Genomic DNA, 72,089 nt, shown 5'->3' with positions numbered 1-72,089 from the left:
TTGAAATATTGTCAGTCTAGCAGTGTGCCACTCACTGTGCAGCATCCAGTTTTCTTGTTTCTAGTTCTGCTTGATTTTTCCCCCTACGTCATGGCACAACAGCCTGTAGGACACTCTCTTGAGATGCAGAACTTACAAGCCTTGGTACAGAGTCAGGTTAATCAGGCTGTGGACAGAAGCAGTCATAAACTTTTGGGTGACCTAGAAAAGTTGATGGCAGCCCGTTTTGACGGTCTCAAGAAGGACATTACCGACGGCCAACGTCAATTTGCCACTTCTCAGCTTTCGGCCATTAAAGAGATCAAGTATTCCGAAACCCCAGCATTTAAGAAGAAAGGCTGTGAAGCTCAATACAAGTATAACCAAAGAGTTGGAGATCACTTGGCTGAAGCCCATTCTCAGCTGCAGTCCTTACCAGATCCTGTTGACAACCATGTCACCGAGGCTAAACAGCAAATCATAAAAGGTATTGAACTCGTTTCTCACAGGCAAAAGCTAGTCCGTATGGCAGATACATCTGAGTATGGTTGGTATACAGTCGATGAATATGAAACCCACGAGTTGGCAGACGGATCCCACGATGAAAAAGAATACACAAGTCAGAAGCACGAGCCGCTACGAAAAGAAAAGAGCAAAGCGCCAAACGCCGTTCTAAAATTTTGAACTTTGGTAACTCACGATGGAGTCCATACCCGCCTTCAGAAAAAGACAAGATTTCTACAGCTACTTCATCGTTTGGCACCTTTAGTCAGAGAAAACCTGGTTCATGCTTTGCCTGTGGTAAAATTGGCCATTGGCGGAATGAATGTCCTTTGGTGCAGGCTACAAGAACTACCCCCACTGCGGGTGTTGACAAGATAAGTAGTTCTTTTGATAACTTTGTCGAGTTTACATCCTATTCGGAGATGGATAATAATTGTGATGCCGTCGTGAATGTTTTGGGCCATAGAAATTTTTCCGATTTGTTGACTTTTAATGAGTCAATTGGCAAGTCCTCATCACTGGAAGATGTTAATTGTCGTAGTCTAAACGATGGTGATTCCGAAGAGCCACTGGTTTCTCCTCGTGGCAGGTTGGTTTCGGCTGTTAAATTTGGAATCGGCGGGCGCTAGTGTTTCTGTTTTGGACGTAATTTCCAATGGTTACAAATTGCCGTTGAAAGATTTGCCGGTTAGGGCTTTTTTCCCGAACAATCGTTCGGCGTTAATCAACCCTGATTTTGTGGAGCAAGAATTATCTAAGTTGCTTTCTAAGGGTTGCATTCGAAAGTTTCAGAGGCGCCTTGTGTAGTAAATCCTTTGACGGTTGCTGTTAGCGGCAGTGGGAAATCTAGATTGGTTTTAGACTGCAGACATGTTAATTTGTGTTATATAAATTTAAGTTTCGTTGTGAAGATGTCTCTTTAGCGAGACAGGTTTTTAGCTCCCATAGCCATATGTATATATGGCAATGGAAGCTATTCTTATAGGCTAGGGAAATGTCTGTACGTATGTATGTCTGTATGTCTGTACGTCTGTACGTCTGTATGTCTGTATGTCTGTATGTCTGTCCGTCAACATCAAAAACTCCAAAATCGCTGCACATTTCATCTTGATATTTGGTGTGTACATGGATGATGGGCTGTAGATGAGATTTTGTTCAAATGAAGTTGTCATTGCCAAAAATATGCAAATAAGTGAAAAAATGTAAAAACAGTCAAAATTGAAAATCTCAATAACCACTGAGCAGATTACATAAAAAATTAGCATGTAAGTACTTTGGGCTGACCTGAAATAATTGTGCTTTTTTTGATTTTTTGATATTGTTGAAAATATACAAATTAGTGCCAAAAAAGGCGTTTTTGGTAAAAAATCTTCTTCTTCATGAACCGCTGGTCAGACAGCTTTGATATTTGGTATACAGGTCCCTAGGGATAACCCAATTTGGATTTGTTCAAATTGTGATGAAATATGCAAATCTGTATTTTTTAAGGAATTTTTTTGTCATTTTTGGTCAAAAATTATTTCATCAAAACCGCTCGTCTGACAGCTTTGATATTTGGTATACAGGTCCCTAGGGATAACCCAATTTGGATTTGTTCAAATTGTGATGAAATATGCAAATCTGTATTTTTAAGGAAATTTTTTGTCATTGTTGGTCAAAAATTTATTATCAAAACCGCTCGTCTGACAGTTTTGATATTTGGTATACAGGTTCCTACAGATAAACTTAATATGATACATAGAATATATGATGAAATCTGCAATTTTGTATTTTTGGTGCAATTTTTGACATTTTTGGTCAAAAAATGTGTTTCTCAAAAACTACTTGTCTGATGCCTTGATATTTGGTATACAGGTTCCTGGGGGTTCTCCTAGTGTGATATAGTGAAATTTGATGAAATCTTCAATTTTTGTATTTTTGGGTCAATTTTTGCCATTTTTGGTCAAAATATTTGTTTCTCAAAAGTTACTCATGTGATAGCTTTGATATTTGTATACGTTTTTATACATAATTATGATGAAATCATCAATTTTGTATATTTGCAGCTAATTTGCCATTTTAGGTCAGGCCATCCTGAAATGAGCTATCAAAGATCTCAACCATCTTCATCAATGCATATGTCACAAAAAGTTGCTCTCTACATAACACAGCAGAGCTCTGTCGACTATTGGGTCGCTTGTTTTTTTCAAAACCGCTGGTCAGACAGCTTTAATATTTGGTTAACAGGTCCTAGGATGACCTTAGTGAGATGATTTCATACAGTCAGGAAATACTTAATTTTGTATCCATGTCTATAGTAGCTTCAGGGACATGCCCTAGTAGCTTCAGGGACATTGGCCCTATGTTTAAGATAATGTTGTGATTCAGTAAGCATTTGAAATGGTAAACTGTATTTGGTGTTGAAATGCGATAAAAAATAATGAGAAAACATAGCTGAGGTGATTTTAGCAGGTTTGGTTTCGAACAAATATATTCAAAGTTTTTTTCAATGTTAAAGAGTGATGGAGGGGGGGGTCCTGGCAGATTTTGAAAAAAATCCAAACAAATGTCAATAAAAAAATCAGCCACAGAAGGTTTGTCAAAAAGAAAAGGTGGGATAGTGGGAAAAAAAGAATGTACAGTGTATCGGATAAAAAAGATGTTCCTCATCAATCTTCCAGACAACCCCCTTTTATCAAATGGTACACCCCTGATGTATTTTTGTGTGCAATTAACCATGCAGTGTATTTTAGTTTAAGATGTCAATCAAGTTAGGTAAGGATTTGAAAGGAATAGTCAAGTTCACCACAGTTTAACTTTATCTCTTGTGTCATCATCCTTGTGTAATTGGTTAAGTTTGTAAGTTGCTCCAGATGTGGATATACCAGCTGTTCTGGAAGAAAACAATGTTTACTTTTCCCTGTATAGGGTTTCTGAGTTAATGATTGCATGTTGAAATCTCTCCATGTATCTGGTGCATGGGCAAAATGTAAATATTTGTTGCATGTTATGTATTTCAGTCTATGTCAAATATTGTAAATGAAAAATCAAGAACAGTTTGCTGTGTGCTTGTAAAAGATAACATGTATGTCAATTAAATTATATAAAATAATTAAATATTAAATATTAAATTAAATTATGTCAATTAAATATTAAAACTGCCTTGCAGTTTGATTGTCTTAAAAATTATCACAGAAGTAGAAAATGAAAAGAAACTAATCAAATTGCTGTAACATATTCACCCTCAGTGTCTGTAGGCCTATACTTAACTATTTTATCATTACATTCAGCTTTTTGTTATATCTTTATCACTCTCCATGGGCCAAGGCACACTTGGGGTCAATGTCATCACTCTGTGCCAGTCTGTGAATGTCAGTCTGTCTGTATTTAGGCCCATGTTTCATACAATTGGTGGTTTGTTTTGATAACTATATTTGGTATATAGGGATAACCTAGCAATACAATTTTTTTGACAAAATGTGACATGACTTCGGTGACCTTTGACCTCAAATATACATATTTGTCCATAACTCAGTAACCACAAGTGCTACACCCTTCATATCTGGTATGATGGGACACCTTATGATGCCACATATTGTACCTCATTAATTATGTGCATATCTAATTTTGAGCAAGCCAATAGAGCCAGAGGTCTGATTTTTGATATATAGGGATAACTATAGGAGAGAATTTTTTTTTGACAAATGTAATGTGACCTTGGTGACCTTTGACCTCAAATATACATATTTGTCCATAACTCAGTAACCACAAGTGCTACACCCTTCATATCTGGTATGATTGGACACCTTATGATGCCACATATTGTAGCTCATTAATTATGCACATATCTCATTCTGAGCAAGCCAATAGAGCTGGATGTCTGATTTTTGGTATATAGGGATAACTATAGAAGAGAAATTTTTTGACCAAATGTCATGTGACCTTCATGACCTTTTACCTAAAATATATGTTTATGTCAATAAATAAGTAACTACAAGTGCTATGTCCTTTGTATTTAGTAGGATGGGAGACCTTATGACAACACATGCTTTACCTCATTAATTTTGCACACATCTAATTCTGGCAAGTGAATAGAGCTAGAGGTCTGATTTTTTGGCATATAGGGATTAATTAGCAATATAATTTTTTTTCAAAATGTCATGTAACCTCAATGACCTTTGACCTTGATTATACATATATATGCATATCTCAGTAATCACAAGTTCTATACCCTCCAATTTTGATAGGATATTAGACCTTAATATGTCACATCTTGTACCTCATTTATTATGCGCATATGTATTTCTTGGCTGGCCAATACTGCTAGAGGTCTGATCTTTTTTCCCGATTTAGAACCATAACTTAGACATGCCTCATGTGTTTCAAATTGGGAACAACGACATAGACCTATTTGCCCATAGATCTCAACATATACACTCCAGTGTACTTCTTAATGACCACATTTCCCTGCCCCATCAAGACTAATACTCCTATTACAAGTGGGGACTGTCATTGTCAATGACTTGTTTAGTTAATGGTTGTATCACAGTATACGATATTTCTAATTCTGTATTTTTTCCATGTTATATTCTGAATAAATACATTAAACATATTTCACTGTCTCCAGTACATTACATTTAAGTATTTTCACTTCATGCACTTTATCCCTTTCACACATGTTCAAATATCTGACCAGAGAACAAACACTAAATAGTCCAGGATGGGAGCTACAGTGTCATTGACGCTATTTTTTCTGTTGGTGATTATCTTTTTTCATTTGATATCAAATCGGCGTATCATCACATTGAAATTTTTCATTTTCATAGAACCTATTTAGGTTTTGCCTGGAAATTCGCTGGGGATAAGAAACAAGTGTTTTTTGTGTTCAACGTTCTGCCTTTTGGTTTGGCTACAGCGCCATATATTTTTACCAAAGTCACAAGAGTTCTCGTGTCCTGGTGGCGTTCTCTTGGCTTTAAGATTTTCATGTTTTTTTGATGATGGTTTAGGGGGGTCGTGTAAGTCAGATTGTCAAGTCAGACATTTGCTCCTTTGGGTTCTTATTGGCTGATGAGAAATGTCACTGGCAGCCACAGCTGCTGATCGAATGGTTGGGTCATCGCTTTAAAATGCAGCGGGGACTGATATCTGTAACGGATCAAAGGATCAGAAAATTGACTGATTCCATTCGTTGCTTAGTTAATGAGATTGCAAAGGGTGTTTTATTGTTCAAGGCTAGATATTTAGCTTCTATCATTGGTCAAATAATTTCGATGCAGGGTGGCATAGGCCCACTGGTCAGACTTCGAACAAGATATTTGTATATTTGCCTCGAAAAGCGGGCAAGTTGGGATTCTGTTGTTCGTATTGATTCGTTTGCCTTAGACGAATTAGAATTTTGGCTTCGCAATGTTTGTCGCTTGAACGGCACTACTCTTTCACATGTTGATCAGTGTTCGGAAATTGTGTATACAGATGCTTCGGCTACTGGTTATGGTGGTTATCTGGTTTGTCACGATGGGAAGGAAACTGTAGGATTGTGGTCAAAGGTTGAATGTCAGAAAAGTTCGACTTGGAGAGAATTACAAGCAGTTTTTCGTGTTTTGCGAAGCAACAGTGAAGTTCTTAGAGGTAAAAAGGTGCAACTAAATACTGACAACAAGAATGTTGTCTGGATTCTTCAAGCTGGGAGTAGAATTCCAGAGTTGCAACATCTAGCGGTTGCTATCGTTAACTTTTTGACCGGTATCGATGTTGTTCTGTTTCCACGTTGGGTGCCAAGAGAGAATAATGTGAAGGCAGATTTGCTCAGTAAGTATGTTGATGATGATGACTGGAGTATAAGTGACGATGTGTTCAGATTCTTGGATAATATTTGGGGTCCTCACACTGTTGACAGATTTGCTTCTAGCTACAATGCAAAATGTGGTATTTTCAATTCCAGATTTTGGTGTCCAGGTTCAGCGGCCGTAGATGCTTTTTCTCTTTCCTGGGAAGGAGAAAATAATTGGCTAGTTCCTCCTCCGTCTATATTAATAAGAGTTGTAAAGAAGTTGAATTCTGATAGAGCTAAAGGGACTTTAGTGGTTCCTTTGTGGCGATCGGCGCCTTTTTGGCCATTTTTGATGCCAAACGGTGATATGTACGCTGATTTCATTCGATCAGTTCGTATTCTGCCGAAATCCGGCGTCATTGTCAGAGGGCTGGGTAGAAACGGGATTTTTTCAGGTCGTCCTCTGAATTTTTGTATGATTGCACTTCGAGTTGATTTTTCGAGCTAAACGATTTATATTCCCATTGATGTTTTATTGCTTGCAGGTCTAGATCTTGACAACACTGTTAAGACAGCAGTGGGAGCATCTTTACAGAATCCGGACTTGGAGCGACTGGCAGAGAAGTTACCCATTCATTTGATTGCTTCAAGAAGTGACAATACAGTTAAAAAGTATTACAGTTACTTCAAGCGTTGGGACCAATTTATCCGCAACAAGGGAGAGATTTCCTTGCCAGGGAATCCGGTGCACGTTGCTTTGTTTGTTACTTATTTACTAGAACAAAATTGTTCTCCTTGCGTTATTTCAAGTATTGTTTATGGGATCAAGTGGGCACATAGTGTATGCGGTCATGTAGATCCTACTTCACATCCTTTTGTCATCAATTTATTGGAGACTTCCAAGAGACATGCTCCAGTAGTAAGAGGAAGAAAAGATCCCGTGTCTAGTGATATGTTACGTGCACTTTGTTTAAAGTATCAGTCATGTAATGATTTATTAGTGTTGCGAGATCTTGCGATTATTTTGCTAAGTTTCACAGGTTTCTTGAGATTTGATGAAGTTAGTAATTTGAGATGTTGTGATGTGCTTGTTAATCCAGGCCATCTTGTTTTGTGTATTCAACGCAGTAAAACAGATCAGTATCGGCAGGGCGATAAGTTAGTAATTTCCAAGCTTAGTTCTATCGCCTGCCCTTATGCTATGTTATTGAGGTATGCCGAGGCGGCTGATATTGATTTTTCTTCTTCCAGTTTTTTGTTCCGTCCTCTTTATAGGTCTAATAGCATTTGTAGATTAGTTTCTGTTAATAAAAAGCTTAGTTATAGCAGAGCAAGAGAGTGCATTATTGCACGTCTAAAGGAGGTTGGTGCTGATGACAAGTCGTTTGGGTTACATTCCCTTCGTTCAGGCGGAGCTACTGCTGCCGCTAGTGCTGGCATTGGAGATCGGTGTTGGCAACGTCATGGAAGATGGAGATCTAATGCCAAAGATGCCTATGTGGTAGAGTCTTTGAAAAATCGTTTAGCTGTTTCTCAGAGTTTACTTTTATAATTTATAAAAGTGTTTTTCTCTTTTCCCGTTCTTTAAAGTTGAGTCTATAGTGTACTGGCACCGCAATCCTATATATATTGTGTCGTAGTGCGTACTTATAGTCTAGAATAGACATGAAATTTCCCGCGGTTTGAAGAATAGCGGGAAATTATTGTCTTAGCGTGACGTCATTGTTAGCCAATGAGTGGCCTGTCGGCAGGTGTTAGGATGTTTGTCCAGTGTGTCGGTTTTGAAATATTGTCAGTCTAGCAGTGTGCCACTCACTGTGCAGCATCCAGTTTTCTTTGCTTTGTAGTATTTTTTTTTCAATTTTTGAATTTGTATTGTTTTCGTTTTGATTTTTCGCTTTGCGTTTAAAAATTTTCAGTTAATTTTCAAGATTTGCCCGATATCTTTGAGCACATGTAGCACTGCAATCGGGTACAGGTTTCCAGTCGTATTTTTACCCTAATTTTAGCTTTTAGGGGTTTTGTTCTCTGGTTTTTCCTGGGCGGCTATGTGCTTGTTTCGTGTTCGCGTTTTTGAGTATCTTTGCGGGGATTTTGCCTTGCTTATAGACAGAAGAGCTTCCTTTTCTTAGTTTGCTAGCTTTGTTTTTTGTCGTGTTGCCATAGTTAACTTTTCAGTTAATAAACATTCGGTCCTGCACAGGATAGTGTACTGGCACCGCAATCCTATATATATTGTGTCGTAGTGCGTACTTATAGTCTAGAATAGACCAGTAGTATACTGTAGCGACATAATTGTTGGCTTCTGCCCATTTATGACCATTGAAATTCCCGCAATTTAGGTACCGAAGATAGCCAGCTGTTTACCGGGTACTTATTGCAAGCTGCCCGCTCAGAGACAATCAATTTTGCGGACCTTAGGTACAGCAGATTGTCAATCCTTTTTGGGTAAAACTTCCGCTAACTGCCCGTTGAAAACCACTCCAATCCATATTCTTTGTTACGGAAAATGTCGACCCTTTTCAGGGCACACCTGTGGTCTGCTGCCTGTTAACAGCGAAACCGACCCACGCGCTTTTTGTGCGGGAAATTTTCAACCTCTTTCCCGGACACCTGTCCCAGGCAGCCCATTCAATGCAATTCCAATCGTCACACTTTAAGTGCGGGAAATTTGTCGCCCCTTTTATTAGCACACACCTGTTGTCCAATCGCCGCCATCCAACATTCATATACCCGTACTTGTGGTACCGAACATTGTTAGTCTTTTTCCGGACACCTGTACCTTGCTCCCGCCGCCTGACATCCTTATTCACGGTCTTTATATCGGGAAAACTGTCAGCTCTTTATCGGATACACCTATTGCAAATTCTCGCTGCCCGACTTTCAGTCCATGGCAATTTTAGTGGTCGGTATTGCCAAACCTTTATCGAGCTCATTCGTCGCCTAATTCCCGATACTCGACAACATACATCCGTTATGTGGAGACTTGCTTTGACCACTCCGGAGCAGTACGAGACTTTCTTCTATCAGCACGGCCGTCAACTGCCTTGGCGAAGATATTAAAATTCCTGCAGAAGCGTGCAAGTCCCACACATCAATAGGCATTTCCGCCATTTAATTTTTGCCGACTCATTGAAAGGTAAATTTTGTTTAAAAAAGAAAACAATCTAAATTGATGTTTGGCAGGTAAAGATATTACCATCTGTGGCAAATGTAGACGCAGAATAAAATTTTTACATTTTTGTCTTTATTTACTTTTCTGACGGGAGATCAGTAGTATACTGCAGCGACATAATTGTCGGCTTCTGCCAATTTATGACCATTGAAATTCCCGCATTTTAGGTACGGAAGATAGTCAGCTGTTTACCTGGCACTTATCGCAAGCTGCCCGCTCATACACACCAGCCCGCTCAGAGTCATTAGATTTCACGAACCTTAGGTACGGCAAGTTGTCAATCCTTTTTGTGGTAAACTTTCGCTAACTGTCGACCTTTTTCCGGGCACACCTGTGGTCTGCTGCCCATTGACAGCGATTCCTATCTACACGCTCTTTTGTACGGGAAATTTTCAACCTCTTTCCCGGCATACCTGTCCCCGGCAGCCAATTGAATACAGTTCCAATCGTCGCACTTTAAGTACGGGAAATTGGTAGCCCCTTTTATTAGCACACATGTCGTCCAATCGCTGCCATCCGACATTCAAATACCCGTGCTTTTGGTAGCAAAGATTATCAGTCTTCTACCGGACAATCAGTTACCCTGGTCCCGCCGCTGACATTCATATTTACGCACTTACGTACGGAAAATCGTCAGCTGTATACACATGTCACAAAATTTCCGCCGCTTTCTAGTCCTTGCCCAATTTAGCAGTCGGTATTGCCAAACTTTAACCGAGCTGATTTGTCGCCTAATTCCCGATATACGACAACATACATCCGTACTGCCAAGACTTGGTTTGACCACTCATGAGCAGTACGAGACTTTCGTAATTAAAGCTTCTTTTAGCACGGCCGTCAACTGCCTCGGAGAAGATATTAAAATTCCCGTAGAACTGTGCCAGTCCTACACATCAATAGGTATTTCCGCCATTTAATTTTTGCTGATTCATTGAAAGGTAAATTTCGTTTAAAAAAGAAAATCAATCTAAATTGATGTTTGGCAGGTATAGATATTTCCATCTGCGGTAAATGTAGACGCAGAATAAAATTGTACATTTTTGTCTTTATTTACTTTTCTGATGGGAGGTTGGTAGTATACTGCAGGGGCATAATTGTCGGTTTCAGTCCGTTAACGACTATTGAAATTCCCGCACTTCAGGTACGAAAGATAGCCAGCTGTATTTCCCGCTAGTCGGCCAATTTTTTACTGTTTATCAGGCACTTGTCGCAAGCTGCCCGCTCAGAGTCATTCCATTTCACGAACCTTAGGTACGGCAGATTGTCAATCCTTTTTGGGTTAAACTTTCGCTAACTGCCCGCTGAAGGCCATTCCAATCCATATTCTTTGGTACAGAAAATGTCGACCTTTTTTCAGGCACACCTGTTGCCTGCTGCCCGTTGACAGCGATTCTAATGCAAGCGGTTTTTGTACGGGAAATTTACAACCTCTTTTCCGGTATACCTGTCCCCGGCAGCCAATTGAATGCAATTCCAATCGTCGCACCTTAAGTACGGGAAATTGGTCGCCCTCGCCCCTTTAATTAGCACACCTGTCGTCCAATCGCCGCCATCCGACATTCAAATACCTGTACTTGTGGTATCGAAGATTATCAGTCTTTTACCGGACAATTCTGTTACCCTGCTCCCGTCGCCTGACACCCTTATTCACCCTCGTTATGTCCGGAAAATTGTCAGTTCTTTATCGGATTCACCTGTCACCAAATTCCCGCTGTTCGACTTTCTAGTCCTAGCATTTTTTAGTGGTCGGTATTGCCAAACCTTTACCGAGCGCATTTGTCGCCCAATTTTCGATACTGGACAACATAAGCTTACATCCGTTTTGTCAAGACTTGGTTTGACCACTCAGGAGCAGTACCATGCAGACTTTCTTACGCTTCTATCAGCACGGCCGCAGGGGGAGATATCAAAATCCTAGTAGAAGAATACCACATTCACGGAACACAATTTAGCGAAATCAGCAACACCCATAGTAGTAAACTACCAAATAAGCCTAAGCCCTATGGGTTTGCTCGCAGCGGTACTATGGCGGTAACCCTTGACCCGAGCGCGTTCGATACACGCCACTAGCACCGCTGCGATATCACAGCTAAGAATTTTTGTAAAATTGCGCTCGTATTACGAGCGCGTTAGGTTCATAAAATTATCACATCTCGTCCGGGTCTTCCAAAAAATTGTTACAATTATGTCCTGATCGTGTCTGGTGGTTTTACTTTGTGTCACTTATGTTAACCTTAACTAAATCGGGTCAAGGACCTGCGAAGTGATATTGAAAATGGGTCAGTAGAAATCACGTGGAGCCAATTTCTAATTTCCAATTTTGATTTGCATGTTGCATAACTAGAAGTTTCGTCATTGAGGTCGCTATTTGTATTCAGGAAAACCAACACCAAATTTGTCACGGATTCTGTTCATGATCCGTGGCACATTTCGGTAATCCGTGACATTATTCGGCCAACCATTTTTTCACCCTGAAATCAGAGAATTAAAATCGAAATATGGGCAAATTTCATGATTTCATCGGTCCACTTGACCATTTACATTAAAATTGGACCAAATTTCGATCTTGAGTTTGCTCTGTTAGCATTATGTTTCTTAATTAAGAATGACACGTTCAGCGCGGTACCTTTTGCGGCCAACCTTATTTGTAATCAATAATGCAAATGGGAATTTATACGAATGGGATGAAATATTAAATTGTAGTTTGTTTTCCCGAGTAGGAATAGTGACGTGAACCGCTAGTTGTGCAATGTTAACTGCAAATCGAAATGAGAAATTAGAAATTGACACCATGTGACCAACTTAGGGACCGTTCAGTTTTTACGGCCGGGGGGGGCGGCAAAATCCAGGGGGGGTCATCATAATTTTGGAATCCACGAAGGGGGGTCATCACTTTTTCACTGGTAGGAAAGGGGGGTCACCACATTTTCAAAAACATAATATCTACAATACTTTATGCCATGGCCATGATCGACCCTCTTTACAGGCGGGCCGCCTTCGGCGGCCCACTACAATAAGTATACTTTATGTATTACCCATGACCCTCTTAACGGGCAGACGCCTTTGCCGGCCCACTCCAATTAGGTTTACTTCATGCAATGGCCATGATCGACCCTCTTTACCGGCGGGCCGCCTGTGGCGGCCCACTACAATAAATTGACTTTATTGTAATACCCCATGACCATCTTAACAGCCGGACGCCTTCAGCGGCCCTGTTCAGTAAAGTTTACTTCGTGCAATGGCCATGATCGACCCTCTTTTTACCAGCGGGCCACCTTTGGTTGCCCACTAGAATAAAGTTGACTTTACGTAATGGCCCATGACCCTCTTAACCGGAGGGCTGCCTTTGGCGAACCACTCCAATAAAGTTTACTTTATACAATGTCCATGGACATAAGTTGTCTATGGAAATGAAGTTCAAAATTGCCTTTATACAGTCGTCCTAATTAACAGACGTTTGCATGCATGTGGCTGAGAAGTTTGTACACTGGCATCTCTGCTACACGAATAAAGTGCGCCGCGTACCGGAGTTCAAATCCAAACTGTGCGGGTAAATTTGACATATGGGCTTTGGTTATTTTTCAGCGGGGGGGGGGGGGTCATCAAATTTTTTCGTCTGACAAAGGGGGGGGGGTCATCAATATTTCGCGAAAAATGCAGGGGGGTCTATATTTTTTTGAACAGCGGCGACAAGATTTTGCCGCCCCCCCCCAAGGCCGTAAAAACTGAACGGTCCCTTAGGGAGCTTCCATATGTTACAGAATGTCGGCGGAAATCGGGGTTTAGTTTTACGACACGGCTGGAGTCAGACTTACAAAACACTGTTGGAAAGTTATTCTACATGAGCTTTTTGTGGAACTATTGCAATTACAACAAAATTGAAAGAAATGTAAAACCAATTATGTAGTTTAAAAACTTAAGATAAGAAATGAGTACATGGATGTAACTGCAGCTGTTGTCTGTAAAACTGTGGCAGTTTACGAACTTTCTGTAATAGAACTACAGTTTTGAAACTAACACGAACAGTAAAACGGTATGTTCACTTCTGGATATGACACTTTAGCGTACGATTAATCGTTTGATTCTGACGAGTTACTTTGAATGTCAAGTTTGTGGATGTCAAAACCCACTATCACCTACAGGGAGAAGTAAATTTGACACTAAAAGTGACCCCCGCAGAAGCCAATGACTAATTTTAGGCAATTTGTCACAACTAGAAACGTGATAATCCGCATAAAAGTGATAATTGATTCTGAGGGGCTAACTTTAGTGTCAAGTTCACTACCCCTGGAAAGGGAGTTGACATCCGTGAACTTGACACTCAACGTAACTCGTCAGAATCAAACGATTGAATTGTAGACCCCCCCCCCGCAACTTAGAAAAGTTAAATAGCAATAAGTGTATTTGTAAAATGTACAAAATACAGCATTAGTAAAGACCTTTCAAATCCTGATGTACCCTGTTAGATTATCATCAGTTATCTCATGAGGGTTGAAAAAGATGAAACGTTACTATAAAAATGAAATTCAAAGTCACAACAAAATACAGATATAACAGCTCACGCTATAACCATTGTCTAACCATATAGTATATTGTTCAATTTGAACGGGTATCATGACAGGGTTTTCACTAGGATATCTGACTGTGCAGATTTGAAAGTACAGGGGGAGAACACACGAGAGGCTGAGGGGGAATGGTTCAGAGAGGGCTTTCCCCTATCTTGCATGGAAAATTTTGCGATATTAATGTGTACAATGGTACAGCCTGGTACAATCTGAGAGGTGTTTTTAATTTGTTTTTTACCAGTAAAACTGTTAGTCTACTCTGTCAACTACCGATTCTGCACCAGACAATATAACAGGTCAACAAAGTCTACAAACAATGTACAAGTCAACATCAACACGCAAAGTGCATTCCTCACAGCAGTGTACACCTATTTCCTATATTTCAATCTCAGACCAAAGATTTTAAATTTAATAATAGGCCTAAAAGTTAATAATCAAGATGATACAAAAGTTTAAAAATTGAAAATTTGTTCCATTTCTATTTTCTGTTTTGAAGGTGCAAATTGTTTGTCGGTCGGCCGAAATGTCCTAGGGATTCTAATAACAGAGTACGTGTTTAATTTACAGATCCAGTTACGTTGGCGCCAATTAAGACAACATCACAAACAACAATGATGGCAACTGATTCCATGACATATCAGACGACGGTTTTAGGTACAACGAAAGTTAAAACATCATCACCATCGGACGAACCATCAACTATCGAGTTAACCACAACTACTAAATGTAGCAGCGATGAGAGCCATTACTGTAAGTTTTTTGTTCTTTTCTCTGCTGTTCGAATTGTAATAGTATAATTAAAATGGATGTTTTAAGTATGTAGTTTCATAGTTTCATCTTTATAGTTTAATCATTTTATTTTAGTAAAAACGTATCGTTCTTTGCCTGATAAAATACGCTTAGAACTAAACACGAAACTATCCATCATGATTGGAATCGCCAGTGTGTAGCAGGAGAATAAAACTCTCACATTTTGCTAACGAGAAAATTACATTGTATTTGAAACAATTCTACTTAACATGCAGGGGTGATACACACATCTTGACAAATCGATTGATTTTATTGTCGAAATAGGTCTCCATGACGTTCGTAATGTCCATGAGTAAAGAGACTTCACATAGGCCACTGTGAATAGAGTCGATAGAATATCGAAACATTTATCATACTTAAGTTTATTGTTTATTCATTTCCTTCCAGTTAATACAGACGTAACTGATTTCGTTTCCTGTTTTCCAATGATTGATTTATTGACGCAATTCTTATCAACAGATTTCCTACTTGGCCTGTTGATTGGCGTTGCTATGGGAGGTGTCATAGCAACAATCTTGATTCTACTCGTTCTAAGGTAATTATGAAAGTCCAACAATAGTGTAATGGAGAGTTTCCAAGACCATTTGACATTTTGCGAAAACATTATATTGTAATATTTTACGAAACAGACATTATTTCTGATATTCAAACGTCAGTGCGTAAATAACTTTCTAACGTCGTGTGACTAAACTTTATCATTTACGTTCGCAGAGAATCACTGGTGACTAAGAATTGAATTTAAATTTCCAGTTATCTTCTCAAAGGTCTCCTGTTCACAGGATTAAGGAAAACACCATAAAGGTTCTCATAATATTATTACGACGTTCCTCATTCATTCATTTGAATACAATTTGAGTCAAACTTGTTTTGTCTTTTTTTAATTGACCACTGTCGACGTCGACAGCAGATGCCGACACTGCAAGTGTGAAAGAGTCGACGCTGATAAAAAGAATATTCAAGATGGCTGGGATGATGAAAACGCAACAAACAGAAATGACGTATGTGATTCCTCCAGTAGTTGTGGCAACAAGACTGCTGTTAGTTTGCATCAATACCCAACCAACACAGAGTACGTCAACTGTATTGAGATACTGCCTGATGATTATGATGCTATTTACCACAACATTGGTGATTATGATCACAAAATAGATGATGTACGACAGACACGTGTCAACGCCAATAGGCATTAATAATTGTATCAACAGTTTTCCAACCACAAACATGCCATGTCAATGAATGTCATTTAAATGTATCAGAAGAATAGCCAAGCAAATGTGATTCGGTAAACCAAAAAGTGCGTTGGTTTTGGGAATTGTTTAGTGTGTAAGAAGGGTTCAACTTCAAGGAGCGTGTCATTAACGTTCGAAATCGTGTACAGCACTAGTTTCTGAAGTAAGCAGTCAGTAAGTTCAAAAAGTATCAGGGTGGGGCAACAGCAATCCGAAACAATTTTCTAATTTTTTTAATTGGATCGCATTGTGTAATTGGAATCATACTTTTATTACGTGTATAATTAACGAGTGTTTATGTAGCAATAGCATGCAAATAGTAGAATTAGCACCAGTTGTGGTATAAACAAAAAGTGTACATGACTGCAATTTGTACTTATAATACATTTGAATGAAACATTTCTGTAGAAAATTGCTAAAGCGGTTGTTGATCTTCTGGTTGTGAAAAAGGATAACGATCGAAAAAACTTCGACATGTATTACAGTAACTTAACGATCAGAGTGAATTAATTTACATTTATCAATGTTTATCAGCATTTGAAAAGTAAGACAACGAAATGGTCATCTGATCCGTATTCTTGTCGATGTACCATACCATGTTTCTTACCATAAAACATTCCTCTGACGGTGGCTGATATATGAAGGTTGCACATTCATAGTAAATAGTCAGGATGTCAAGAGCGCCTTCACGAACTCCGCGAAGGGGAATAAAATAAGTATGTTCAAAATAACACTCTGGAAGACAAAATTACGAAATTAGTAAAAAACTTCAGATACTTATATCACTTATCAAACAGATCTATTCATCATTGTGAAATGTTTGCTATGATTTCTTTTTAAGTGCATTTTGGTGAATAGGCTTGTAATTGCGTGCGCTTCAAGTTACATGTAAATATGTAGGTAGGTAGGTAGATGGATGTTATCATAAAGGTGGTTAATTTTATAGCTCTGTAGTAAGTACATTTTCACCTTGTGAGTTTTTCGAAAATCAAAAATTTAATTTTACCCCGTAGAGTCAACATGAAGATAGCGGCGATTTTGAATTTCAAATAATATAATATTTATGGCCTTATCACTCCATTCAATAATGTTACCATTGTATTAAGTATTGGAATGTGAATGTTGTCCATGGCTATAATAACAGTATAATGACTGACACATTTCGGTGACAGTAAAGGGCATCAAACACGTTACTTTGCAGCCAAAGAGATTATATGAAAATATACTCTGTCAGTTTTCATAAACAATTTGCTTTTCTCCCCAAATTATCTGCCGCTTTTTTTTTATATATTAGGTTCTCCTCATGAATATTTATCTTTTTTTTATTAAATTATGCGATATGGAAACTTTGCACAACATAATGTAAGAGGCGAAGTCGAGTACATTGTATTGTGCAAAGTTTATTTGAGTCTATAAGTACACAGGCCTTCGAAATCTTGAAGTAAAGGCTTGTCGAGTGTAGCCATGGTGATGAAGTTCATGCCTTCGGTGGTCACAAGTAAGCGATGAGAGGTATATCAGTGTCTACTTCAAATAACTCATCAATTTCAACTGATTAAACTTCATATATTTTCCTGCATGGATGTCCATGGTCATGCTGAGGCCTTTCTGAAAGCCCCATTGCAATTCTAGGGACTTCATTTTGACTAGATTTCTGCTATGATGGCCTTCCTTTGCGTTCACAAATTGAGATAACGCTCACTGGTTGCCATCTACCACGACTGAACATTCCCTTACGAGCCTTCCACCTAATTGAACGCTATTTGACACACGAGCCTATAAGAGTTCGTGTAAATGCTGATACAGAAATATACCACTGTATTTACTATCTACCTTACATTACATTACACAAAATAGACCACGATCACTAGCTAACAAACCGTTTCAATGAAGAGAGAGTCATGTATCAAAATATTAAAAACAATGGTCAGGAAAAACATTTATAGATAAAAACACAGAAAACCTCGTATTCCCGAAAGCTCTTAGACATGCTAAAAAAGCAAACCAGCCAATAAAAAGAACAATATATACCTGGTACATTCCCGTTTATTGACACACAGAAAATAGCGGGCAAGTCCGTAGAGGAGCTTGGTGGCGCTCTGCAACATTATCGACAAGGTTTGTTTTCATGGTCTTACTGAAATGTGACGAACCGTTTGGCATTTCATCACTTCTCTTGTATTGGTGTGAGTCAATAAAGGTCGAAGTTGAACACTTGTTTGATAGTACAGAACCAATACCTAACATCTGGTGAGGAGAGTTGATGTAAAAATCAAACGTAAAGTTTAGGGGGTTTTGCTTACAATCATGATGAACGCAATTCAACTATATAAACTCTGTGCCAACATGTCCGACGTCCATGTTATTGACGAGAAAATACTGACTATGGAACTTAGCCCACAGTCCACAAGATATTTCTTCTGCGCTGCGATATTTACATAAATCAACAATGTTTTATTATGATGATAAGCAAGTCACCCATATCGTGACATTGATCAGATACAACAAAATTTGCAATGTCAGTACACAATAGCATGGCAGGATATTTGATAGGGGACTAGTGAATTAATATATCGAAATTTCCGCCGTAAACCTAATTATTTGAATTTTGAGTATGCGTATTGAGGTTGCCGTTTTCCAATCTAGGCCTAGCCGATGAAATGGAGAAAAGTCGCAATATACTTCGACAATAGACGTCTAAATTGTTACTCATGCTTCGTTCACAGTCCCTCCATGATTGTTGAACTATGGTTTCAAGTTCTCATAACCTAGAACAAAAATTAGCGTTAAATGAGCAAACTTTGTAATAGATTAAGTAAAGTTACCAAACTTTTACCGACAACGAAAAGATAGGAATTCTCTGTTTAAACCATATTGGAAAAATAAGTTCGGCCTTCACAAAATTAAGACTTTGAAAAGTCAAACTTGTCCACACATTTCAAAGTGAGTCCACACAAATTGAGATTTTAAAAGAGATTGTTAGTCGAACAGTTTACCGAGATGTATTTTGCCTTCACACATAAACAAGAAGTTTTCTTCTATAAAGGGATTTACTGTGTTCTACTGCCTTCAATATGCTTCATTAGACATTAAAAGTTTATTCTTCATCATATGATGTAAGACGTGAACACTTTTAACGACCTTATGACGCAATGTACCAGATATTATGTCATCAAAATATCTACATTTTGCCAATCAGTGGAACTTTAAATGACTCGTACTTCACTCTGGTCAAGGAGAAACAATACGTACAAGTGTCGGTGTGAAATAACTGATGACGAAAACAAGATTGCGACCTTGTGCTTCTGAACAACAATTCGAAGACGAAAGAGCACTGAGATTGTTTGCAGAGGCTCATAACGCACTCATGATGTAATTGATAAATAGGCAATGACATTTATTACTTGTGCAAATTAGAGAGTGAAATGAACAGGTTTTGTTTCTCATTTATTGTTGCTTGAGTGAGAGACAAACTAAACCTGTTCAAAACCTGTTCAAGCTGCTTGAACAGATTTTGTTTCTCATTCAAGCAGCAATAAATGTGCTGATATTTAATTTCATTTGTTTATCGACAACAATGCATCCATAAATGGGTTTTCATGCATAGACCGATTAAAATTCAGAACACACACTGTCAGATAAAATATTCAGAAAAGAATATCAATATTGAATAAATGATAAAATAACGATAAAAGGGCCAATGAATGAGCAAATGTAGGACTAAAGATATCAAAATATAGAGATCTAACTGTTAGTAACAAGTAGGAATAAAATGTAGGGATATAGCCGAGAAATGTAAAATTTGTCTCCCAAAACTTTTTTCCCAAGAGAGATACGTGTCGCAATCTCCGGTATGCACATTCCAGTAACAACTGAAAATATTCGTCTTTTATCAGACTATTCTTTTTAATGGCATGACTTGTAAAATTTTCCAACACCATTCTTCATAAACGAGTTTACCAGGCAACGGAAGTGTGTAAAAGTCACGGGATGATCACCATGATGGCTCGGAACAACAAAATGGATTAGATTATACAATATATCAGGGTGTGAGGGCTATTTGTTGTCAAGTATGTACGTACTTTAATGGAATGTCAAACAAAGCATCTGATAAACGTACTAAATCTCAAAGATATTGTCCCTCTATTGTCTGACATCTGACATCATGGGATGTCCCCTCGATGCATACAACCGCGCCCTGTTTGTAGTTGTCCCTGGCAACTACCTGCTGTGAAAACGTACGTAGATTTTTACTCTCTTCATTTTTGCTTTAAATATGGCACAAATTATTGTTACTTTGCCAATTTTTTCATTATGAGTTTTATATTCTCTCTATTCTACGCTTATCGTTATCTAAAGCTAAACACTTCTATACTGAAATTTAAATTACTATAAACTATTACCACCATTGCAGAGACCGCACTTTACTTTACTTTTGATTATGTTACTGTTATTCTTGGTCTTCAAAATCATAATTTTTGCACAAATTCCGTCTTCAACATTCATTTTGACAATCGTTTTTTTCCGGTAACCGGGAACACCGTGGTTAAACAGAAAGTGGCTTGTGATACTCGTTGAATACTAAAAAAAATATGTAAAAATCTTGCTCTGTCTATATCGAATATCAGAGAAAACAGAAGGTCAGAAGTGGTCACCGATACCGATAGACTTTTGTGTGTATCATGTGTTTGTTTTTGTCAAATTTGCACCATTTGCCGACAATGCCAATGAAGTAGGTAGATTTGTTATCATAGACACCACAAAGAGACAGACATCCACCTCCTTCACCAGGTAGACAAATTCTCACACCCATCCATCGACCATCGTTTCTTCTAACCCACACTTTTTGTCACAATAATTACTAAAATAATAGCAACAACAATACAAGGTGTGGTCCATACATCTAGTAATTGCCTAAGCCGTATGTAACCACCCATAATAAATCTACGAACATATTTGAATTGCTTCATGTAAACTAGGTGATTTTACTGAGAAATCGGCCATATTACTCATCATGGGTTAATTAATCGACTAAATCAATATCAGATATTGAAAGATGGTTACAATATTTTCTGAATATCAACGGAAATGTCTTTGATAAGATCTTCCTAGCTAGTTCAAAAAAAAATACATACGACCAAATTGTTCATAGAAACATAGAAACGGTAACTGTAACATTGTTGACCGATGTACAGACATTTTAAACTTGCATTGTATAGCGAAATAAGCTCCATTGCTGTTCAACGGTGAACCGGGGCTAAACGTACAAGACGATGAGTGTTTACAAAATGACGCAAGCCTCAGGTTTCACACGTTTTTTTGAAGTGAAATACAATGTGATTTTTAATTCTGACGGTGCCATTATTTCCCCACACTTGACAGATCAAAGCATTAATTCAACAAGTTCAACGAACTCAGTAAGAAATGAGGCCATACAAATGCGCTTACGAACTGCAACATATGCCGAGCAGCAGAGGGTCCTCTCGGTCAAGGTTAATGAAAATGACCTTGATCGAATTCAGACAATCATTTTTGTTAGAGTAAATAGTTATTTCGGTTTTTAGACGTATGTCATCTCCGTGTCGTTATATTTGTCAAAGCAATTAAAATCAGGGGAATCCCCTATCCGATCGCCGTACGCACAGCCACACCCTGTACGCATTTACTGAACATTAACCTTGTCCACATTGCCTTTCCACCAACATGTTAACCCACTTTTACAGTCGCGTGGTTGGCAATTTGTGAGTATTTGGTTCATTGTCCAGCGGTGCTGGATCTGAACCACACATCAGTATGATTATATTCACTCCTACAACGGTCTTACTGATATTAATTTGTTTGAAATACTTATACCACGGGGGTGACTTATGTAGCCCCGCCTGTGGGGTTGGTGCGTGTGGTCTCAGCAAGTTCGTTGTTGTCGTTTGCCTTCAACCATGAGGATACTCTAGTACCCCCTCCTCCACCACAAACGACAACAACATGCTCCAACTATGCACAGTCCTTCGATGACTTCTGTGTTAGCCTATCTGTTATCTTTGCTGTTTTGTAGACGGTCTGATAGCTATGCTATGAATGATAGTGATAATGACTGCAATGTATTGTATGCTTGGCGTGGTAAAATTGTATTCCGAAGGCACTGACAGTGACCTTCTGTGATGAACAAAGATAATAAGCAAACCTGTGAAAGACAAGAACGAGGTACATCAAATAACCTTCGTACCTTCCACTGTCAAACTTTGATTTGAAACCATTAAAGTGTTAATGGCAGTATGGACAGCTTATAGAAGTTGAAATGCTATGACTGTGGAAGAAGACAGCTAGAAACAACACCAGCGACTGTGTATTCATCTGAAGTTTATAGTCAACAAATTGTGTTTTATTTCATTGAAAAAGCGATTATGTCAAGAACAGTAACTGTAGACAGCTCGGTTAATGTGATGGCAATATTGACAGTGGTATCATTGATTGCTGCTGAAGGTAAGATCACCGCGATCAACTCGTCTCTGACGAGTGGCATTTTGATTATGCAGTGATTTGTTGGTCTAAAATTGCCGATTATGCAGCAACGAAATTCGCTTCGATGGGCGTACGGTTAAAACTGTCATGGCCTAGTAAGACATTTTGTTTCTCATTGCCGCATGACATTTCACAATGTGTATAGAAATGAGTAGAAATGAAAGTATCGTAAATAATGAAAATCAACTTGTAAATTTAAATGTTCATTTGAAATATATTGTATTTGTGGCAAGCCAGGCCATACAGTCAGGCATTGTAGGTCGAGTAAACAAATAAATAAAGGGAACCGACGAAAGTAACCAGCAGATTAAACTTTGAAAATGCACAGGTCAGTCTGATCTGGTTAATGTATGTCATAGTGAACCAAATGTTTGATGTCAAGAAAATGGCGATTGAAAGGTCCATATGTAGTTTAAAGTAAATGTATGTCGACATACGAATCCTGCGTTGGCTGACAAGTTAACTGCTATTACGGTCGCACTCGTTCGTTTATGTTAAGAAATTCCTAAGTAACTTCATTGCAAGATACACAGCACGAGTTTTTTTTTTTGGTGAAATCGGCTGATTGCTTAACGGAGTAATATTTAAATATTTGTATCGGAACGTTAAGCAAGTGAGCACAAATAATCATTCACCTGGTACAGAATCTCAAAGATAAGTAAGATGCAGATAGTATATTGTCAAAACTTCTACGCTGTTATCAGTTTCTCCTGGGTTAGAACGATATGACTCCTAATTTAAGAAAATAAGTTTTGTGACCCAGTACAAGTTCAGCGACCATACTTATTTCGCTGCTAACCAAATCATTCGAATACGTCTATGAAACTGTATAAAAATAAATCAATGTGTAATTACTTTAAATCCACAATCTTAAGTCTTTACATGCATACTAGTCGACACATCAGTTAACATGTATCGCAATAGTATTTTGAAGCTTATTTTGTAACATGCACTTCATCCTACACAGCCGGGACTGTGAGTCTCACTTTGATAGTCCGGCATGTGTCCCATCCCGCTCTCCATCTTATTGTGACGTCATCACAGCTCAATGACTTCAGTCATCACAGCTCAGTGACTTCAATTTTAGATGCAAATTAAAGTACTACTTTAAATGTAGAAACTGATATCATATCATTTGAACGACAATCAATTTAATTATTTTTTATTGTTGCCTCTATAAGTCTATCAACGATATCGTTTTGGAGAAAGTAAGTGAGATGCATGTATAGCCAGAATTTCAAACCCATCATCCTACTGGCAAACTTGAACATCTGGCCTAATGTCTTAAATACAAACCCTGTTGGATAGCTATATTAAAGACGATTTTCATAAGAGAAAGGAGACTATGAATAATATGTAAGTGATCTTTCTTGTGTGTATATCTTATCTAACTATCGATTTATTTAACTTTGCAACAAGATGTATTTGTGTCTTATAAGACCTGAGACCTAAACTTTCAACGTCAATTCAAAAGACTAGACCCTTTCACTCTAGAACTGTACAATTTAAGTAGACTTAACTCTGATTGTACTGTATATTTTGAATTTAACAGTAACCGTTTTAACGTGATGATCTTTACGAGGAAATTCGAAGTTCTATGTCGTAAATCGGTAGACCTTTTTCTAGGCACCATTGAAATTTTAATTCAGTTTAAGAACTATATCCTAACAACCATTCTGAACAACAAGAAAACTTTGGTGATGTGGGGAATATTACCTATTTTAGGGAAAACGTTTAATATGAACAGAACTTTACACTCTATACACTGTTACAACAACCTTTTGTTGAAATTGTGGGTATATAATTGCAGTATTTCATTTCCTCGTCGGATGTTATACGTATCACCACGAAGTTTGCAATCATTATTATTTTGAAGAAGTTGCGCCGTCGCAATCCATGAAGTTACCTGACTTTACTGCAAATCCGATGCAATATTACCAGTGTAATTTTGAATATTTTCGGCGATAGGACTTTCTCAATTACGGAACGCCAATTCTAGGGTGAGTTCAATGATCAACATTATGCTTAGAAACAAAGCTTAAGGTGTGGTGAGGTTACTACTCAAAACTGTACAAAATGACAAGCTATTCTGAGGGAGAAAGACAATGTTTATCAAAACGTATTGATGTTACTGTCGTCAGGTGTGTCTCATAAATTAATCGATCAGATAGGCTTGGCTATTAATTTGACCTTTAAAAATCGGGACAGTCCTTTACTTCATCTATGTCACCATACCATATTTATAATTGTGGCGATTGCCTCTTCGCTGATGAGAGATTACTTGTAATTAAACTTTGTTAATCGTCCTTGCAGTTTATTTCATCGCCCACATAAGCGCCCTCATTACTACTGCTTTACTACTCATTACTACCTCTCGTCGAGTTGGAATTACCACTGTCATTGTTATTTTTTTATCCAAATTTTATTTACCGTATTCCAAAATTTCAGAGTTTACTCAAAACTTAGCATCTTATTCAATCAAGTAAAATTATGCACTATCTATCGAACAATATCTTGAACTTTAGACGGGTTACTCTTTGAACACGGCCGCTAGAAGTAATGTCTCAAGCTCGTCAACGTACCTGACCTAACACCTGCCCTAAAATCCATCCCTTGATTATAAAAACTTTACATATTACGTTAAAATTGGCTACTGATACCAATTTTCAAAATAGTTTTGTATTTTTTGTTGACAACTCATGTCACAAAGACACCACCAATGAACTGCTTTGCCTGTACAGGCAATCACATAACAATGAATAGTCTCATGAGTTACACCCACTGACCTTCGAAACTTCAACTCTCAAAGTTTTATCTTAACCTTTTTGCGTTGGTAGAATGTCAAATGAACACACCCAGCAACTCTTACAATACAAAATGTTGTTACTTGGAGAACACAATCAATGTACACGTCTAGCCGCTCTCTCATCAACAGTTCTGCTCAAGAAAGTGATAATGGTATTAACGAAATAAGTTTTAATGTCAGCTTGCGAAAAATGATTACATTATTGATGGCGATAGCTTTAATGGCTTCTAGAGGTAAGGTTACTGTCAACAATCGTGTTTACTTTCAATCAATGAAGAGGTAAGTTATCCTGCTAGCGTGTCTCAAAGTAAGTTTAGGTGGATTTATCAAGGTTTTTACTACACGTTGGACGCTCTATTATCGATCAATATGCTTGATCTCTATCGGGATAATTGCATAGTGATAAACAGTGAAAGAAACTTACACTGTTCCTTTTCTATATTTTCGGGTCATTCACCGTTGTATTGAAGCAAAATGTGAAACCTTTTCAATTCGACAAATATTCTTCGAAAACTGAAATAATATTTTCAATCTCATGCAGTTACTGTGAAATAGCTCCAATGTCGCGCAACAGTTATCGGTCAGTCGAAAACATTTTTTCGTCGTTGTGTATAAGGTTCAACCCCTTTAAAACAAAACTGTGTCAATGCTTTGTGTAATAACCGAATAAACACTGATGATTTCACATAAATTCGGTAAGGAAAGTGCTCCTATCAAACATCGTATTGCAAGCGAGAAGGTGATACAACCTGACTAACCTGTCCGTTCTATAAATACGTAATCATGCTATAACATTCACAAGTCAGGCAGATCACAAATTCGGGCTGAACGTTTACGCACATGTTCTTATCAGATTTATCTTAACGTTTGGCTCTGACGTTAGGAAAAAACGGTAAAGTGTGAATTAGATGTACACACGCAGAACAATATGCCAAATATGCTCTTGTCAACTCAAGTCAGCCGACAGTGCATTAAGATTGAGCATTGTGACAAGTTACCTTCAGACCCATAGAATGCACATCTTTCTGACTATCAATACCAAGAACCTGGAAAAAAGCTATAATTAGTATTTTATTAATCGACGTACATTTGTACGGTCGATATAAACAGCCTGGGCAACCGTGTAGGCAAGGATGCAATGTTTGTTATTTCACACTGTAGGGTGCCTGCCAAACATTTTGTTAAAATGGATATACTTATATTTCTTGACCTGGTACACTTGTATCTGTATTCGCACTCATTTGAGTTCACACGTCCATGTCTTCGTTTCCAGGAGAATTTTACCCGAAACAAGCCTCTTTCACTTGGTTTCCATCATGAAGCATAGTACTAACAATGTGAAGATAACACGATATATTGGAATAAATTACATCAACAAAACGGAAACGTTTGCATGCTGCGATAATTCTGACATACAGCAAGATGAGGACAATACAGACAATAGATTTGGTGTACAGAACTGTAGAGTGCGTGTCACACGGAATCCTACATATATTAAGGTAGAATGCGCCTCGGGAGACAGATATTCAGACTATTTAACTTTTTCAATATTCTTTTGGCCTATAAATTGTGGGGGTTCATTTTGAAGCTTATGTAGAAAATTAAGTTTTCAGGGGCTTAGTTTTGTGAAAAAAAAGGAATTTCGTTTCACCCCGTATAGAGATAACAAAGGGATGGCACCCGTTTTGAATTTTAAATATAGGTAAATATTGAGTAAATTTGTTTTCTAGTACCAAAATTGCACGGTGACCCCCGATTTTCAGTCTTGATTTTGAAAGGGAACGGTTGAAAGTTTACTTGAGGAAAAATAGAGCAAAAGTTTCAGGTTTTCATTTTCGAGGCGCGAACTACCTTAAGATTTTCTGCCGCGCGTAGCGCACTGTCATTCTGTTGTATTCAATATTTTTCAAGTGAAAAACAAGGCTGACGTGGCTACTATAGATCGACGCAGGAGAGGATGATATACAAAATATTTTCTTCTTTCTGGCCTTACTTGGAAAGTTTACCTTCAGTTTTCGAAACTGTATTGCAGTTACGGCATCAACAGAGTGTCCAATATTGGTAGATCAAGAAGGTCAAATGCAACCAACTCAGCGAGTGGGTGACAACTGTTATTGGTTCCAAGACAACGGTACAAATAGTTTGACGTGGAATGACGCAACACAATGGTGCATATCTCACGGTGGTTATTTGGTAAAATTTGAAACAGAAAAGGAAGAAGATGACGTCATTGAATACCTCGATATGCAAGGTTATCCTATCGATTATGAATTCTGGACCAGTGGCAAATGTCCGTACAGTGTAGAATCCCTTGAATGTGACAGTCAGGAAAATTGGCTGTGGATAACAGGTAGAACAAAAATATTCATATCCATCTTCTTAACTTACACAATGGAAGCGAAATATCATCAAGGAATAATTACTACTTGTGCACTATCTCCAATATGTAAAGAAGTTCGGAATCATTTCAAAATGTCGGCTGGTTTGATGCTCTTGTTTTGAGATCCTAGAATCGATTAAATCACAACATCGATCTCTATCTGGCGTGGAAAGCAAGTAGAATTACTGTTCCATACCACTGATTTTCTGTTAATTTTTTCGGGGGCGGGTGATACAACAATGTAAATAATAAATGTGTTTGTACGGTAGCACACTCAATAAACCTTTGTGACCAAAACAGAACCAATCTTGGAGGAGATTTTGGAAAATGTCTGCTGGGCGAAATATTTAATGCTTTCCTTTGGATCAATCTATAAACTTTGGACTTACTAAATGGGTTCTTTATAAAAGTATAGAGACTTATACTGGCCACAGAAATATAGGATGTACAGCCACAATAAGAGACAAAATAACATCATGTGTGATCTGATCATGTCACTAATGGGCGATACTTGGTGAGATTGGCACAGTTGATCACTATCTTATAATCAGAGACAGATTGTTTATTTATTGACAGAGAATTTGCCCTTATTAAGTGATTTAGAAATACTTCCGTTTGGCAAGAAATGCTTCTATAGAACTTGTAATGCCTTATTGATTTTGTCGAGTTTATGTTGCACCAGAATTGAGCGATGCACCTGTGTCAGTCTGATCATGAGCATATCTTCCTATTCGAACTCTCACCTGTATATCTTCCCAGATGGTGGTGATACCGGGGAAGCAATGGAGTACAAAAACTGGTACCCTGGTGCCCCTAATCCCAGTAGAAGTGACGGAAACAATATCAATATGGTGATCATTTTGCAGAATACGTGGCAGTGGGTAGATCGTGCATATGATATCGCCAGAAATTTTATCTGTGAATTTGGTGAGTAATTAATTTATCTAATGGAAGTTTACATCGTAAAAGTTAACCAAACCAGCAATACGAAATTCATCATGTAGTAAGATATCAGATATTTGGCAGATCATATCAATTCTTTCTACCTTAAATAGCCCCCGTCTTGTGCTGGGGGATTGAAATGCATTGTGGGTCAACAGTCGGCTTCTCACCACAGCAAGAGTTTGAGATAGTGATCTAATAAATACTGTTAACAAAAATGTAATAGCCGTTATGGAAAAAAAGTTCTTTTTGTTCTTGAAACTAGCTAAACCTATTCATCTTTTCATCTCTTTGGGCATGTCTGGCTTTCAATTCCTAAAAACCTACACACTCTACTTTCACTTGTGTAATCCTACGTGTTCTACTTGTAGAAATCCACCATGTTGAAAATATGGTCGACCGCCTGAAACTTTTATGACTCACTTAATGGCAAAGTCGTACTGAAATTACAGAAAATTGTCATTGGTGTCCTCTGAACATATTCTGGCAATGTGCAGCGTCTCGGAATGTTATAATGATATATCGGATTTATACACATGTCAGAGTAACGCATCGTGTGATGGTCAGTTTCGGAAAGTAATGGATCTATGCCTTACATACAGGCATAACACTGCTGCGTACATTAGAGACGAGCGAAACATATAGCGCTAGTCATGACTCTGCGCTTACATTGGGTATTGCCATCCTGTGAACTGTTTTGACATACTGCTTGAAATGGAGATAACAAGGTCGATACGAATATACAAATTTTGCAAATACTAAATGTGTACATGATATGCAAATCTGAAATATTTGTTTTCAGACTGTCCATCTATTACGGGTGGTAATGGCCAGCCTATTCCAACAACCAAATTAGGTGATAGCTGTTATTCATTTCAAATCAGCAATGACAATACTCTTTCCTGGAACGAGGGCGTTGATTGGTGTTACTCAGGAGGTGGTTGGCTGGCAAGATTAGAAACTTCCCAGGAAGAGCAAGACGTGATTGGATATTTAATTGCGACCAAGGATGGATACAATGGTACATTTTGGATAGGTGGTAAATGTTATCTGGATGCTTCCCGCGGTAATTGCGACTTTGATAGGTTTTGGTTTTGGATTGAAGGTAAATGTTTGAATTAATGTAAAACATTCTAGGAAGTTATCAATGTATACATTAAGAAAGTTAAACACTGAATAAACGGATTACATAAATATTGACGTATGAGTACCGAGTACCTATTGTGACACGACCAGTGGGTTTACTCATAATCATTCATCTAGGTAAAACTTACAATTCTGATATTCTTTGACATTTTCCCATTATTATCAATAATCTACTCTTCAGATAACGGCAACCAAGGAGCAGCTATGGACTATACTAATTGGGCAGACGGTAAACCAGATCCATGGCAATCAAATGACCACGACAGCATTGGTCTTGCTATACAGAATGAAGAAAACTCTGGCATATGGAAGTGGTTAAATTGGAATGAATATGAAAACTTAGATTTCATCTGTGAATTCGGTAAGGAAAATGTACACTTCAAAGTGGCAAATGAATTGTATCTACAATTTAGTCTGTGTATAAATCCTGTTTCAGTCTATTTAGAAATTCCCACATTCACCAGAGTCAGTCTGAGCTTGAAGTTAACGATGTATCATATGTTCTTTGTACCATTCACTGAACACGATTCACGATTACAGTTCGGGCAGGGGATGTTTCAATCTTGGTATTGTAATATTGTATCGATTTATATTTTATTGTGACACTGAAATTCCACAGTCCTTTCACCAAAACATTGTAGGTTAAGGGGTCCCAGGCTATATCAAGGCGCTTCAAAGTACATAATGAGGTTACGGTCACGTCATATTCCATCATAATGAAGTTTGTGCGTGATAATCTTTTCTTTATATGCCAACAATGCCCGTTGGTTGTAGGATGCAACTGCAACTACTTAACATTAATCGCAAAGTTACCATTTTGTTTCAGTTTGACAATAATAATTATCTGCACTCAAACTTTTTGAACTACTTTTGTAAAATTACAGTTCAGAAGAATGACTTGTCTTGACTTTTTTAGCTATATACTGATGACTTCATCATCTTATTCTAGCTTAAACAACTTTCTAAAATTGTACTCACAACCTGTAAAGCAGTAAAACTGCTTGAAACTTCCAGTCGGATCGATTACACATGACTTGAATTGAATTGAAAATGCAACCGATATTTCTTCTAGATGTTATACAACTTCCTCCAATAACGACATCGATACCAACCACAGCATTTACAAGTTCTGTTGTGGAAAGTACAACAGGAGGAACTACATTTCAAGAAGAGAAAACAACAGCATCAGAGCAAACGACATATCAAGAAACATCTGCGACACAGCAACAGACAGAAATGATAACATCTAGAACATTGCTAACAACAAACCATTATCCAAAAATTACGTCGACCCTGTCAACTACCCAATCTACACCAGAAGACACAACAGGTCAGCAGACAACAGATGAGAAAACATTTACACATCTACAAACAACAGATGGACCAAATTCAACACTGCTGCAAACAAGAGATGAGCCAACATCCACACATATACAAACATCAGATAAGATTACATTGACACCTATGTATTCAACAAAGAAGTTCACATCTACATTACTACAGTCAACACATAATTCAATATCTACACTGCTGCAAACAACAGATACGCCAAGACCTACACTACTGCAGACAACAGATGCAACAACATCTACACCACTCTATTCAACAGATGAAGCAACATCAACACTTCTTCAAACAACAATGAGGCCGACATCTATACCAGTGGAAACAACAGAAGAGCCAACGTCGACTCTTTTCCAAACAACGGATAAAACAACTGTTACACTTCAACACATAACAGATGTACCAACATCCAGACTTCAGCAAACAACTGATGAGATGGCATCTACTCTACTGGAAACAACGGATAAGCAAACATCTTCCATTCAGCAAACAACAGATGAGCCAACAACATCAACACGTCGACACATAACAGATGAGCCAACATCAACACTCCTACAAACAACAGATGTGACAACACCTACACCACTTACTTCAACAGATGACACAACATCGACACTTCTACAATCAACAGATGAGACAACATCAACACCTCTTCAAACAACAATTAGGCCAACATATATACCTGTGGAAACAACAGAAGAGCCAACATCTACAAAATTCCGAGTGACAGATAAGACAACATCGGCACTACCACAAACAACTGATATAAGAACATTGACACCACTCTACTCAACAGATGAGCCAACATCTATACTACTCCAAACAACATTTGAGCAAAACTCTTCGCTCCTTCAAACAACAAATGATCCAATGTCTACAGTACTAGAAACAACAGATGAAACAACATCTGCACTCCCGGAAACAACAAATGAACATACATCTACACTACTCGAAATAACAGATGAGCCAACATCTCCAATTCAGCAAATAACAGATGATCCAACAACATCTACACATCAACACATAACCGATGAGTCACTATCTACACTTCCACAAACTACAGATGAGCCAACATCTACACTTCAACAAACAACATGTATGACAACACTTACACCACTTAGTTCAACAGATGAAACAGCATCGGCACTACTGTTAACATCAGCAGAGTCAAAATCTTCACTTCTTCAAACAACAGATGAGACAACATCAACACCTCTTCAAACAACAATAAGGCCAACATCTATACCTGTGGAAACAACAGATGAGCCAACATCAGCACTATTCAAAACAACAGATGAGCCAACATCAGCACTTCTTCAAACAACGGATAAATTAACATCTACACTTCCACAAACTACAGATGTGACAACACCTACACAACTTAGTTCAACAAATGAAACAGCATCGGCACTACTGTCAACAACAGCAAAGCCAAACTCTACACTTCAACACACAACAGATGTGCCATCATCTACACTTCTAGAAGCAACAGATGTGACAACACCACACAACTTAATCAACAGATTGCCAACATCGACACAAACGCCAACAACAGCTAAGCACACATCTACACATCTACAAACAACAGATGAGACAACATTGACACTACCGTATTCATTATCTACACAGCTGCAAATGACGGATAGTTCCAAAACTACACTACTGCAACAACAAAAGCGACAACATCTATGCCATTCTATAAAACAGATGAGACAACCTCAACACTTCTGCAAACAACAAATAGGCCAACATCTATAGTTTTGGAAACAACTGAAGAGCCAACATCTACACAACTCCGAGCGACAGACAAGACAACATCCACACTTCTACCGCAAACTACTGATATAAGAACTTGACACCACTGTACTCAACAGATAAGCCAACATCTACACTAGTCCAAACAACAGTTGAGCCAAACTCTTCACTCCTTCAAACAACAAATGAGCCAACATCTAAAATTGAGCAAACAACAGATGAGACAACAACTACACTACTAGAAACAACAGATGAGCCAACATCCACACTCCTGAAAACAACAGATGAGCATACATCTGCACTACTTGATACAACAGATGAGCCAACATCTACACTTCAACAAACTACAGATAAGTCAACATCTTCACATCAGGAAACAACAGATAAGCCAACATCTACACATATACAAATATCAGATATGACAACACTGACACCTCTGTATTCAACAGAAGAACTCACATCTACATTACAAGAGTCAATACATAATTCAATATCTACATTCCTGCAAACAACAGATACGCCAAGAACTACACTTCTTCAGACAACAGATGCGACAACATCTATACCACTCTATTCAACAGATCAGACAACATCAACACTTCTTCAAACAACAATTAGGCCAACATCTCTACTGGTGGAAACAACAGAAGAGCCAACATTGACACTTTTCCACACAACAAATCAGACAACAGCAACACCAGTGCAATCAACAGTTGGGCCAACATCTATACTTCAGCAAATAACAGATGAGACGACATCTCCGGAACTGGGAACAACTGATAAGCCAACATCTAAAATTCAGCAAATGACAGGAGAGACGACATCTACACTTCGGCAAACAACAGAAGAGACGACTTTGACTCCACTGGAAACAACAGATGAGCCAACATCTGCGATTCAGCAAACAACAGATGAAAGATCATCTACACGTCAAGACTCAACAGATGTGCCATCATCTACACTTCTACAAACAACAGAGGTGACAACACCTACACCACTTAGTTCAACAGATGAAACAACATTGACACTATTGTCGACAAAAGCTGAGCGAAGAACTTCGCATCCACAAACAACAGATGAAGCAACATCTACAATTCAGCAAACAACAGATGAACAAACATCTAAAATTTCACATGCAACAGATGAGCCAACATCTACACTTCAACAGACAATAAATAAGTCAACATCTACACCACAGCAAATCACAGATGGGCCATCATCTACAAATCTACAAACGACAGATGGGTCAACATTCACTCTGCTGCAAACAACAGATAAGGCAACATCTGCACATCTACGAACAACACAAAAGACAACATTGTCATCTCTGTATTCAACAAAGGAGTTCACATCTCCATCACTACAGTCAACACATAATCCAATATCCACACTCCTGAAAACAACAGATACGCCAAGAACTACATTACTTCAGACAACAGATGCGACAACATCTATACCACTCTATTCAACAGATGAGACAACATCAACACTTTCTCAAACAACAATGAGGCCGACATCTGTACTTGTGGAAACAACAGAAGAGCCAACGTCGACACAACTTCAAACAATAGATGAGACAGCTTCTACACTTCTCCAAAGAACAACATCTACACTTCAACACCCAACAGATGTACCAACATCTACACTTCAGCCAACAGCAGAAGAGACGACATTTACACTACTGGAAACAACAGATGAGCCAACGTCTAAAATTCAGCATTCAACAGATGAGCCATTATCTACACGTCTACAAACAGCAGATGAGCCACCTTCTACACTTCTACAAGCAACGGATGAAACAGCATCTACACAACTGGAAACAAAAGATGAGCCAACATCTAAAATTCTGCAAACAACAGAGGTGACAACACCTACACTATATAGTTCAATAGATAAAACAACATCGAGACTATTGCCAACAACAGCTGAATCAACATCTGCAGAACTACAAACAACAGTTTGGCGAACATCTACACTTCAGCAAACAACAGATGGGGCGACATCTACAATTATAGAAGCAACAGACGAGCCAACATCTACACTTCAACAGAACAATAAATGAGTCAACATCAACATCACAGCAACCAACAGGTGAGCCAACATCTACATTTCAGCAAATTTCAGATGAGCCAACATCTACACATCTACAAACAACGGATGGTTCAACATTCACTCTGCTGCAAACAACAGATGATGCAACATCTGCACCTCTACAAACTACACAAAAGACAACATTACCGTCTCTGTATTCAACAAAGGAGCTCACATCTACATCACTACAGTCAACACATAATCCAATATTTACAATCCTGCAAACAACAGATACGCCAAGAACTACACTACTTCAGACAACAGATGCGACAACATCTATACCACTCTATTCAACAGATGAGACAACATCAACACTTTCTCAAACAACAATGAGGCCAACATCTGTACTTGCGGAAACAACAGAAGAGCCAACGTCGACACTACTTCAAACATAGATGAGACAACTTCTACACTTCTACAAAGATCAACATCTACACTTCAACACTCAACAGATGTATCAACATCTACCCTTCAGCAAACAGCAGAAGAGACGATATTTACACTACTGGAAACAACAGATGAGCCAACATCTACAATTCAACGCACATCAGATGAGACATTATCTTCACTTCTACAGACAACAGATGAGCCACCTTCTACACTTCTACAAACAATGGATGAAACAGTATCTACACAACTGGAAACAACAGATCAGCCAACATCTAAAATTCATCAAACAACAGAGGTGACAATACCTACACTATTTAGTTCAATAGATAAAACAACATCGACACTATTGCCAACAACAGCTGAATCAACATCTGCAGAACTACAAACAACAGTTGGGAGAACATCTACACTTCAGCAAACAACAGATGGGCCAACATCTGCAATTCAACACACATCAGATGAGACATTATCTACACTTCTAGAGACAACAGATGAGCCACCTTCTACACTTCTACAAACAATGGATGAAACAGTATCTACACAGCTGGAAACAACAGATCAGCCAACATCTAAAATTCAGCAAAAAACAGAGGTGACAACACCTACACTATTTAGTTCAATAGATAAAACAACATCGACACTATTGCCAACAACAGCTGAATCAACATCTGCAGAACTGCAAACAACAGTTGGGAGAACATCTACACTTCAGCAAACAACAGATGGGGCGACATCTACAATTCCAGAAGCAACAGATGAGCCAACATCTACACTTCAACAGACAATAAATGAGTCAACATCTACACTACAGCAAACCACAGGTGAGCCAACATCTTCACTTCAGCAAATTCCAGATGAGCCAACATCTACACATCTACAAACAACAGATGGGTCAACATTCACTCTGCTGCAAACAACAGATGAGTCAACATCTGCACCTCTACGAACTACACAAAAGACAATGTTGCCGTCTCTGTATTCAACAAGGAGTTCACATCTACATCACAACAGTCAACATATAATCGAATATCTACAATCCTGCAAACAACAGATACGCCAAGAACTACATTACTTCAGACAACAGATGCGACAACATCTATACCACTCTATTCAACAGATGAGACAACATCAACACTTTCTCAAACAACAATGAGGCCGACATCTGTACTTGTGGAAACAACAGAAGAGCCAACGTCGACACTACTTCAAACAATAGATGAGACAGCTTCTACACTTCTCCAAAGAACAACATCTACACGTCAACACCCAACAGATGTACCAACATCTACCCTTCAGCAAACAGCAGAAGAGACGATATTTACACTACTGGAAACACAGATGAGCCACCTTCTACACTTCTACAAACCACGGATGAAACAGCAACTACACAACTGGAAACAACAGATAAGCCAACATCTAAAATTCAGCAAACAACAGAAGAGCCGACATCTAGATTACAGCAAACGACAGACGAGACGACATTTACACTACTGGAAACAACAGATGAAGCAACATCTACAATTCAGCAAACAACAGATGAACAAACATCTAAAATTTCACATGCAACAGATGAGCCAACATCTACACTTCAACAGACAATAAATGAGTCAACATCTACACTACAGCAAACCACAGGTGAGCCAACATCTTCACTTCAGCAAATTCCAGATGAGCCAACATCTACACATCTACAAACAACAGATGGGTCAACATTCACTCTGCTGCAAACAACAGATGAGTCAACATCAGTTCTCCTACGAACAACACAAAAGACAACCTTGTCATCTCTGCATTCAACAAAGGAGTTCACATCTACATCACTACAGTCAACACATAATTCAATATCTACACTCCTGCAAACAACAGATACGCCAAGAACTACACTACTTCAGGCAACAGATGCAACAACATCTATACCACTCTATCCAACAGATGAGGCAACATCTGCACCTCTACGAACTACACAAAAGACAACATTGCCGTCTCTGTATTCAACAAAGGAGCTCACATCTACATCACTACAGTCAACACATAATCCGATATCCACACTCCTGCAAACAGCAGATACGCCAAGAACTACACTACTTCAGACAACAGATGCGACAACATCTACACCACTCTATTTAACAGATGAGACAACATCAACACTTCTTCAAACAACAATGAGGCCGACATCTGTACTTGTGGAAACAACAGAAGAGCCAACGTCGACACTACTTCAAACAATAGATGAGACAGCTTCTACACTTCTACAAAGAACAACATCTACATTTCAACACCCAACAGATGTACCAACATCCACACTTCAGCCAACAGCAGAAGAGACGATATTTACACTACTGGAAACAACAGATGAGCCACCTTTTACACTTCTACAAACCATGGATGAAACAGTAACTACACAACTGGAAACAACAGATAAGCCAACATCTAAAATTCAGCAAACAACAGAAGAGCCGATATCTAGATTACAGCAAACGACAGACGAGACGACATTTACACTACTGGAAACAACAAATGAGCCAACATCTGCAATTCAGCAAACAACAGATGAAACAGCATCTACACGTCAACAAACAACATATGTGCCATCATCTACACTTCTGCAAACAACAGATGTGCCATCATCTACACTTCTGCAAACAACAGATGTGACAACACCTACACCACTTAGTTCAACAGATGAAACAACATCGACACTATTGCCAACAACAGCTGAACCAACAACTTCGCATCTACAAACTACAGATGGGCCAACATCTACACTTCTTCAAACAGCAGATGAGCCAACGTCAACATTTCTTCAAGCAACAGATGAGTCAACATCAACACTTCTTCAAACAACAGATGAACCAACATCAACACTTCTTCAAACAGCAGATCAAATGACATCTACACTTGTACAAACAATAGATGTGACAACACCTACGCTACTTAGTTCAACAAATGAAACAACATCAGCCATACTGCCAACAACAGCAGAACCACCATCTACATATTTACAAACGACAGATGAGACAACACTGACACCACCGTATTCAATATCTACACTGCCGCAAACGACGGACAGTTCCAGAACTACACTACTGCAAACAACAGAATCGACAACATCTACACCATTCTATGTGACAGATGAGACAACATCAACACTTCTGCAAACAACAAATAGGCCGACATCTATAGTGTTGGCAACAACTGAAGAGCCAACATCTACACAACTCCGAGCGACAGATAAGACATCATCTACACTACTGCAAACAACATTGGGGCCAACATCTTCACTTCAACAAAAAACATATGAGCCAATATCTACACTACTCCAAACAACAGAAGAGTCAACATCATTGCTCTTTCAAACAACAGATAAGCCAACATATACACTTCTACGAACAACAGATGAGACAACACCTACACCTCCTAGTTTGACAGATGACACAACATCGACACAACTGCCAACAACAGATGAGTCAACATCTTCACATCTAGAAACAACAGATGACACAACATTAACACCAATGTATCCAATATCTACACTGCTGCAAAGGACATATATTCCAAGAACTACACTACTGCAGACAGCAGATACGCCAACATCTACACTACTGCATACAGCAGATGCGACAACATCTACACCTCTTCAGACGAGAATTAGGCCAACATCAATGCTTGTGGAAACCACAGAAGAGCCAACGTCTACACTACTGCAAACAACAGATAAGACAACATCTACACCACTGCAGACAACAGATGCGAAAACGTCTGCACTACTGCAAACAACAGATAAGACATCATCTACACCACTGCAGACAGCAGATGCGACAACATCTACACTCCTTCAAACAACAGATGAGCCAACATCTACACTTCAGCAAACGACAGATAAAACAACACCTATACCACTTAGTTCAACAGATGAAACAACATCGACACTACTGCCAACAACAGACGATCAAACATCAATATTACCGCAATCTACAGGTAGGTTGACATCTAAACGTCTGGTAACAACAGATAAGCTCACATCTACACTACTGCAAACAGTGGATGAACCATCATCCATATTAGTTGAATCAACAGTTGGGACAACGTCTACATACACCACATGTTTACGTTTTCAATTCGCACAGAATGAAAAATATTTACAGATATTATTGTAAGCCTGATCTATGGCTTTCTAATTTTATCACTGATAAATAGATATCTGATGAGGATTAGCAATATAGCGATCATAAATCCGAAAATCTTATTCATAGCCATACCTTTTACACCAAAACACAAAACAATATGCATGTAGTTAAAGAAAACCAACGTAGAAAAGGTTGACATCAATTGTTTCTACGGCTGTTATATCTACTCTGATCCCCCCCCCCTTCGTTGTCTCATATTTGCAACAGTTTGTAGTAGTGACACCCTAACTTCTTGTTCCAATGATTACTTGAACCAATATATGGATGACCTCACTACTTTCTATACGGCAGTGTAGTTTTCTATTTGAGAGACTGTCAATTGATGTTGAATAATTCATCATTTGAAAATTGCAATATGATCAAAAGTGACCTTTCAATGCTAAAATACACTGAATACCCTGGTGAGCTAATGGTTTTTCAGATTTATTTTCCAAGGTTTTACACTCTCTGATGTCTCGTTGGCTGGATGTCTTGAACTTTACTTCAGAGGCGCTACACTTTCAGTTTCTCCCTAATATTATTCAAACATCCGTAAACCATCATTGTACAGGGAAGAGAAGCGTATTTACAGTATATGGACATGTACTGTCCACGTGGTCCAAGACACGTACTGACCACGGACCAACCACTCATTTGCACTACTATGTCCCGACGTCTGTCCTTAAAAGCCTTTACCAATCTTCACATTTTCAGATTGTACATGAGTGTCACAGGGTTTTTTCTTTCATTAATTAAAGGTTTCTGGATAGCTGTAGGAGTTTCGTCATGCGCAACGCTAACTGTGATCATTGTCTTGCTACTAATACTTCTATGGAGAAGGTAAGATTAAAGAATAGAACCTCAGAATATTACCATCCTTCTTTCCATATATTTCTAATCAATCCCAGCATATTTACATATTTTCTCTCTTCACAGGAAACGGAAAAATAGTCAAGAATATTCGTCCGACAGTGAAATCCAGCGATCACCTCTTTTTGTGGCCGATGTTAAGAACATTACAGGTATAATGCAGAACACTCCGGAATATACTCCAGTAACGTTTGACTATGAAAGGTCGTATGAATGTCCCGGTATACCACGAGTGAATTTGAATAACGTCAACCCTCTTTTACATATCGAAGAAGGTACAAACTTCACCATTTACAATGAAGACAAAGATAGTGTCAATACAAGTGAGGATATTTTTACCTCGAGTCAAAGGTGATAAAAAGAGTAGAAGAGAATAATTTGTTCTGTCTCTGCTATCATTGCAATGTTGTCGTTTGCCTTGACGAGATGGAACGATATCATTATCGCTTTGTGCTGCATCTCTTTTTCACAAAAAGTTCAAAAACTGTTCACAGATATGGTTATTGTATTTACTATAGAGTTTCAACAATGTCACTAAGTGTTTTGTTTTGTGGGATATAAAGTTAACCGCTCAATAGATTACTTTTGAGCAGATAGGATACATATAAATATTAAAGGTGTATTCTGGTGAAAATCTTTCACTTGAGGGCGTATTTCAAGTGGCAGGTAGTGTGTTACACATAATATCACTACCTCGTCGGTTGCAGCAGGAGATACAAATGTGAACTTACAGTGCATTCTTGCTGAGTTCGGTCTCTAGAGGGCGTAATCCTCAATGGAAATATGTGGCGAGCGTTTTCGGCTCATCATTTGGGTGCAGCCCAAATAGTTCATAAATTAGAATATAAACGTATGACATTGTCTTGGAAAGTTTATTTCGTTCTGAAACACTGCCGAAAGATGAACCATAGCCGATGGACGATCACATTATTTAAATTCAACAAATATTATTTCATGATTTGATTTTTACGGTAAAACTTTGAAACACGATATTTATGACATTGGAAATTGTTTTCTGGTTTCAATTGACCTTGTTCCATTACCTACGCTGGATTTGTATATACAAGTATTGTGTATTTCTTACCGAAGAAATAGTGATTCTAATCACCTGCAATATTAATGGTTTAATACTGTGCAAAAAGACGATTTCGTCAAATGATTATTACACTACAAATATGTCTATCAATTGATAAGCTCTGGATGTTAGTACTTAATTTCGGTTGACCGTATCAATGCCGACATGTGGTTTCGCTCATGGAGACTTTTCATTTTGTGTTTGTAGAATTCCAACCTTTGTTTCAGTGACTCACTGTTTGGCACAGTAAGCACATCAAAACATAATTCCCACTATCACTTAAGATTACATTAGGGGAGAAGCGCCAAATTTCAGGGGATGGACAGTGGATGCTTTCCTCGTTTGTGTAAGTAGAGATATATGGAAGGTTACAACCAATGTTTCCTGTATGTTAATTGTCGGCATTTCAAACTCTATGAGAAACAGGCTGATTTGGGAAATGCTGTACTCCTCAGCCCTTTGATTTGCTTTCCTTCAAGCTGTCATAATACTAACGGTACCGGGAGCCAGAGGAAATGTGTAGCGTGACCTATCACCCCATGTCAAAGATTTCGAGAAAAATGTATTACATTGAAAATAGAATAATATATGACTTTTAAAAATACTTCATTGAATCTTTTCATTTCTTTTTGAATTTCACAGTTTACAGAGCAAGCCCCTTTATTTCAAGATTGATCATGTCAGTGTTGTTCAATTGCTAACATTCAGACAATCATATTTCTCAAATGTTGCTGATTTCATGCATATCACTATTGTCTTTTCACTTTTTTCCGTTGGAACCATTTTTCCGAAGCTTGTTATAGCTGTTGCATCACATTATTTTTCTTCCTTCACTTGTTGACAATTTGCCCTCCATTCCCTAGAAATCAATTTGATTCCCCCCTTATGTTATTTACTCATTCACTACAACTCTATTAGCTTTCTCATAGCTCCTTATCTCCATCAATTATATTTCTCATACAGAATTCATTAATGAAGTAAACTACAGAATGATTGACCGTGCAGCTTAAGTTCATTTCACTGACTGCCATATAGAATAAAATGCTCATATAATGCTGTCACATTCCATAAACTCTAACAGAAGAGTTGGAGAGAGAAATCATCCTGAACAAATTAAATTGAGTGAAAAAATAAGTGTCGCCAAAAATCGATTTCATGGTTAAAGGAATAGGTAATTAGTTTCTTATAAAACTTGTTGATATTTTGATGACGGGACGTGTTATTTCGTATCTTCATCACTCGACCAGTACCCTATAGATATATTCATATACATGAAATTACTTGCACGGGAATGCTCTATGATCTCTTCCATTTTTCTCACCGATTTATTTTTAAACTCACTTCCGTCTGCAAGACGTGCATTTGTACAGAAAGGACTTTCACTTTGATTTTGTGTATTCCTCCACTTTTCATTGTCATATTTTTAATAAAATAACTTTAAAAGCGTAAACTTTTACGTTTCTTCCTAACACTTAAAGCAAATAAGTATACGGTGTTGAGTGTCGAAAGGGGAAAATATAGGACTAAAAACTTGGGTGAGTGACGTCAACATACACAATACAAGTCGTTCAGTCTAGATATAACAAAGTTGAATTAATCAATCAAGTTGTATGGTCAAGAATAGGGGGAAATATTAGATACCTTTTCAAATACTATCGATTGATTAAGATATTCCTTAAATGCCAAACTTTCTAAACTTATTTCGCTACCCGGCAGTGTTTGGGGCAAGCACGTTCTTTCACCTTCAATACTCACGCCATAGTTGACTATATTTGCGCCTTTGTCACTTGAATTTTGAAAATTTCTTTTTTACCTTGTCTCATTCTAAATACATTCTAGGACAGAAGATTTACTTTGAGACTACTGATGACCATTTTATTTGTAAACTAATTTTCTTTCAGATGTATATAGATATTCCATTTTCCATCGGCTGTTTACGTGTACCGCTTGGCATCCTAGAACATCTTATTTTCAAATGACAAAAGTCATTATTTTTCACACAAAAATATTTGTTTCCTATGAAATGTACTTTCTTTGACTGTCAACCTTTTTTTCTAAGAACAAGTTCGTATTGAGGGCGAAACTAAAGTAAAACGCGTAGTTTAAATTTTTCAAACGCTTGGTGTTTTTACTTTTTTAGTGAATGACAATATTTAGTTTATCACACAGTAGCATGAAAACTTATGGGCAGAGGGGAATGCAAAGTTTTATAACTTGGGAGTCATTACGGCCTTTTAAACGACATCAAAGAACTATAGAGATGTCTTAATGAACGAAATGAATCTGCAACTCTTTACTACTGCTGGCATTAGGCATATATCAAGAACTTACGAGGTTTTTATCTGGTTTATTTTTTATCTTTTTACGGACCATCATACAATGTAATGCGATTTTAAGCACCGATTTTACACAGTCAATTTCCAGGTGCAACCAACGAAACTTGCGTCAATAGAATTATATATTTATGTTTTGATATTTCTTATGGACTGACGTACGCGACGGGCTGGAGGAGATAATATTCGTAGTCGGGCAGCTCATTCAAATATAGATCAATTAAGTGTTCGCAACTCGAGCAACTCGAGTTTCTGTTGGCGAGATTATTTCTCCCCGTGATATAATGATACATGACTTGTCGTGATCGTCAATATTATTCCGAGGTTTGATCTTATCGGAATAAATCACTGACCATCAGATTTGAGTTTAGAGTGCAAGAGAAAGAGTGCACCGAAAACTACTGAAGTGATGTAGAGGTATTGAGTGATGGAATTATTGTATGAGCACTGTTAGAGGGCGCTGGACAACCTGCAGGAGCTTGCTGGGGGAGCATGTCGAACAAGGTGTAGTGGGAAGTACTTAGCACACGACTCCAAGTATCATTTCACAATTTTTATAACTTAATAAATGTTACACGTATCGATGTGTCAATCAGCTTTGACAACATTTCAGAAAGGTTGAATCGATGGTTACCGGCCTGTATCCTGACCCGAAAATTACCGACGAAGAGTTGTAGAGCAATGACGAACAGATTATCCTGAAAAAAACCGATACATCAAGAGTAAGCTAAAATTTCCACAGCTTACGGGCAAGAAACAAAAACACTTTGTGGGCACTTCTTGTGTCTCCGTAACATAAGTAATACAGTACTCAGGTTTTAAGGATGGACCACTCTCACATTTGAAGATTACATCTCCAAGGAAGGGGCTCGGTCTGAGGAAGTAATCCAGTGTGAGATACTCCAGAGAAAGCCCAGTGAAAGGAAGGCACTCGCTGAAGTAGAAGGTAGGCCTTGCACATGCAGGATCCTCGCACCGTGCTAGTGTCCACACATTATTATAATAGTAGCAAGCAATTACCGGACTTAATGTAAGCTTATACAACCAGAATAACCCAGAAGTTGAGGATCTTAGATATGTTAAAACAATAAGAACACACAGACTCGGACACCGAGACACTTTAATAAATTGAGTCATCTCAGATTTTAACCTTCCTTCATTGTTCTATTACTACTTAAATTTCATCGTACTCTACGTACATATGTATATGTTTGCTTACCTATATCGCTATCATTACGGACTGTAACATAACAGACGATGTAGATTATTGACGTTATAGCAAAGACAGCACGGGTCATGAATGGAAAAGGCGATATTCTTCTTTCCCTGGATAAATTGGCGAATATGATTTGTGCAAGACAACGATTTGCAAACCGTTGCCGTCCTCAAGTTTATATTGTGTTTCTTTGTAATATAGATTACGTAACAACATTTGAACTGATGCCTTTGTCCGCAACTTCCATTCCTGCGACCCCCACCCCCTCTGCAGCCTTCACGGTTTTTGTCCTAAAGGACTAGGTCTCTTGTTACCATATTGAAACATCAAACAAGAAACTGTTTACCGCCGTTTACTGATAAGATTTACTGGAATATCGAGATATCAATCATTCGTGTCAATCTGTGGTGCATTCTTCTCCTTACATCCTGTTTTACGTACTTTACGAAACGTTTTGCAGGGTGCCAGAAATTCCATATCAGTTGTCGTTGCGGGCGGGTGTGATAATGGAGAAGGTGACGTACAGTATTATAATGGTATGTATAATTTAGGGGAGAACAATTTGTATGGGTGGCATGTAACATAATTTGCAGCCACTTCCCTGAGGTGACGGTAAAAAACTAATGTAGGGTGCTAAATCAACTAAAATGAAGGACGAGACTCGATCTCGATATTTTGAGCTGCCGACTACAAAAGCATAAATAGTTCTAGAGGCTATTTCAGTCGACCTATTTGATGAAAATGTAGTTTATGTGAAATTATATGTATTACTTCCCTACCCCTCAATTGTGGTAAAATGTAGTTTTTACATTCGGGATAGCAAGGTTAGCAACGTTCGCATTGTTTGGCATTTTGAAAAATGGTTATTCATGTGCATTTTTCAGTAATTTAGAGTGTACACGGTTGTTAATTCAATTTGCTTTGGATTTCGTTAAAGTGCAGCTTTGAGGTGTGGCAGATGTTATCAATCAGTTCGTTTCTTCGTCAACCAGTTTTGCATTGACCTTTCAGTAAGAGTAACACATGCTATTTATTTTATGTAATTTCATATCAAGACTAATTTCAAACATTCACCTCGTACTACCCTATAACATATGAAAAATATAGAACTGATGCACGAAATCGGATGCCATCAAAGATTACAGGTAACTTGTAGGAATTAAAACATTGACATATGTACGTACTTCATTCTAAAAAATTGCATTGCCTTCAGTTGTGTAGAGAAACAATTGCTGCTCAAGCACAGTTTGACAAAAACTGCTGACATGATGGGCCAAAAAATGGTAAATTTCCATTTCCTCCACCCCTGCCAAGAAATCAAGTCGTTCTCCCTTTTATCAAGAATCGATTGACACGTTGGAGATAGAATACATAACTTTATCTAATTATTATGTAATACTTGTAGATTACAACTTGAGGTCAGTAGAAATTGAACATGTACATGTGATTGAAACGTTGATCTCACAGTGTAAATACATGTAACAACTCCATGATCTGATTAACCATAATAATTCTATTTTCTATAACTACATGTACACTTCAAGAAGATGTGGTCAGCTTTAGATTAAGCCGGTAGGAATGCTTAAGATCACATTAGACTGAGGTGAACTTTACAATGTCATTCGCTGCAGAGATCAACAAGCGACTTCAAATTCACTTCGTGTTCGTCCTGGCTGTGGTTGCGATGGTACTTAATGATATCACGAACATTGAAGGTAAGCAACCTAATGATTGCGAGAACCAACCAAATAAGTTCTCTAGCTGTCACCCAGTTTGTCCGAGATCGTTTAGATCTGACATCGATTTTGCAAGTTGTGTTTTGAAATAATGCTGTACCACCAAGTTATGTTTTATATTGTTACGTGCAGAGAAAACGAACAAAAGGGTGAACTCAGCAGTTAACGTTTAAACAAAATTTATTACGAAAATAAAACTAATTGCTAAGTCAGGGATAGAGTACAAGCTTTAAAAGTGTACAGACTACTTATCTCAGCTGGGACGGCAAAGCTCCAGTCTCAGAGTTGTAACAGTCAGTTGGATGAATGAACAGTCCTTGCAGGCTTGAAGATGCATAAAGTCCACAGTATAAATCCAGCGTTGGCAGTGAAGGTCTTGAAAAGTCTGAGAATGACTACTGCTGGAGTTTAGTAACACACAAGAGACACGATCCCAAAAGTCTGACTGGAAGCTGAGCACGTCCCTTTTATAAAGGCATATAAGAACAATCTAGAACTTTATTGACATGCTAATTACTGTTCTAAAATTATCTCCCTTACACAACTAATCAACTTTCCAGAACATTCCAAACATGACTAATTGAATTCAAGGTTGTGAGGTCATCAAGGGCAGTGACCTTGAGAATGTTCTAGACTAATTGAACTCAGGTCATGATGAGTGTGGGGGAAATGACCTACATAACACACCCCCTCTTCAAAAAAGAAAATTTTTCAAAGAAAAATCTTTCTTTTACAAATGTAATCTTGAAAAGGATTTAAGTACTCAAATTTTGTTTTACTCTAAAGTAAAATTTCTTGAAAGTGAACAACAATAAACTCTAAATACGAGAGAGACAGTCTGCAATTAAATTGTCTCTGCCTTTGATATGTCTAATGTCAAGATTAAACTCCATCTAAGCAATCTCTGATTTTTACCTTTAAATTTCTGTAGAAATACAAGAGGGTTGTGATCAATATAACCACTATTGGCTGATTTGAAGAAGTAACATAAACTTCAAAATGCTGTAAAGCTAATATCAAAGATAAACACTCTTTTTCAATTGTAGAGTAGTTTCTCTGGGATTTGTTAAATTTGCGTGAAAAATAGCAAACAGGATGATCTATACCATGACTATCCTCTTGCAATAAAACAGCACCAGCAGCCGTATCACTAGCATCCACAGCTAATTTGAATGGCAAAGTGAAATCTGGTGCAGACAACACTGGAGCACTTTGCAGTATGGCTGTAAGTGTATCAAATGCCTGTTGGCATTGCTCTGACCAAACAAACTTTACTTTCTTCTTAAGTAAGTTAGTCAAAGGCTCAGTAATTGTGGAGAAATTTGGACAGAATTTTCTGTAGTATCCAGCCATACCGAGAAAGCGCATCAGTTGTCGTTTGCAGTTTGGTATTGGAAAACTTGAAATGGCACTGATTTTGGCATCAACAGGTTTACCTCACCCTGTCCTACAGTATGTCCGAGGAAAGTCACCCTCGCCCAGCCAAACTCAGATTTGGCAAGGTTGACAGTCAACATTGCTTTGCTCAGTTCTCTCAAAGAACTTCCGCATGAGCTTGATGTGTTCCTCCCAGGTGTCACTATACAGGACGACGTCGTCAACGTAAGCTGCACATCCGTCTAGCCCGGATATGACGTCGTTGATCATCCGTTGGAACGTTGCCGGAGAGTTCTTCATTCCGAATGGCATCACCTTGTACTGGAACAATCCGTCTGGTGTAACAAAGGCGGATATTTCACGAGCACGATCCGTCAGAGGGACTTGCCAAAATCCCTTCAGTAGGTCAAATTTTTGTCACATACTTGGCTTTTCCCACTCGGTCGATGCAGTCATCAATCCTCGGGATTGGGAAAGTGTCTGTCTTTGTTAAAGTGTTGACCTTCCTAAAGTCCGTGCACATACGATAACTGTGATCTGATTTGGGAACAAGTATGCACGGCGAACTCCAGTTACTTTTACTGGGTTCAATAAAGTCATTGTCCAGCAGGTATTTGACTTCTTCCTGGAGATATTTCGCTTTTGTTGGATTCAGTCTGTATGGATGTTGTTTTACAGGCTTACTGTCCCCAACATCAACGTCGTGATAGATGACGTTTGTCCTCGTTGGAACATCTTGGAACAGGTGTTTATATTCATGGAGCAGTTCTTTCACCTGTTGTTGTTGTTCTGGCTGGAGGTGTGCCAACTTTGTAGACTCCAGCTTCTCCAGGATTTCTGAGTTCTGAAGCTTGACCGAGCCCAGCTTTGAGTTTAGAGTATTATCACTCAAGTCAGTTTCAGTATCACTATCTTCATAATGGTTTGAACTGACTGCACTGACAGGCTGAGTTATAGTAGGATTATCCCTATCCAAATATGGCTTAAGCATATTTATGTGACATAGCTGTTTTTGTTTTCGCCTGTCAGGTGTTATTATGATGTAATTTAAATCACTCAATTTCTTATCAATTAGGTATGGCCCAAAGTAACGAGCATGGAGTGGTTTGCCAGGAACTGGAAGTAGAACAAGAACCTTTTGACCTGGTTCAAACTTCCGTTTTGAGGTGCTTTTATCATATCTGGTTTTCATTGACTGCTGAGATGACTTAAGATTTTCTCTGGCTAATTCACATGCTTTAGAGAGTTTTGTACGAAAATCTGACACATATTGCAAAATATTCAGACAATCATTGTCGTCAGACAGGAATTTCTCTTTAACGAGCTTAAGTGGGCCACGGACTGTATGTCCAAATACAAGCTCAAATGGGCTAAAACCAAGAGACTCTTGAATTGACTCTCTAACAGCAAAGAGCAGAAAATGAATTCCTTCATCCCACTGCTTCTCTGTGTCAAAACAGTAGGTCCTAACCATGTTTTTCAAAGTTTGATGAAATCGCTCAAGAGCACCCTGACTTTCTGGATGATAGGCGGATGACCTATACTGTTTAATGCCTAGCTGATCCATTACTTGTTGAAAAATTCCAGACATAAAGTTGGAGCCTTGATCGGACTGGACACATTTAGGGAGGCCAAATAAAGTGAAAAATTTGACTAAAGCTCTCACTATAGTCTTTGTCTTTATGTTTCTCAGTGGTATGGCTTCTGGGAACCGAGTTGATGTACACATAATTGTCAACATATACTCATTTCCTGATCTTGTTTTTGGTAGGGGCCCAACACAGTCTATTAGTATCCTACTAAATGGTTCTTGGAATGCAGGAATTGGCTGTAAAGGGGCCTTTGGAATGGTCTGATTTGGCTTTCCTACCATTTGACATGTGTGACAAGTTTTACAGAAATGTGCTACATCCTGCCTGAGATTAGGCCAATAAAAGTGACTGAGAATTTTATGATAAGTTTTCCTGACTCCTAAGTGACCAGCCCAGGGGGTTTCATGGGCCAGGCGCAATATTTCAGCACGGTAGGGCTTTGGAACCACAATTTGATGTTTTATAGCCCAATCGTCATCAACCAAAACGTCTGGAGGTCTCCATTTACGCATGAGAATACCAGATTTTGTATAATAGGAAACAGAGCTATCTGAAGTTTTACCTTCATCATCTACCCTGTCAAACAAAGACAAAATATCTGGGTCTTTGTGTTGTTCTGCAATGAGATTTGATCTAGAAAATGTCTGACTTTGGTCAGCAGAAGTTTTACTGGAAGTTTCAAATCCACGAGGGATAACGGAATGATCCGTGTCAAACACCTGACTGAGAAAGGTGTCATTTAAGTCAACATCTGTGACATTATTTTTGAGAGTATTTTGATTCTCTGAAGTTTTCTTTGACATGGCTCGAGTAATGGCACATGAAGGAAATAAATCGGGTATCTCTTGTTCAATTGGCTCTGGATCCTGATCTAAACTAGGATTATCAGTCACAAGTGGATTAGTAATGACCTTGTCCCCAGCAAGGTCGTTTCCAAGAAGAAGGTGAATCCCTTCAAAAGGCAAAAAAGGCCTAATACCTAAAGCCACAGGTCCAGAAACAAAGTACGAAGACAAATAGACATTATGGAGAGGAACAGGAATGTAGTCATTACAATCTACCCCCTTAATAAGAACTTTAGAACCTGAAAATGACTTTTCAGAAAACGGCAGGGTATCTGCCAACAAAAGAGACTGGGAAGCCCCGGTATCTCTTAAAATTTTGACAGGGGTAGCTGAAGAGAAATCACTAGAAAGTGATATAAAACCATTATGAATAAATGGTTCGAAAATACCCATAATGCTATCTTGAGAAGAATTGACCTTGACCTCATTAATTGGGGATAAGAGGGGTTTAACCTCAGAAAATGTGTTGCACACATTATTAGACTCTAATTGAGTTGATGAAGAAATAAAGCCGGTGGGCTTAGATCCACTTTGACCACTTTGACCTTCACGTTTCCTTTTCAATTTGAAACAATCTGACATTAAATGGCCGTCTTTCTTGCAATAATTACAAGAAAGTGTACCGAACTGTTTGTCAGAAGGAGATTGAGACTTGGGATCTGATGATGTGGAAGTGTTACTTGAATTTTGTGAACTGTTTTCATTTGATTTCCTACTCTCCTTTGAAAAATTCTTGGATGAAAAGGAGGAGTTAAATTTACCTGCATTGTTTCTGTATGAAAAGGACTGGGATGGTTTGCTGAGAAATGAAGATTTGTGGGTCAATGAATTATCATCGGCCAACCGTACAGCAGCCTCCAATGTATCTGCCTTTTGTTCATTGATAAACGTCTTGATGTCACTCCGGATGCACCTTTTAAATTCCTCAATCAAAACAAGTTGTCGTAATTTTTCATAATTCTGACATACCTTTTCAGAAGACCACCAACGATCAAACAGTTATTCTTTTGTTTAAGCAAATTCAACATAAGTTTGATTCTTCGCTTTCTCACAATCCCTAAATTTCTGAAGGTAAGCTTTAGGAACCACCCTCATAGCCCTTTAGAATTAATTCCTTCACAGAATCATAATCTGAAGCCTGTTCTACTGACAACTGAATGTAAATTTCTCTGGCTTTACCCACCAAAGCACTCTGCAAAAGCATAGACCAGGATCCTTAGGCCAATTCAGACTCTGAGCAATTTTCTCAAAATGAAGGAAATATTTATCAACATCCTTTTCTTGGAAAGGGGGAACTAACCTGAAATGCTTAGTGATGTCAAAATTGTCTGAAGGGAAGAATTTTCCTGACTTTCTAAGCTCTAAACGTCTCATTTCTAACTGCAGTCGGTGTTCTGCTAATTCTCTTTCCTTTTCTTTTTCCTCTCTTTCTTTCTCCCTTTGTCTTTCTTCCATTTGCAATTCTTTTTCTTTCATTTCCAATTCCCTCTCTTTCTGTCTTTCTTCCATTTCTAATCTTTCCTGCCTATCTTTCTCTCTCTGTCTTTCTTCCATTTGTAATTCTTTCTCTCTCATTTGTAATTCTAGTTTCTTGATCTCCAAATTTGTCTGCATTTCTAATTCTAATTTTCTGAGTTCAGAGGTAGACTCGGGCTCATAATCTTTTAAGGCAGACTCCTCAAAATGGCCTGATTTAACTAAATGTTTTGCAATCTTGAACTGTATTTCTCGCTTGCGCATAGATCGTTTAACTTCTACCTTAAGGAAATTGGCCAGTGTTATGAGGTCGTCTTTTCTGAGGGAATCAAATGTGTCCTGATCAAGGTCATCCATTTCCTCTGGTTTAAATTCCGCCATGATTAAATTTCGCTGAGTTCACAGTGTAAAGTAGTTTTGAAAAGCTGTCAAAATGTTGTCAAACGGCTCAAAATATTCGTATCCCGGACAAGCCCCCAATTTGTTACGTGCAGAGAAAACGAACAAAAGGGTGAACTCAGCAGTTAACGTTTAAACAAAAATTTATTACGAAAATAAAACTAATTGCTAAGTCAGGGATAGAGTACAAGCTTTAAAAGTGTACAGACTACTTATCTCAGCTGGGACGGCAAAGCTCCAGTCTCAGAGTTGTAACAGTCAGTTGGATGAATGAACAGTCCTTGCAGGCTTGAAGATGCATAAAGTCCACAGTATAAATCCAGCGTTGGCAGTGAAGGTCTTGAAAAGTCTTGAGAATGACTACTGCTGGAGTTTAGTAACACACAAGAGACACGATCCCAAAAGTCTGACTGGAAGCTGAGCACGTCCCTTTTATAAAGGCATATAAGAACAATCTAGAACTTTATTGACATGCTAATTACTGTTCTAAAATTATCTCCCTTACACAACTAATCAACTTTCCAGAACATTCCAAACATGACTAATTGAATTCAAGGTTGTGAGGTCATCAAGGGCAGTGACCTTGAGAATGTTCTAGACTAATTGAACTCAGGTCATGATGAGTGTGGGGGAAATGACCTACATAACAATATTGTAATGGACTATAATAAATTATTCTATGCGCGGGGACGGGGGAAATGGAAATATCATTAATTCTTCTCCAATCTTTCTGGCGGCAATTTTAACATCAATCATTATCCTAAAGCTGCGGCAAGTCAACTTTTTTTAACAGAACAAAGTCTTCTTGGCATTATATTTGTGTTCACTCGTCTATCTTTCAAAATTTTCAAAACTACAAGCAGTTTGTGCGAAGTCAATATATATGCTAAATTAATGTTGACTTCGAAGCTGCACTCCTCAAAAGCTGGAGGTAAATCTAATTGTGTTTGTAATAGATTATTACATGCATAGGTTTGGAAGACGTTGGATGATCGGACACAAAATGAATGTATAGAAGTAATATTCTTTTCATCATGTTTTATTGGTGTCCCATCAGTTCTATCACAGTTCTATCAAGTGTTATTAGGCATTTTGGTCATTTCGCTTTAATTTATTTTGCACGGGAACAACAAGAGTGCTGCGATGTTACTCTTAACAGCAAACCATTAAAATGTAAACATTCAAAAAATATTAATACTTTGACATTGTATTTCTCCAAAAATTGGTCATTGATAACATTGTAATCTAATGCCTGAAAAGACAACGAAAAAAAGGAATTTTCATGGCAGACGTGACCAGATGTTCATGTAATACTACTTGATCACATCTTCATAGTTTCGCTTAGGTTCTTTAACATAATTTATTGGGATAAACATCATAATTTGTGGTTTGTATGAATAAAATCGTCCAAGAATTATGAAGTATTGATTTAAACTGATAGTCTCTGCTCGTACTTTTTATTGTCAAGGTATATAAATAAGTTTGACTTCATAGAAGTGTGAAGGCTTGTTTGTCAGAATTTAACATGACTTCGAAATATTGGATTACGGAGATCTAATTCGGAGATCGTATGCTAAGCCACTTCTACAAGACTTAGTAACCACCGTACTGTGCTAATGTTCTTTGAACTCATATGTTGAAATCGTCTCCTTTTCATGAAAGCAATTGCTAATACACTCGATTTTCCTCGAAATATCAAATAATTGGACAGGAAGCTTTAGCAGAGAATGAAAACATAAAAATAAACAATTCTCGGAAATAGCTTACGGCCTGTTTTTAACACAATTACTATCATACAGATGTGTTTCATTCACACTGCATTCAGCCCTGCATTCAGCAGCCATGGGATGTCCAATGATAACTGACAGAAACAACAACCCAGTCACAACAGTTTACGTCGGTAATAGATGTTATTGGTTTCAAGCTGAGCGTACTTTTCTACAATCATGGATCAACTCTATAGACTGGTGCAGATTACGTGGTGGTTATCTTGTCAAGTTTGAGACACAGTCTGAAGAAACTGCCGTCATCGCTTACATCAACTCTCAAGGCTACACTCAAACTGATGAATTCTGGACGAGTGGAAAATGTCAATATCCAAATGATGTATACAATGGAAACAAATGTGATGACCCTGCTAACTGGCTCTGGATTACAGGTAGGAAACAATAATCCGATGTGCAAGGGTAATTGGTATACTGTGGTCGTGGACTTCCAGCCAAGCATTCCCATTGACTGCATATCACAACAAACGAAAACATGTAACCTTTATGTGTATTCTAATGGACGATTGTTTACTTGTTTATCCGTAGTGTATCTGTTTAAAGTCATAAGGCTGTTATTGGGAGTCAGAAAGTCTGATGTGATACATGCATATCTTTGCAGGCATATCGTCTGTAGCAGAAAACGCTGAAGTGTAATTCGTATTACGGGGACAATAGCTGCAACTTTTGATAATATTGTTTTGTTTTTGTTCTTGAAAACAAGTACATTAACTTCGCCTTCTTCTCTCCAAATAATATTAAAATGCAAAATGCTAGCCTTGTCAACAACAACACATCATGTACAATAAGAAATGTTGTTGTCGGCATATGAATCCTAATAAGTAAATTTTAATTATGAACAATAACATTGATTATTACATATATACCACAGATTACCAATCTGTTGGCAGCGAAATAAAGTCGGTATTTTCACAGACAGAGATAATATAGTCCCTGTGTATTTTTTGCATTTTCTAAAAATTGTGACTCTTTTCTAAGTATTTTAGACTATGTGCCCGAGGGTAGGTGATCATGTGCCTGACGTGAAAGTAGGGTAAATAATCTCCTGCCCCAAGGGTACATAGTCTCATGTTTGGGCTATAATGTTTTCATTACATGCCTCTCTTACAAGTTTACACTCCAGATTTTTGGCTTTATTTGCAAATGACAATCATATGCTTTATTCCCATGTTACACGGAACGATTTTCATAATCAAATAGCACGTTGATATATTTGAAGCACTGTGGTTTATCGAATTTTTTTGCATAATGTTGAGCGCGCGAAGTTCGATATACGAGGAATATAATAGAAGTATTACTTTACAAAAAATAACAATAATAATTAATGCATCAAAGTTTAAATATAACTGAGCTTGGTTTTGAAAATGAACAATCGTGTTCTAGAAACTCGGACAAAATTTTTAGTTTAGATCGTTTTACTGACAGTTAAAGAGATATCCGTAAGCCTTTTAATAGCCACATATACGGCTAACAATGTGTAACCAATCAGCATTGATATTACATGAAGGAAACTATCACAACAATAACCACGATGTCAATTGAAATCTCCGGGAATTTCGTTTCTTTACTTTCTCTTACTGAATTGACGAGTGACGGAGAGTGAAGACGAATATATAAAGAAGTTGAGTAGATTTATTGCAAAGAACAGCATTTATAGCATTTACAACCCAATGTACTTCAGGAAAAGATAAAATAGATCACTTACGGTAGTACGCGCCTCGAAAGTGAAAGACTTAAACTTTTGCTCAAACTCTCCTCAATGAAACTTTCAAGCATTCTCTCACTATGTCAAGAATAAGAATCATTGGTCACCATGCAAAGTTTGTCCTGGAGAAACAACTTACCAAACATTTACTGATATTTTAAATTCAAAAGATCCGGCATACCTATATTAACTCCATGGCGGAAAATGCAATTTTCGGTTTTCGAAAAACTAAGACGGTGAAATGTTTACGTCAAGAGCTTTTCAATGAGTCCTAACAAGTGGTAGATCAGAAAAGAAAAGAGCTTTGAGAGTCCAAATATCTGTCCTCGAGGCGCATTCTACCTACATTTGTTTATTAACAGGCAAAATACTTTTTCAAATTAAATATCATCACAAGGAGTTACGGAGGCCAGGTAATTTATATCGTCGACTCGGTGGAATATTTTATTCTTTTTGCTCGGTAGGCGAAACGTCGATCGGCTGGGTAAGGGTTTGGAATCGGGTGAGGTGTTTTGGGCAGTTGTCAATGAGAGGGCAAAGCCGTGTAGTGAGAGAGCGCAGGGGGGAGCATTTGCAGTATTGATAGGTTGTTGAGATCATTTGTAATATAAAGAGACAGCTGAAGAGAACCAGCACAGAATTTCCCGGGCGGGGAGAGTAGCTGTTTTTTTTTTGTTTTGTTTTTTTTGTATTTTTGTTTTTGGGGTGGATTGTGAACAGGCGAGGAAGTTAAAAATCGTAGGGGGCGGCAGTTGTAAACAACTTTCGCTATCCCCTCCAAACTTTACTTTGTTCAAAGTACTATAGGAATAGTCTATATACCTGAAGATGGACCGGTTGGTTGCTACTGATACCTGTGGACCTCAGAAGGCAAGAGCGCAGTCAAGTTCAAGCCTCTGCTCCGATGTTACTTCATGTTACATTATAAAGTGTTTACACTCGCGCCCCACGTGTTATCTGTTCACATTTTATTGTTGTTCGTTTTCCACACAAATATTTTGCTGATCTTGTTCACTTGAATATCTATTGTTATTTCTATCCCAATTGAATATCTGCAGTATCTGTTAATACTCCTATCCCAAAACAAACCATGGAGTCGAACTTTCCTGGCTGATCCTTTGATGCTTTATTTATTAAACGTCACGGTAAAACATGAGATGAAAAATTATATAGTTTGCAACGAATCTCAGCACATGGGCGCACGGTACATCTAACTGCCGATTGTATAATAAATTCTAAATTGTGATCGCTGAACAATTATTCGCCATGTTCATTCTGTAATTAAAATTCTTCGATTTCAGGGTATCTTTAGCTTTCACTTGTATGCGGATAACGGACAGTATATGTTATGTGGAGGAATTCATGAAATTTACCCAAAAACTCTATCTATCTATCTATCTATCTATCTATCTATCTATCTATCTATCTATCTATCTATCAATCTATCGTACAGACGGAGGACTAAGTGGTGACGTCATGACCTATACAAACTGGGACACCAACGAACCCAATCCTAGCAGCACGTCTGATAAGAATTACAACATGATCTTGAAGAAAACAGGATTTCTGTCGTACTGGGGATGGTATGATGAACTGTATGACAAACAAACAAACTTTATCTGTGAATTCGGTATGTATTAAAATGACAATAAGCTATGTGGTTTTACATATCATGCATTGGTCTGATGTGTTTCATTTCAACAAAGTTCATCACATTTTGATATAGCAGAGTAGACGTCGTGCAAATAATTATTCGATTTGTCACCGAAGATAGACTTGATTCGTTAGGTGTATCACAACACATTATGTACAAAACTGAAATTTTTGAAATGAGGAATTAAGCTGAGAAGGGGAAAACTAAAACGAAGGAGAAGGGGGAATACGAAGGGTTACGATATTCTCTCTGTAAGTAGATAAAATTTTGATAACACTATGCAAAAATGAAATATTGTCCTGACTTTGATAAAAATACGCAAAAATGAAATATTATCCTCACGCTTAAGGGACTTATGTCAGTAGAAGAAGGACAGGGGCTGGGGCTTTATGCACAATGCAATATATACCAGCACTAGCACGAACCTGATGGGGACCTATAACTGTCACTGATACCATTTAGGGGCTATGATATGATATGCACTGTGTTAGTAGAGAACACATATAAAAATATGCAAAAATGAAAAATTGTCCTTACGTTTAAGGTACTTATCTTATTGGACGAAAGCAGAGGGATTTGTGCATAGTGCACTATACACAAGCACTAGCATCATACTGATCCGGCCCATTACAGTCCCTGATGCAAAAAGGGGGACATGATATTCACAGTGTCAGTACAGACCAGTTTGATAGAAACATGCAAAGTTAAATTATTGCCCTCACGCTTAAGGGATTTATGTTATAGGATGAAGGGGAGGGCTTAGTGTATAATGTATAATATGGAGGCACCACCACAATGCTGAAGACAGGGCCTATAAGTTTCACCGATGCGACGAAGGGGACATGATATTCTCAGTGTCAGTAGAGAACATATTGATAACAATATTCAATACAGAAATACTGTGCTCACGCTTAAGGGACTTATCTTATAGGACGAAGGGGGAGGGCTTTGTGTATAATGTATAACATACATTCACCACTACATTGCTGAAGATGGGACCTATAACTTTCACTGATGCCATTAAGGGGGACATGATATTCTCAGTGTCAGAAGAGAACATATTGATAACAATATTCAATACAGAAATATTGTGCTCACGCTTAAGGGACTTATCTTATAGGACGAAGGGGGAGGGCTTTGTGTATAATGTATAATATAGAGACAGCACATCCATACTGAGGCAGGACCTATAACTTTCACTTATGCCATGAAGGGGGACAAGATATTCTCAGTGTCAGAAGAGAACATATTGATAACAAGATTCAAAAGTGAAATATTGTGCTCTCGCTTAAGGGACTTATCTTATAGGACGAAGGGGGGCTTAGTGCATAATGTATAATATACAGGCTCCACCACATTGCTGAAGGAGGCACCTATAACTTTCACTGATGCCATGAAGGGGACATGATATGCTCAGTGTAAGTAGAGAACATATTGATTACAAGATTCAATACAGGAATACTGTGCTTGCGCTTAAGGGACTTATCTTATAGGACGAAGGGGGGAGGGCTTTGTGTACAATGTATAACATAGAGGCAGCACATCCATACTGACGGCAGGACCTATAACTTTCACTTAGACCACGATGGGGAACCGGATGCTCTCAGTGTCAGAAGAGAACATATTGATAACAAGTTTAAAAATGAAATATTGTGCTCACGCTTAAGGGACTTATCTTATAGGACGAAGGGTGAGGGCGTTGTGTATAATGTATAATATAGAGGAAGCATATCCATACTGAAGGCAGGACCTATAACTTTCACTTATGCCACGAAGGGAACATGATATTCTCAGTGTCAGAAGAGAACATATTGATAACAAGATTCAAAAGTGAAATATTGTGCTCTCTCTTAAGGGACTTATCTTATAGGACGAAGGGGGGCTTAGTGCATAATGTATAACATACAGGCACCACCACATTGCTGAAGATTGGACCTATAACTTTCACTGATGCCATTAAGGGGGACATGATATTCTGCGTGTCAGAAGAGAACATATTGATAACAATATTCAATACAGAAATACTGTGCTCACGCTTAAGGGACTTATCTTATAGGACGAAGGGGGAGGGCTTTGTGTATAATGTATAATATAGAGGCAGCACATCCATACTGACGGCAGGACCTATACCTTTCACTTAGGCCACGAAGGGGACATGATATTCTTAGTGTCAGTAGAGAACACTTTGATAATAAAATACAAAAAAGAATCTTGTCCTTAGGCTTAAGGGACTGGTGTTATTAGACGAAAGGGGGTGGCTCTGTGTACAATGTATAATATACAGGCACAGGCACCTCCACCATAGTGAAGACATGGCTTATAACTTTAACTGATGCCACGAAGGGGACATGATATTCTCAGTGTCAGTAGAGAACACTTTGATAAAAAGATGCAAAAACGGAATATTGTAGTCAGCCTTAAGGGGCTGATGTTTTAGGGCGAAGGGGGAGGGCTTTGTGTGTAATGTACAATATACAGGCACTACCAGAATGCTCAAGACAGCGCCTATAACTTTCACTGATGCCATTAAGTGGGACATGATATTCTCAGTGTCAGTAGAGAACATATTGATAACAATATTAAATACAGAAATACTGTGCTAACGCTTAAGGGACTCATCTTATAGGACGAGGGGGGCTCTGTGTAGAATGTATAATATACAGGCACCTCCACCATAGTGAAGACGTGGCTTATAACTTCAACTGATGCCACGAAGGGGACATGATGTTCTCAGTGTCAGTAGAGAACATATTGATAACAATATTCAATACAGTGTGCTCACGCGTAAGGGACATATCTTATAGGACGAAGGGGAGGGCTTTGTGTATAATGTATAATATATGGTAGCACATCCATACTGACGGCAGGACCTATAACTTTCACTTAGACCGCGAAGGGGAACATGATATTTTCAGTGTCAGAAGAGAACATATTGATAACAAGATTTAAAAAGAAATATTTGCTAACGCATAAGGGACATATTCTGAACACATTAAGCATCTACAATCCACAAGACGCCAACCTGAATCCACCAATTCATGAAATTTAGCCTATTGACCTTTTCCATTTTAAAGCTTGTTCTTGTATGCTTATTGTCTACGCTCCAGACTCATAATTCTGCTGAAATTCTAAGACTCGCATGCTGGAATGTCAGAGGTGTGATGTCTACCGTCCCCTACCTAGTCCAACTTCTTAATGAAACTGACATCTGCGCTGTGAGTGAACATTGGCTTTTCCCACATTCATTGCACTTCCTTGATTTGATTGACAATGATTTTGCTTCTTTTGGTGCGACAGACGGCAGTACGATCTGAACCCCTGTAACTTTTCAGCTCGAGGTCAAGGAGGTGTGGCGTTCCTTTACCGGAAAACACTACGCCCGCAGATCGAACATATTGACTTGAACGATGACCGCGTTATCGGCTTGAAATTGGACTGTAAAAATAATCAATCTATCTTTCTTTTTGCTTTGTATTTACCGCCTGTCAACTACACAGTAGACTCATACGTGGAATATGTTAATTTACTGGAAGACTTGTATAATACATATACACCTGTCGGCCACGTGATTTTCTTGGGAGACTTTAATGCAAGTCTAGCAGGACCACGTCGACAAGTAAATCCTGTCACAACGAGAGAGTATTCTCTTCAGCAGTTTGCCGATTCTTGCAACCTTCAACCAGTCAACCTATTTAACGTTTGCAATGGTCCAGTTGAAACTTTTTGTTCCTCAGATGGCTTGCATCGATCGACAATTGACTATATATTGATACCAGAGAGTATAGCTGACAATGTTACCAAGTGTCAAGTACTAGATGATGATGCATTGAACTTATCAGATCACTACCCAGTTGTGTGCAATTTAAAACTCTCCGTCGCTACTTTCCATTTGTTGCCTGATCGATCACGCTTAGCGTGGTCTAAAGTTAACGATGGTGTCATCAGGCAAACATACAGTCACTCACTCTCCCACAAACTAAAGTTGCTTTCTCTTGACAGAAAACCATTACTTTGCCCAGCTGAAATTGAACAAGTCACGAATTCCCTTATTAATGTTCTACGTAAACCGCCTGCGAACATATTCCATCATATTGGACAGAGCTTAAAGATTTTCATCGTAAAACATGGGAATGCTGCAAGAAGAGGATTGAAGCTGGTAGACCCAGAGGACACCAGCATGATACGTATCGTCTTTACAAGGAATCAAAACGAGTATTCAGAAACCAGCTACGTAAAAAACAAAGGGAAGAGGAAAGGAAACAGTATGATTTCGTTGAAACTGCAATGGAATTTGACCAAGGAAGTTTTTGGCGATATATAAACACTCGACGGAAAAGCAAAGGTGATACCTTTCCTGTTCTTAAGGTAGATGATCTGAAAATTTGTGATCCTGACAAAGTAGCTGACGCGTTTGCTAAAGTCTTCCAACAACTGTACGAGCCATTGGAAGATAACACTTTCTCTAGCATTTTTAAATTAACAATCGACAACAACATTAACTTACTAGTTACCGGAGTTATTTGAATCGGGAACAGATTGTGTCTACTCCTTTCACTAACGAAGAAATCTCGTGTGCCGTAAGGAAATTAAAACGCAAAAAAGCTGGTGGTCCAGATTCAATCACTTATGAGCATATTATATTTGGTGGGCCAGTTCTCATCAATTGTCTTACGCATTTATTTAATGCAATGGTTGATGTAGAGTATTCTCCATATGCCTTTAAATTATACCTAGTACCAGTATTTAAAGGTGGCAACAAAGACAAATTCAATGTTAACAACTATAGAGGTATCTCTTTACTGCCATCCCTACAAAAACTCTTCGAACTGTGTATTTTTCAACGCCTACAGCCATGGCTATCCAGTTTTCACATCCCTCATCCGCTCCAAGCGGGATATCAACCAGGGCAAAGCAACGTCACAACGGCTTTCGGCATCCAAGAGACTATCAACTATCACATTGAACGTCGTAATAAAGTCTTCATGTGCAGCTTAGATATACACAAAGCCTTTGACACAATTTGGTGGAATGGACTTTTTACGAAACTTTATAGACTGGGCATAAATTCAAAACTTTGGAGGTTCCTACGCACGATGTTCCACGGCCAAAATTGCCGAATCGCCATTGGCAGATATACTTCGAAAGATTTTCCAATATTTCAGGGAATCAGACAGGGAAGTGTACTTTCTACAGTACTCTTCCTTGTTTATATTAACGATTTATTTAACGAACTAGAATCTAATGAAATTGGCTGCTTTGTTGGATCATCGTTTGCTGGTGCACCCGCACTAGCAGATTACATATTAATTCTTGCACCTACCCTGTCTAGCTGTCAAAAACATGTAGATTGTATCAGTGAATTCTGCTCACTATGGAGACTAAAACTTTCCACAAGCAAATGCAGCTTAATTGTTTTTGGAGAATCGAACGTTGAGCGCAAATCTAGGCAAACCCATTCAACCTTACTCCTGAACAATACAGCAGTCACCGAAACGGCCTCCATTACAATCGTTGGCATGAAATTGACCAGCTCTTTATCTTCAATGGAGAGAACTGTTACTGCCTGTAAAAAAGCTAGAGCCATCATCAACTCTCTTCGTAGCTCGGGTATCGGCCCAAACGGTCTCAACCCTATTATCAGCGCAGATGTTTGGAAAAGGATGTGTATTCCGGCAGTTTTTCATACCTGTGAACTTTGGACCATCTCCGACACAGAACTTCTAATGCTTGAAAGATGTCAACGTTATGCAGCTAAGTTGATACAAGGTTTGCCCACGAGAACTTCGTCAGACATTGCTCTAAGCACGCTTGGTTTATATTCCATTGAAGCATATTTAGATCTATGCAAATTAAGATTCTTTGGCACTCTTTGTCGATTGAATAGTACCCTAGTATGCAAGAAAGTTTTCTTAATTCGTCTTTGTGAATTCAAAATTTCTGCCGTTCAAAAACAAAAGGGCTTCATTCCCGATATTGTAAGAATTTTCTCAAAATATGATTTGCTTTGTTTTTTAGATGAATTCTACATTTCCGGCTTCTTTCCATCTAAAGAGATATGGAAATCTATTATTAAGGAAGCTGTTTACCAGAGAGAAAATGACCTTTGGAGAGCTAGGCTTGAACAGAGACAAGACCTTGAATTCTTTCATGCTATTCACGTCAAACTTGAACCACTTTCGTTATATGTTTTTGCTAAAACGTTCTATGAGTACAAAGATATTGTGTTACAAATACTGAGAGTTATTATAGAAACTGAACCTGTACATTGCCAAAAGTGTGACGAAAACACCAATAATCTCTTAGTGCATATTGCCACTACTTGTCCCTTGACAGCGATCCACAGAAACTACTTTTGGTCAAAACTTATTGACAACACCAGTGTAGAGTTTGCAGTCTATTTATACAATTTGACTGATAAGGACCTTGTTTCAGTTATGCTTGGTAACACTAATATTATTCGCTTATTCCAATTGAGTGAAAGAGAGATTCTTCTCCACGCTGCTATGGAACTATTTCAATCTTGTCTAGCATAGAGCTTCCAGGTACTTTGTTTCAAGTGCTAATTTCCTTATTATTTATTATTATTAATTTAATTTTTCTCTTTCTGTAAACGTTTTTGTTGATGTAACTCTTCTCATTGAAGGAGGAATAAAGGAACAACAACAACAACAACAGCTCACGCTTAAGGGACTTATCTTACGTGACGAAGGGGGAGGGCTAAGTGCATAATGTGTAATATACTGGTTCCACTGCAATGCTGAAGACAGGACCTATAACTTTAAATTATACCACGAAGGGAGACATGAATTCTCAGTGTCAGTAGGGAACTGTTTGATAGAAATATTCAAAGTTAAGATATTTTCTGTCCTCAGGCTGAATGCACTTATGTTGTCAGGCGAAAGGGGCTCTCTCCTACACGAAATAGCTCCGTCAGTATCGTGTACATATCGCATAATTTATTGGTTGTGGTATGGCTCTTTGGATATAGATTAAGGGACTTAAAAATATGATCATATTGACGTATTACTAGCGTCGACACCCATCTTCTAACTGTAATACTGTCAATAATGTCATACAGTCTTCCTGTGATGACACTACATGCATTCAAAATGGTGTATATTCGACAATCATAACCATTTGCCTGTATATTATACATTAAACACAAAGCCCTCCCCCTTCGCCCTATAACATCAGTCCCTTAAGGCTGACTACAATATTTCTTTTTTGCATCTTTTTATCAAAGTGTTCTCTACTGACACTGAGAATATCATGTCCCCTTCGTGGCATCAGTTAAAGTTATAAGCCATGTCTTCAGTATGGTGGAGGTGCCTGTATATTATATATTGTACACGGAGCCCCCCCCCTTCGTCTTATAACACCAGTCCCTTAAGCCTGAGGACAATATTTCTTTTTTGTATATTATTATCAAAGTGTTCTCTACTGACACTGAGAATATCATGTCCCCTTCGTGGCATCAGTTAAAGTTATAAGCCATGTCTTCAGTATGGTGGAGGTGCCTGTATATTATATATTGTACACAGAGCCCCCCCCCCCTTCGTCTTATAACACCAGTCCCTTAAGCCTGAGGACAATATTTCTTTTTTGTATATTATTATCAAAGTGTTCTCTACTGATACTGAGAATATCATGTCCCCCTTTGGGGCATAAGTGAAAGTTATAGGCCCCATTTTAGTATTGTGTTCTTGTCTGTATATTATGCATTATACACAAAGCCCTCCCCTTCGCCCTATAACATCAGTCCCTTAAGGCTGACTATAATATTTCTTTTTGCATCTTTTTATCAAAGTGTTCTCTACTGACACTGAGAATATCATGTCCCCTTCGTGGCATCAGTTAAAGTTATAAGACATGTCTTCAGTATGGTGGAGGTGCCTGTATATTATACATTGTACACAGAACCTCTTCCCCCTTCGTCTTATAACATCATTTCCTTAAGCCTGAGGACAATATTTCTTTTTTATATATTATTATCAAAGTGTTCCCTACTGATACTAAGAATATCATGATCCCCTTCCTAGCATTAGTTGAAGTAATAGGCCCCGTCTGTAGTATGTGGTGGTGGTGGCTGTATATTATGCATTATACACAAAGCCTCCCCCTCGTCCTATAACATAAGTCCCTTGAGCTTGAGGACAATATTTCATTGTTGCATCTTGCAATCAATATGTTCTCTACTGAGAATATCATGTCCCCCTTCGTGGTATGATTTCAAGTTATAGGCCCTATTTATAGTATGGTTCTGGTGCCTACGTATTATACATTATACGCAAAGCCCCCCTCCCCAGTCCTATAGCATAAGTCCCTTATTCCCGATGACAATAATTTAACTTTGCGTGTTTCTATCAAACTTTTCGCTACTCACGCTGAAAATATCATGTCCAATCAATGTGTTCTCTACTGACACTGAGAATATCATGTCCCCCTTCGTGGCATTATTTAAAGTTATTGGTCCCGTCTTCAGTGTGGGGTTAGTGTCTGTACATTGTACATCATATACAAGACCTCCCACCCTTTTTTATATAACATAAGTGCCCTATGCCTGAGGACAATATTTCATTTTTGAATCTTGTTGTCAATGTGTTCAATATTAAATCTTAGAATATCATGCTCCCTTCGTGGCATCAGTGATAGTTATAGGCCCCGATCTGTATGATGTAGTATTTTTACAGGTTGCATTGTATGTAAACCCCTCGGGCAAAAGATACGTCTCTTAAGAGTGAGAATAATATTTTATTTTTCAATTTTTATCAAACTTTTTTCTACTTACACTGTGAATATCATGTCCCTCTTCATGACATCAGTGATAGTAATAGGTTCTGCCTTAAGCATGGCGTGAGTGCCTGTATATATTGCATTGTACATAAACCCTGGGGTCACCAAATAGCATTAGTCCCTTAAGCGTGAGAACAATATTTAATTTTTGCATATCGCTATCAAAGTGTTTTCTTCTATTACTGTGAATATCATATCCCACTTCACTGCATCAGTTATAGTTATTGATCATGCATATGCTTCTTTTATATTGCATTGTACATAAAGCCACCCACCTTGTCCACTAACATAAGTCCCTTATGTGAGAGGATAATATTTCTGTATTTTCATATTTATCATAGTCAGGACAATATTTTATTTTGCATAGTTTTACTCACGTTTTATCTACTTAGAATGTGAATATCATAATCCCATCGTAATCCCCCTTCCCCTTCGTTTTAGGGTCATAAGCCCTTCGTAGCTCCCCCTTCCCCCTTCCCCTTCGTTTTAGGGCCACCCGCTGAGAAGCTTCCAAAATTATACAGGGTGCAATCTCTGTGGGAATTCTAGATTCAGATAGACTTCAGGCGATACCATATCATAAAAAACTTTTATGCGTACAGTAACCAACAACAAAACTCAATTAATCATGCTTGTTGATTTTCGTTTTTTTCATTTTTTTTGTAATTGTTTTGAAAGCCTTATTTCGGTTAATTGTTCAGTCATCAAAACGTTCTTCGAGGACACTAAATATAAAGTATCCAATAATAAAGTCGAAATAATGAAAGAACTAATGTTGCCAGTTAAGTCGTTTAAATGCCTACGGATATGTTTGGGAACTCGCAAGAAATTGAGAATGTTTCAAAATACAAGATTACAGATAGCGCTTCACGATGTGATGAATAGTTAATGCATTACGCTTGTAATTTTAAAAGAAAACATTTTAAGGCTACTACGGTGGAGGTCAAATTTTTTTGAACGACACAGATAGAGATGCAAGTAGATGGAGAAATAAGAAAGAATTATATGTATACACAAAATGTTAAAGCATCTGTAACAGAAATTCAAGTACTACACAAGCTTGAATGGTGACTGTCACAGTTCTGCATGATTCAAATTGTGCTTCTTTTCAGACCCCGTTACAATCACGACACTGCCTCCAACAACCAGACAGACGACGAAAACTCTGACGCGCGCAAAACTTACAACAACGGTCATGACTACCTCTCAACAAACAACTGTTTTAAATCATTCGACAACAACAACACAACCGACAACACCATCAATAACAAGTGAAGAGACAACATTATCAGAATCAACTACCGAAATAACAACCACCGGACACACAACACAACCACTCACAACCACTGATCGGACAACAGAACCACCTAAGACCACTGAACAGACAACACAGCCACTTACCATCACTGAACCGACAACGGAACCACTCACCACCACTGAACAGACAACACAACCACTTACAACCACTCAACAGACAACAGTATCATCACAACCAGTGAACCGACAACGGAACCACTTACAACCACTGAACAGACAACAGAACCACTCAAACAACTGAACAGACAACACAAACACTCACCACCAATGAACAGACAACAGAACCACATACAACAATTGAACAGACAACACAACAACCAAGAACCACTGAACCGACAACGGAACCAGTTACAACCACTGAACAGACAACAGAACCACTCACAACCAATGAACAAACAACAGAATCACTCACCACCACTGAACAGAAAAACAACCTATTACAACCACTGAACCGACAACGGAACCATTTACAACCACTGAACAGACAACAGAACCACTCACAACAACATGAACAGACAACAGAACCACTCAAAACCACTGAACAGACAACAAAACCACTCGGAACCACTGAACAGACAACAGAACCACTTACAACCACTGAAGAGACAACACAACCACTCACAACCACTGAAGAGTCAACAGAATCACTCACCACCACTGAACAGACAACAGAACCACTCTCAACCACTGAAAAGACAACAGAAGCAATGACAAGCACTGAACAGTCTACAGAACTACTCAAAACCACTGAACAGACAACAAAACCACCCACAACCACTGAACAGACAACAGAAGTATTCACAACCATTGAACAGACACAGAACCACTCTCAACCACTGAAAAGACAACAGAAGCAATGAAAACCACTGAACAGTCAACAGAACCACTCAAAACCACTGAACAGACAACAAAACCACTCACAACCACTGAAGAGACAACAGAACCACTTACAACAGGTGAACAGACAACACAACCACCCACAACCACTGAACAGACAACAGAAGCACTCACAACCACTAACCGACAACGGAACCACTCACCACCACTGAACAGACAACACAACCACTTACAACCACTCAACAGACAACAGTATCACTCACAACCAGTGAACCGACAACGAAACCACTTACAACCACTGAGCAGACAACAGAACCACTCAAAACAACTGAACAGACAGCACAAACACTCACCACCAATGAACAGACAACAGAACCACATACAACAATTGAACAGACAACACAACAACCAAGAACCACTGAACCGACAACGGAACCAGTTACAACCACTGAACAGACAACAGAACCACTCACAACCAATGAACAGACAAAGAATCACTCACCACCACTGAACAGAAAACACAACCTATTACAACCACTGAACGACAACGGAACCATTTACAACCACTGAACAGACAACAGAACCACTCGCAACAACTGAACAGACAACAGAAACCACTCAAAACCACTGAACAGACAACAAAACCACTCGGAACCACTGAACGGACAACAGAACCACTTACAACCACTGAGCAGACAACACAACCACTCACAACCACTGAACAGACAACAGAACCACTCACAACCACTGAAGAGTCAACAGAACCACTCACCACCACTGACAGACAACAGAACCTGCGGTAACAACCACTGAACAGACAACAGAACCACTCACAACCAATGAACAGACAACACAACCACTGACAAACCACTGAACAGACAACAGAACAATGACAACCACTGAACAGACAACAAACCACTCTCAACCACTGAAAGACAACAGAAGCAATGACAAGCACTGAACAGTCTACAGAACTACTCAAAACCACTGAACAGACAACAAAACCACTCACAACCACTGAACAGACAACAGAAGCATTCACAACCATTGAACAGACAACAGAACCACTCTCAACCACTGAAAAGACAACAGAAGCAATGAAAACCACTGAACAGTCAACAGAACCACTCAAAACCACTGAACAGACAACAAAACCACTCACAACCACTGAAGAGACAACAGAACCACTTACAACACGTGAACAGACAACACAACCACCCACAACCACTGAACAGACAACAGAAGCACTCACAACCACTGAACAGACAACACAACCACCCAAAACCACTGAACAGACAACACAACCACTCACAACCACTGAACTGACAACAGAACCATTTACAACCACTGAAGAGACAACAGAACCACTTACAACACGTGAACAGACAACACGACCACCCACAACCACTAAACAGACAACAGAAGCACTCACAACCACTGAACAGACTACAGACCCACTCAAAACCACTGAACAGACAACACAACCACTCACAACCACTGAACAGACAACAGAACCACTCACAACCACTGAACAGACAACACAACCACTGACAACCGATGAACCGACAACGGAACCACTTACAACTACTGAAGAGACAACAGAACCACTCACCACCACTGAACAGACAACAGAACCACTTACAACACGTGAACAGACAACAGAACCACCCACAACCACTGAACAGACAACACAAACCACTCACAACCAATGAACAGACAACACAACCACTTACAACCACTGAACAGACAACAGAACCACTCACAACCACTGAACAGACAACAGAACCACTCACAACCACTGAACAGACAACAGAACCACTCACAACTACTGAACAGACAACAGAACCATTCACAACCACTGAACAGACAACAGAACCACTCACAACCACTGAACAGACAACAGAACCACTCACAACCACTGAACAAACAACAGAACCACTCACAACCACTGAACAGACAACAGAACCACTCACAACTACTGAACAGACAACAGAACCACTCACAACTACTGAACAGACAACAGAACCACTCACAACCACTGAACAGACAACAGAACCACTCACAACCACTGAACAGACAACAGAACCACTCACAACTACTGAACAGACAACACAACCACTTACAACACGTGAACAGACAACAGAACCACTCACAACCACTGAACAGACAACAGAACCACTCACAACCACTGAACAGACAACACAACCACTCACAACCACTGAACAGACAACAGAACCACTCACAACCACTGAACAGACAACACAACCACTTACAACCACTGAACAGACAACGGAAGCATTCACAACCATTGAACAGACTACAGAACCACTCAAAACCACTAAACAGACAACAGAACCACTCACAACCACTGAACAGACAACACAACCACTTACAACCACTGAACGGACAACACAACACACTCACCACTACTGAACAGACAACAGAACCACTTACAACAAGTGAACAGACAACGGAACCACTTACAACAAAGTGAACAGACAACACAACCACTTCAACACATGAACAGACAACAGAACCACTCACAACCACTGAACAGATAACAGAACCACTCAAAAGCACTGAACGACAACAAAACTACTCACAACCACTGAACAGACAACAGAACCACTCACAACCACTGAACAGACAACACAAACACTCACAACCACTGAACAGACAACAGAACCACTCACAACCACTGAACAGACAACACAACCACCCACAACCACTGAACAGACAACAGAACCACTCACAACCACTGAACAGACAACAGAACCACTCACAACCACTGAACAGACAACAGAACCACTCACAACCACTGAACAGACAACAGAACCACTCACAACCACTGAACAGACAACAGAACCACTCACAACCACTGAACAGACAACAGAACCACTCACAACCACTGAACAGACAACAGAACCACTCACAACCACTGAACAGACAACAGAACCACTCACAACCACTGAACAGACTACAGAACCACTCACAACCATTGCTAATCAGACAACAGAGCAAGCCATAACAGCGGCGACTAAGCAGTCCACATTAATAACAACAGCCAACATGCAAAGAACAACTCTTTAGGCAGAAGAGCCGCTGACAACCTCAAGACAGACAACAGAATCACCCACCACCTATGTAGAGGCAACACAGCGAGGTACAACAACTGAACAAGGAACTGAACCATCGACAAGCACTAAAAAGACAACAGATTCGGTGCCAGGTTTGCTACCAACAACAGTACCGACACAGACTACTGTCGGACCAGAAACAAATATAGGTGAGTATATTTTGACTTTACATACGCGGATCACTTTGCGAACCCTTTAAATTCATCTACGGGACCTCGCGGACTTTATGCAGTGACCTAATAGTCTCATCTGTAAGTAAAGTGTTATGCCAGACCTTTAATATGAATAATGCTCAAATGTGATCTTTTGCATCCAAATTTGTCTTCCAATAGGTTACAAAGAGATTGATTCGTATTTGATATTTCATTGCATCGACAAGTGAATACATCC

At 38.6% G+C, this 72,089-nt stretch overlaps 6 protein-coding genes across 6 annotated transcripts in view; all 6 read left to right on the top strand.

Annotated features, from left to right (window-relative positions):
• LOC139132797 (integrase/recombinase xerD homolog) overlaps window positions 1-8,464 on the top strand; it is an 8,580-nt gene extending 116 nt beyond the window's left edge. The window contains exons 1-2 of the mRNA XM_070699056.1: window positions 1-466; window positions 6,781-8,464. The exon at window positions 1-466 is cut by the window's left edge and continues 116 nt beyond it. Coding sequence (XP_070555157.1) covers window positions 91-466; window positions 6,781-7,787 — 1,383 coding nt within the window. The 5' untranslated portion in view covers window positions 1-90 and the 3' untranslated portion in view covers window positions 7,788-8,464. The remainder of the gene's footprint in view (window positions 467-6,780) is intronic.
• Window positions 8,465-27,418: 18,954 nt separating this feature from the next.
• Window positions 27,419-44,815, top strand: LOC139132662 (mucin-2-like). The gene is made up of 11 exons (XM_070698930.1): window positions 27,419-27,689; window positions 28,479-28,646; window positions 29,464-29,766; window positions 29,989-30,168; window positions 30,880-32,880; window positions 33,026-34,767; window positions 35,473-36,208; window positions 36,684-39,365; window positions 40,312-40,393; window positions 40,490-40,746; window positions 44,679-44,815. Exons 1-11 carry the CDS (start codon window positions 27,419-27,421, stop codon window positions 44,813-44,815), a joined length of 8,559 nt encoding a protein of 2,852 aa, XP_070555031.1.
• Window positions 44,816-57,437: 12,622 nt separating this feature from the next.
• LOC139132661 (salivary glue protein Sgs-3-like) lies at window positions 57,438-68,585 on the top strand. Its single transcript, XM_070698929.1, has 3 exons — window positions 57,438-57,591; window positions 67,521-67,888; window positions 67,971-68,585. Exons 1-3 carry the CDS (start codon window positions 57,438-57,440, stop codon window positions 68,583-68,585), a joined length of 1,137 nt encoding a protein of 378 aa, XP_070555030.1.
• Window positions 68,582-69,073, top strand: LOC139132659 (uncharacterized). Its single transcript, XM_070698928.1, has one exon. The coding sequence runs from the start codon at window positions 68,582-68,584 to the stop codon at window positions 69,071-69,073; it is 492 nt and encodes a 163-aa protein (XP_070555029.1).
• Window positions 69,074-69,509: 436 nt separating this feature from the next.
• LOC139132658 (salivary glue protein Sgs-3-like) lies at window positions 69,510-70,274 on the top strand. The gene has a single exon (XM_070698927.1). The coding sequence runs from the start codon at window positions 69,510-69,512 to the stop codon at window positions 70,272-70,274; it is 765 nt and encodes a 254-aa protein (XP_070555028.1).
• On the top strand, window positions 70,271-71,590 carry LOC139132657 (transcription factor SPT20 homolog). The gene is made up of 2 exons (XM_070698926.1): window positions 70,271-71,052; window positions 71,179-71,590. The coding sequence occupies exons 1-2, from the start codon at window positions 70,271-70,273 to the stop codon at window positions 71,588-71,590; spliced, it is 1,194 nt and encodes a 397-aa protein (XP_070555027.1).
• The last annotated feature ends 499 nt before the right edge of the window (window positions 71,591-72,089 follow it).

Source organism: Ptychodera flava, chromosome 5 (assembly GCF_041260155.1).
Source record: "Ptychodera flava strain L36383 chromosome 5, AS_Pfla_20210202, whole genome shotgun sequence".
Taxonomy (NCBI): Eukaryota; Metazoa; Hemichordata; class Enteropneusta; family Ptychoderidae; genus Ptychodera; species Ptychodera flava.
Note: the sequence above shows the minus strand (reverse complement) of the source record. Positions and strands in the feature narration are given on the sequence as shown.

Coding starts and splice junctions, on each gene's coding strand:
- LOC139132662 (XM_070698930.1), top strand. CDS start 27,419: ATGCAACCAACTCAGCGAGTGGGTGACAACTGTTATTGGTTCCAAGAC. Junction 34,768..35,472: donor AAATTCTGCAAACAACAGAG/GTGACAACACCT, acceptor TCTACCCTTCAG/CAAACAGCAGAAGAGACGAT. Junction 39,366..40,311: donor AATATTACCGCAATCTACAG/GTAGGTTGACAT, acceptor CATTAATTAAAG/GTTTCTGGATAGCTGTAGGA.
- LOC139132661 (XM_070698929.1), top strand. CDS start 57,438: ATGACCTATACAAACTGGGACACCAACGAACCCAATCCTAGCAGCACG. Junction 57,592..67,520: donor AAACTTTATCTGTGAATTCG/GTATGTATTAAA, acceptor GCTTCTTTTCAG/ACCCCGTTACAATCACGACA. Junction 67,889..67,970: donor CAACCACTCAACAGACAACA/GTATCATCACAA, acceptor ACAACTGAACAG/ACAACACAAACACTCACCAC.
- LOC139132659 (XM_070698928.1), top strand. CDS start 68,582: ATGAAAACCACTGAACAGTCAACAGAACCACTCAAAACCACTGAACAG.
- LOC139132658 (XM_070698927.1), top strand. CDS start 69,510: ATGACAAGCACTGAACAGTCTACAGAACTACTCAAAACCACTGAACAG.
- LOC139132657 (XM_070698926.1), top strand. CDS start 70,271: ATGAACAGACAACACAACCACTTACAACCACTGAACAGACAACAGAAC. Junction 71,053..71,178: donor ACGGAACCACTTACAACAAA/GTGAACAGACAA, acceptor ACCACTGAACAG/ACAACAGAACCACTCACAAC.